Raw genomic sequence first — 72,089 nt, forward strand, 5'->3', positions numbered from 1 at the left:
GGGACTTACAGTAACAAGATTTGGCCCCTGTAATAGATTCATAGTAAAATTATATGTTGAAACTTTTCTCAAATGATATCCTGATGATATCTTCAGTAAGTTTATATTGCTAACTGGTAGACTTGATCTTAAGCGCATGTAACTCAGTCTTCTGTTGAACAAGAATGTCTTCCATATAATATTTAAACTTGGCAAATCATGGCATAATTTTGTGGTTCACTGAGGCAGTGACATAAACCCTAATCTTAAATCTGCCCTGGAAAGAAAAAAATAACAGTGAGAGAAACCATTTAAGTTAAATTCTTGTCATTTAATCCGGTGCAAGAATTTGACATGTGCTTACCTAAACAAATCTTAGGAATTCAATAATATCAAAAGGAGTTTAATTCAGTAGTTGCAGAAATACATGTTAGTTTGCCTCCTTACAGGCTTTATATTGCTTCAGTGTCCTAGAAAAGCTCCTGGAGTGTCCTGAAGGGTTCCCAAAATGTAACGTGAGGTTTTCAGTTTTGAAGGCTTACAAGATTATCCGTCCTTTTGAGCCTCAACACTATAAAGATGGAGTTTTTTTTCCAAAATGGACAGACAGACATGCGGCTTCTAAAACCAAAAGTGCCCCTGTAGCAGCTCGCTGTAACTTCATCGTAATAGCCTGAGTGTGAATATATTGCTACTGTATATGGGACCCAGAGCTGGAAAAGGATACCCCAATAAGAAAATCCATTCAGTTACTTGTTATGCAAGTTAGTCTGCCGCTTGTGCCTGGGAGAGTATCATCCAAAGATGGCAACTTTTGTTTTATCATACTTGTTAAACCATTACAACTACAAAAAGCAGTCACACCTATGATCATGTATAAGTCAGCTAATGTATAGAAAGTTCGTAGCCTATCAACAACATAAAGTAAGACTGATTTTTTTTGCTACTGCACTCATGAAGGAAAAATGTATCCCAGTTCAATTCAGTTTTCTGTTGATTAATGAAATTGTAAAGAAAGGGGCCCAGAAACTCTTTGACTGGCAGTTCATCTGTGATACCACCATAGATATCGGTTTTTGCTTGCAATGGGATGTTAGAATAGAGAATTCAGTTCTCATCTGCAGTTAAGGGTAGGGTTACAAAGTAGTTCCCAAAGTAGCTTATTTTTACCTGTTGCGCTGAAGGCTGCTACAATTTTATTAAGATGTTCTTGTTAAAAAGAGGAGTGCATCAACTAGTTGTCTATAGTAGAATACCTAGCTATAAAACCTGCCAGGTCCCTGGCAAAAATCTCATTTGCTAATGCTCTTTTTTCAAATTTAGAAAGTAGATAATTTCTAGTAGGACAGCCATGATATCCAGCAATGTTCTGGATCTAATTTGAAAGAAAGTTTTTTGTATTCCTCACGGATTAGGACATTAGATTTCTCTTGGTCTGAAGGTGGCTAGTGATATTTATACCATTAGAGCTTGCATATGCAGGCCCCTCTGCAGAATATGATGATTGCTGGGTATTTTCTTGATGAAAGGTGATCAATCAAATCTTCAACCTCAGTCATTGTGGTGGAATTAATTTATTCATTTTTAAATGTATTATTAGGGATATAGTGCCTCAAACCTCTTGTTAAATGTAGCAGAACAAATTACTTCCCAGTCCAACAAAAGTGTTAAATGCTAGAGAATTGCAATTATATATTTGTTCACTGCTCCAAACATTCTTAAGGTTGTTTCCTGCTGACATTTTGGTTATAGAAGGGGGGGCAGCAATCTTGCCTTTTTGTCTTCCTCAGTACAGATCCCTGATCGTCTAGGCTTTTTGTCCATGAGGGTCCTGTGACTCTCTCCCCACCCCCAGCAAGGACTGGGTCACTTCTGCTGTCAGAAAGGTGACAGAATCCTATCTTTTTACAATATTTTGGCTACCTTAGCAGCAATTAAATTGAAGCATAATTGCTTCTGATGTGTGCTTTTTAGCTTTAAATAAAAACTTGTATATGTTTTAAGATTAACTAGAGCTTGTACATCCAATGTATTCTTTTCCCCCTTTCTAATATTTGTTTTCTTCAAGATGTTACTTTTTTCATACCATTTAGATAGTGAAGAAAATGATCATTTGAACGGTGTGGTCTAATATATGGTTATCTTACCCAGTCAATTTTGAAACAGCTTGTAATATGTAAGCGTGACAGTTCAGGATAAAAGAACACAAGTAGAATATAGACTGCAAATACAGTAACTATTTAACAGTGGGTTGATTTTAATGATTTGGGAAGGTGCATCTAAAGGGTTTGAATGCTGTGGTCATACATTTTATTAAGGAAACATTAATGCAATATAATTTAAGTTGATAGTGTATGTCACAAGTTGCCTGTTTTTAAAAAGGGGGAAAGTATGTTTGAAAATAAAAGGCCTGTTAAGACACTGTTAGTCTGCTTACTGCTTGTGGCAAAAATGGCTTCGTATGGAATCTGGCTGCAACACAAAATTTACTGACAAAATTCAACTGCTGCCTGCCTCAACCTACAAGACATCTAGGCATGCAGGATATCAGTGGCTTTGCTAGTTGAATACCTTTCTCATACTTGACACAGTACAACTTAGGTAATATCAGCAGGGTTATTTTCTAAACTTCCCATTTTGCTGAGTAGTACATAACAAGAAGTTTGTTGCAGAATTGACGTTAACTGTGGGAAATGAGCTGTACAGATAATACTAGACTCCCAAATGACCTTGTTAGAATATACTAAAGAAATTAATGAGGTGGACCTTTACTTGTACTAGAATGCAAGAAGTCCATGTACACTCAACTGCACATGGTAATGTATGTTAAATACTATATTTTAAGCAGTACGAAATACAATAGGAAAACATGGGATTGTGTTTGTCACTACAGTGAGTGATATTAAGGTCCTTGTTTTATAAAACTTACTGCAGTGATTCTTTTCCTTTTGTATTGCACTTCACCATGCTGCACCTTATGATAATGGGTGGTATTCTGTGATAAGTCAGCATTGCGTATTTGACAAGATCCTTTTTTCTTGCGAAAATGGACTCTGGAGACCAGATACTCTGTGAACGCATCTAATCCTTATACCAAGCTGCAAGCATGCAGATATGCCCTAAGCATTTAACTGGCTATTCTGTAGAATGTTCTGCAAAATATTTTCTCATGCATTACCTTGTTAGATTAGAAGGTTTGTGGAGTATTCATTTATACCTTTTGCTTTATGATGGATAAACTGTAAATTCCTGTTCATAATCTTTTGCACATATACAACAGTCAGCTCTTTATGCATCAAGAAGAGAATACTATCTAAAAGAACAGTTCTTCACAAATTAGGTGCCCTTTAAATGTTTTCTCAGGCTGATTGACAAGCAGGTTCCATATGGCAGGGAGCAACATCTAAATTATTGATCCTGGTTGTCTAGTTGGCTCACTTAAATGCATCCCTGTATCTGTGGAATTCACTCACGGATAAACAGCTCCCATACAGCTTAAAAATATTTAAATTCATCCCCCATATCTGTGGAATTCACTCACAGATAAACAACTCCCATGCAGCTAAAAATAGTTAATGAGTACCAAAGCTGCTGAATAATAGCATGTCAGAAATACTACATGTAAAACTGTTATAGCAAAACTTTTCCTACAGGTGGGAAGACATCTGATGTCTTATACTGAAATGTCAACTTTCATAAGTTAATTAATTTGAGAACTTTGAGAATTGTTCCCTGGCAGCTATTAGATCCCAGTTAGATACATTTAGAAATTCATTAAATCAGAATATCTTCTGCTTAATAAATCTAATATACTTATAAAGGATGTACTGTTATAGAGGCTGTAGCGCTCTTGTGAGAGGCAAGACTAGAATATAGGAATTTTATGCAAGTAACGATTCACAATTAAGTTTGTTTACAGACTTCCTTTGTCTCAGTTGAGGCTGTACAAATTCATGGTCCTGCATTATAATTCTTCATTGGTATATGTTCTTTTGGATGTGAGTGTTTACCGAAAGTTGTGTGCTAGTTTTTGGGAGTTCTTACTAGTTTTTAAGCACACTGTAGCGCTAACTTTTACAATGGTATCTGCAACTTCAAAAGAACAAAAAAAAATGGAACGATTAGAAATTTGTTTTCAAGGCAACTGAAATTGGCCAAATAAGAGGATGCATGGGTCTAAGGACTAATGTTGCCTGAATGTTTGTCCAATTGTAAATGTATAGTTGATTTCCCCCCCCCCTTATTTAAATGTACCCAGGTATGTATATCCTGCTTCTTTTTGGAATCTTCATAAGGCAAATAAATTTTATTGCAGATTAAAATAAAGCTGTTTGCGTTCTTCTCCTTCCAAATGTTGGACAAGTCCAGGGCTATTCAGTGGCATAGATAGTTGGTTGGATCCAGACTAAATTTTCCCATGGCAGAATGGAAATAGCAATTTAGTCTGGATCCAATCCATTGTGTGTAAAGAGTATAGTTTGCCTGCAATTTTTGGAATTATTATTTGAACAGACCATTGAAGAGTTGGTCATTTGGGAAATAGCTTCTGCTGCTGAACTTTGGTCCAGTTTATACCATCAATAGAATCAAGTGACAGCTTTTGCTGTAGATCAGGAGTAGGCAGAAGGTCACTCAAATAACAAGTCACTCTCCCAGCAAATGAAAGTAGTTCTCTGCCCCCTCCTCCCATGCTGCTGTAATCACTTTTTTTAAAGCTACTGCAGCAATTTCTTTGTGGTGAGAAGAAAAAAGAGGCACACGCATGTGTTCACTTTTGTTCTGGATGGGAAAGTGATGCCACCAGCATCCTTCCCATCTCCTGCACACTTGCATGCCATGCACTGTTGTAGACAGAAAAGCAGCATGCTATTGACTTTCTCACCCTACATCAAAACCACTTGCCTCTTCCAGGGAAAACAGAGTTAACTATTTACAGTTAATTCCAGTGTCGGTCATGGTTTGCTTTTTTTTTAAAGAGCAGAGGAATGGTTTTCACCTGAGCACTGCAAATCTGCTCTGAAACATTGTAATTTTTGTACAAATCACCATTTTGTGACTAGTTCCACCTGCCTGGCTACCATTTTGTGACTGATATCTTATGAGGCTCTTGAAAAAAATTAAGTCGCTCCCTGCTGTAGGCTACTGAAAGGAACTGCATTACTTATTTATTTAAATCATTTTTATTACATTACGTCTTTTGCCCTGAAAAAGTCAGAAGTGTTATTATTTGAAATGTTTCTATGCTGCCTTTCCAGCCAAGGCTGCAAACATTAAAATATTTCAAAACTAAAATATTTGAGACTTTAAAATAAAGTATGTATGAAATATTTTAACAAATTCAATAAAACATAAACATACTAAAAAAAACTCAACCAGGGAGGAGGCCCAATAACAGTTATTGGGGAGGGGGGACAATAAGTCACCACCTGATGGCAGAAGACAATGACAGAGGGAGACCGCTGAATCTCCCTGGGGAGAGGGTTCCTGTCAGGCCGCTATCTCGGTTTCGTTATTGCCTCTGTCTCTGTGCTGTATTGTCTGCCCCCCAAGGTCGCATACCTAGGCCTGGGAACTCAGCTCCTGGGAAACTGTATTCATGCGTGTAATCTCCCGCCTTGCCTGCCTTATAATATCTCCCAGCTAGTGAGCCTCTCAGAGCTGTCATTTTATTCGTTTGCACTGTATGCCTATTTGATCAGTAAAAACCATCTGTTTGGACTCTATATGACTTTGTGGTGATTTCTGGTTCTGTGGGCCAAGGGCTGACATTATGACAGCTCTCACTCATCTTCACCGTTCTCCTAGCCAGGCTGGAGCCCAGGGGGGTTCGCCTGCCACTTGGATGGGAGCTGTGCAGCTCTCCAGGTGATCTACTACCCTGGAGCCCTTCTCAGAGGATCCTACTCTGTTACAAGACTTAATCGCTGAACTTTTCCGGACGACCCGAGAGGTTTGCCGCTTGAGGGGACTGGTACAGGCGCAGTGGCAATCTCTTACAGGACGTCTCTGGATGTTAACATCGGAGGATACTGATGCTCGTTTAGATCTTCAGGACTTGGATCAATTACTGGACGATGCCCGATTGGCGACTGAGGATTTACAAATATTAACTGGACTTTTGGATAATCTTATTTCTCGACAAACTCTTTCTACCATGGCGGGAGCCCCGCCGGAGGGTTTTTCCCTGATCCCGGATGCGGCCAGCTGCCAGGCTGAGGCCAAGCGAGTCGCTATTAGCACCGCTCTTCTCCTTGTGGAATGTACAAAGGACACCCCGGTAGCCACCTTGGCTCAAGTTTTGACCCCGACGTTTGGAGCCGAGGCATCCGCACTGGCGGTTCGAGTACAACCTCTGCTGGGCGGGGAACCTGACCCCATACTCTTGCTCCTCGAGACAGAACTTTTGCCGCGCATTACGGCAGAGGCTGCCCTAAGACTTGAGAACGCCAAAGTTCTTGCGGATCAGCAAGCCGCCGAAGCGGCTAGGGTCGCAAGAGAGAGAGAGGCGGCGGAAGCAGCCAGGGCGGCTGCAGCAAGGATTAGGAATCAGGCGAACGTGGACACGCGCCCCAAGGACTATGTACTGGGACTATCAGGTCTAACTTTTTCCCCGGCGTTTGTCCCGTCGCGTGCGACCCAACGCGCACGCCGTTTGGCTGACCGACGTCGAGACTCAGATGAGTCTGAAGACGAGGATTTATATGGGGATAGCTCTCAATGGGCCACGAGCTTCCGAACCAGTAAGCCTCATCTTACTGGTGGCCCAAGTGAGGAGGTTCATCTTTTACGAGCCCAGAATCGGGAGCTCTCCGACCGTGTTGATCAACTCCAGGAAGTAATGGAACTTATGCTTCAAGAGAACAGGCAATTACAACACACCCTGATAGCTCAGAGACAGCCCGTTCCGATACCGGGTCAGGGGGTACCCGTACAACCACCCGCTAATGTGCCCGCTCCACCCTTGCCTCCTGGAGCTCCTGTTGCTCCTCCGCCCGGACCACCCGTGCAACCGGGTCAACCCGCACCCGGCCCTTGGAAGCAACTCAAATTGAGGACTACGTATGACGGATCTCTTGAGACTTTGCCTTGTTTCTTGCATCAAGTGGACAGTTATATGCGAGAACAAGGTCAACTTTTCCCCACGGAAGATAGCCGGGTGCGGTACGTAGCTTCCCTCCTGACAGGCAAAGCGGCTGACTGGATGGTCCTCCAGTTTGACACCCGCTCTCGTGCGATTCGTTCCCTCAACAACTTCATGACTGCCCTGAGAAGGAGGTTTGAGGACCCCTTCCTGGGGGAAAGAGCCAAAACGGAACTCTTACAATTAAAACAAGGCTCTGCTACAGTTCGGGAATTTGCCGATGAATTTCAGCGACTGGCAAGTAAAATTGTAGGTTGGCCCGAGACCACCCTAATCCATCATTTCAGGGAAGCCTTGCATCCTGACATTCTGAACTGGTCGTACATGCGGGGCGATCCCGATACCCTCGAAGGCTGGATCCTATTAGCCGAGGAAGTGGAAAGCCGCCGCCGCTTTATTTCTCTCGTCCGTCAAAAACACAAGGAGAAAGGCACCCAAAAGCCTCAACCCAAGGCACCACTGCTCGTCCCACGAAATCCCCCACGTCCGCTCCAGGAACGTGAAGCCCGATTTCAGAGGGGTGCCTGTCTTACATGCGGAGAAATGGGCCACTTTGCAGCCGTTTGCCCACGCCGCCAGGAATTATTTCGTCCCAGCACGACAACCCGCGCCCGAGGTCGTCCACCACGCAGAGGCACCGCGGCCACCCGCAGCGCAGCTCCGGGAAGGCCCACACCCTCTGCACTCCATGCCGGGGACCCAGCCTCCCTGCCTGCTTCCAACGACCCCGCCGGGTCTCGGATTACAAGTGCCCCATTGGGGGACAGCTTTCCCTCTTCGGATGAAGAAAACCCTTGGATTTCTCCAGCCTTAAACCTGGAATCTCCCCTCGACTTGTCAAAAAACGACTCCGGTCTGTGGTGAATGGAGCATCTCCACAGACCTCTCAGGATCTTCCTATCAAACCGAATGCTCCTACCAAAATCAAAGAAGTGGACTCCACCGTCTACGTGGATGCAGTTTTACAACAACTTAACGGAGGTCCGCAAATCCCCGTCAAAGCACTAATTGACTCCGGTTGCTGTCGCACTCTCATAAGTGAAGCCACGTTTGCTGCACTCAGAGCCGACTCAGAGGCTTTACCCGCCCCCGTCCAATTTGCTCAAATGGACGGGAGCCAATTCCAGGGGGGTCCAGTTGATCACCGCACCATAGGGGTGGCAATGGGAATTGGTTCCCACTGGGAACAAATAGACTTCACTATAGCCCCTATCCGATTTGAAGTGGTCTTGGGAATTAACTGGATTAAAGGACATAGTCCCAGTATTGATTGGGAAACAAACACTATCTCTTTCACTAGTCCCACCTGCGACCAGCATCGGCAAAACTTTGCTCTGCCATTTCCGCCCGTTCCAGCATTAACCTCTACTGCCCCAGTACCACCAGCTCTACCCGCTGTATACCGGGACTTTGAAGATGTCTTCGACCTTAGGGAATGTGATGCCTTACCCCCCCACCGGGCCTCAGACTGTGCGATTGAAGTAGTGAAGGACTGCACATTAACCAAAAGTAAGATTTACCCTATGAGCGCTTCCGAGCGCACTGTCCTCCGGGACTTTTTGGACAAAAACCTCGCCAGAGGGTTCATTCGCCCTTCGAATGCCCCAAACTCGGCCCCCGCGTTTTTCGTCCGGAAAAAAGAAGGCGACCTTCGCCTATGCATTGACTTCAGAAAGCTCAATGCGGTTACCCAGACCAACGCCTATCCTATCCCATTAATATCGGATATTTTGGGACAATTACAGGAAGGCCGTGTATTCTCTAAATTAGACTTGGTGGAAGCCTACTACCGAGTCCGTATCCGCGAAGGAGATGAACACCTCACTGCCTTCTCTAGCTGTTTCGGAATGTATGAATTCCTTGTAATGCCATTCGGATTAAAAGGGGCCCCGGGGGTCTTCATGCAACTCATCAATGAAATCCTACATGACCTTCTATACCGTGGGGTGGTGGTCTACTTAGATGACATTCTCATTTATTCGAAAACTATGGACGAGCATGTGACTCTGGTCAGAGAAGTTCTACAACGCCTGCGTAACCATCAACTGTTCGCTAAACTAGCTAAGTGTGAATTTCACCAAAGCAAACTCACGTTTTTGGGATACATCATCTCCCACCAAGGTCTTCGCATGGACCCCGCCAAAGTCCAAGCCGTTCTCGATTGGACTCCCCCCACCAACCGTAAGCAAGTGCAGCAATTTCTGGGATTTGCAAACTTCTATCGGGGATTCATCCCTAACTTCGCCCAAGTGGCTCTACCCATTACGGACCTGCTGAAAACTAAGGGAAAAGTAAGCTCGGCTGCCTTGCCCTCCGCAAGAATCCTATGGACCGAGCAATGCCAAGCCGCCTTTCTGGCCCTCAAACGCCTCTTCACTTCGGAGCCGGTACTACGGCACCCAGACCCAAATCGAATGTTCATTGTGCAAGTCGATGCTTCCGATGTAGCCATGGGAGGGGCTCTCCTCCAGCAAGGACCGGACGGTCTGCTTCACCCTTGCGCTTACTTTTCAAAAAAATTTGCACACGCTCAATTAAACTGGCCCATCTGGGAGAAAGAGGCCTCTGCTGTTCATCATGCACTGACTTTATGGCGGCAATTCTTGGAAGGGTCTAAAGTGCCCTTTGAAGTTTGGACCGATCACAAAAATCTAGCTGCCCTCACGGGGTCCCATAAGCTATCGGCGAAACAACAACGGTGGGCGGAGTTCTTTGCTCAGTTCCGTTTCACCCTGAAGCACGTCCCTGGGAAGCAGAACGTTCTCGCGGATGCCCTCTCCCGTTTACCACAATATCCGGTAAAACTCGAAAGACCCACCAACTCTCTGTTCACCCCTATGCAACGTGGGGCCCTACCTATGCTGGCTGTGCAAACCCGATCCCAGCAGCAGCACACCTTCCCTAACTCGCAAGCTCCGCCAGCCCAACCGGCTGCCCAGCCGCCACCGCAACAGACCGGAGTTCCCGCCCCTCCTACCCCTCCGACCGCTCAGCCGCCTGCAGTCTGCGCGCCGCCGCACGTAAGCACTAGCCCTATAACTGTTTCTCAGATCTCCATGACCGACGGGGGGGCTCCCTCCAAAATCCCCATCTCCGAATCCTTTTTAACTGTCCTTCGGGACCAGTGCCTTTTAGAACGTTCCGCTCATACCCTACCTCCTGGTGTTTTGGAACAAGGGGGGTCCTGGTACAAAGACTCAAAATTGTATGTACCCAAGGCTCTCCGGAAAGACGTTTTACATTTAGCTCATGGAGCCAAAACAGCTGGGCACTTTGGGTTTCTGAAGACCCTTCACTTATTGCGCAGACAGTTCTGGTGGGGGGGAATGCGTTCCGACATTGACTCCTTCATCCGCAGCTGTCCCGTTTGTGCCGCTGCGAAACGATCGCAGGGCAAACCCCCGGGACTGCTACAACCTCTTGAAACGCCCAGCAGACCTTGGGAAGTGATTGCTATGGACTTCATGACTGATCTCCCTCTCAGTGGGGGTAAAACTGTGTTGTGGGTTGTTACTGATTTGTTTTCTAAGCAAATACATTTGATTCCATGCGCAGGGATCCCCTCTGCTCAGAAACTGGCCCGCCTCTTCGTGACGCATATCTTTCGTTTACATTCGTTTCCGCGTAAAATAATTTGTGACCGCGGAAGTGGTTTCGTTTCTAAGTTTTGGAAAGCTTTCCTCAAGTTGGTGGGGGTGGAACAGGGATTGTCTAGTGCATACCATCCTCAAACTGATGGTCAAACTGAACGTGTCAATGCTGTACTTGAATGTTATTTGCGTTGTTATGTTAACTACCACCAGGATAACTGGGTGGAACTGTTACCTTTAGCAGAATATGCCTACAATAATGCCATGCATCAATCCACAGGTTTTAGCCCGTTTTTTGCTGTGTATGGACAAGATTTCAGTCCCATCGCTCCTACAGATGATGTAGAGGGGGAGGGGAACCCCGACATTGCCTCCTGGGCACACGCCCTCCGTACCACTTGGCCCTGGCTCGTTAGCAACCTCGACCGGGCCAAACGTAAATACAAAGCGCAAGCTGACAAACATCGCTCCCCCGGGGGTGATCTGCAAGTGGGTGCTTTGGTTTACCTTTCCACCAAAAATCTCCGTTCCACCCAACCGTGCCATAAGCTCAGCGCCAAATTCATTGGCCCTTTCCCCATTACTCGGGTCATAAACCCTGTCACAGTGGAACTGGCTCTCCCCAAATCCTTGAGGCGTGTGCATCCTGTTTTCCACATAAGCCTCCTCAAACCCCATGTTGCTTCTCCACGGTGGCATCCGGACCCACCGCCTGCGCAACCCATCATGGTGGGGGGGGAAGAACACTTCGAAGTCTCCAAGATCCTTGACTCCCGTATTCACCATGGCAATCTACAATATCTAGTTCGTTGGAAACATTTCCCCCCTGCCTATGACGAATGGGTGCGCGCACGAGATGTCTCCGCCCCCGACCTCGTCGACGCCTTTCACATTGCTTACCCGAACAGGCCAGCCCCCTTGCGAACTGGGAGGGGGCCTTAAGGGGAGCAGAATGTCAGGCCGCTATCTCGGTTTCGTTATTGCCTCTGTCTCTGTGCTGTATTGTCTGCCCCCCAAGGTCGCATACCTAGGCCTGGGAACTCAGCTCCTGGGAAACTGTATTCATGCGTGTAATCTCCCGCCTTGCCTGCCTTATAATATCTCCCAGCTAGTGAGCCTCTCAGAGCTGTCATTTTATTCGTTTGCACTGTATGCCTATTTGATCAGTAAAAACCATCTGTTTGGACTCTATATGACTTTGTGGTGATTTCTGGTTCTGTGGGCCAAGGGCTGACAGTTCCAAAGTTTTTGCACAGCCAAGAAGGCCATTTCTCAGCTTGCCACCCATCTAGCCTCAAGCGCCAGGGGCTTCCAAAGATGACTAGAGTGGCAGGCAGTTCTTAAGAAGAGTTGGTTTTATATGCTGACTTTTTCTACCACTTAAGGAAGAATCAAACCAGTTTACAACCACTTTCCCTTCCTCACCCCACAACAGACACCCTATGAGGTAGATGGGGCTGAGAGAGCTCTAAGAGAACTGTGACTAGCCCAAGGTCACCCAGCTGGCTTCATGTGTAGGAGTGGGGAAACCAACCCAGTTCACCAGATTAGCATCCTCTACTCATGTGGAGGAGTGGGGAATCAAACCCGGTTCTCCCAATTAGAGTCCACCGCTCCAGACCACCGCTTTTAACCACTACACCATGCTGGGAGTAGGCAGTCCTTCAGCTTTGCTGGACCCCAGACATTTAGGGCTTTAAAGTTTAATGCCAGCATCTTGAATTGGACCTGGAAGCAAATTCAGAATATGTGTAGATGGAACAAAACCGGAATGATATGGTCCCTGTGACCCACTCCAGTCAGCATTCTGGAAGTAGCAATCTGGACAGTCTTCAAGGGCAGCCCCATGTAGAGTGTGTTGCAGTAATCCAGTGGTTCCCAACCTTTTTTTGACCAGGGACCACTAGGACTTTTTTGTAAACTTTAATCATAACTGTTAGTTAAACATTAAACTTAGAATAATATTTGAATATATATTTTTATAATAGAGAACTTTTAATTGAAAATATTAATTTATTATGGGTTTATAACTTTGTTTCGCGGACCTTAATTTAGTTCTCGCGGACCCCTGGGGGTCCACGGACCCCTGATTGGGAACCAGTGCAGTAATCTAATCTAGATGTTACCAAGAAGTGCACTACAGTGGCAAGATGATCTTTCCCATCCAGGAAAGCTGAAGCTACCATATATTCATCCAACAGGAGGCCCAGGTCCAGCGGTACCCCCAAGCTACAAACCTGATCCTTTAGGGTGAGTTCAACCCCATCTAGAGCAGGAGATATGCCATTTCTTGGGTCAAACCTTTCTCCCAGACACAGACCAGTAGCACCTCTGTTTTGTCAGGATTAAGGTTCCGTTTGTGAGCTCCCATCCATCCCAAGTTTCACTTGCTTCCACAGCATCCCTGGGATCTGCTGAAAGTGGGGGAGAGAGCTGTTTTCTGCATATTGGTGGCAATTCAGCCCAAAGCTCAGGATGAACTTCCCCAGCAGCTTTATGTTGATATTGAAAAGCATGTGGGACAAGATGGAACCTTGCAGAACCCCATAGGCCAAGGGAAAGGTGCAGAGCAGTAGTCCCCAAGCACCATACTCTGAAATCTACCTTCGAGGTAGGACCAAAAGCACAGCAGAACAGTGCCTCCCAGTCCTTGAAATGCAGTACTGAAGGATAACATGATCAATGGTATCAAAAGCCACCAAGAGGTCCAGAAGAATTAACAGGGTTGCACTCCTTTTCCGTCTCCCAGCAGATGTCATCCACCAGGGTGAACAAGGTTGTTTCAGTCCCATAGTCAGACCTGAAACCAGATTGGAATGGATCCAAATATTCTACTTCATTTAGGAATCCCTGAAGTTGTCTAGCCATTACCTTGTTCCCTTACCTTGCTGAAGAATAGTACATTTTGAGACTGGATGGTAGTTATTCAACTCTCTCCTGGGTCCAGAGTATCCTGCTTCAAGGAAGACATTGACTGGTCTGTCAGCCCTCTCCCCTGTAAGATTGAAGTAGCCAGGAGGGGCAAGCAGGTGGTAGGTCTCAACTTTCCAAGGATCCTGCTCCATCCTCAGACTGGACAAGCTGAAAGGTATCCCACACAACTGGACAAAATGGCATCCTGGGACCATCCAGTCTTGTCACCACTAATGTAGGACAGAATTGGATGGGAGAGATTTTTGTCTGAAAGTTGGAATGGATTATTTTATCTGAAAAGTGTTTAGCAAAATGATCGCAGCAGGCTGCAGAGCAGTCCACTTCTTGTAAGCTGGAACCCAAAAGGTCCTTGATGACCCGGAAAAGTTCTGCAAGTCCACACTGTATAGATGCAGTGGTGGTGTAGAGATGTTTCTTTGCCACCATCACCCCCACAGAGTAGGCTTTAAAATGAACTCTAGTTGTCTTGTCAGATTCATCCTGAGTCTTTCTCTGCTGTTGCTCTAGCTGTCTCCCTTGTGTTTTCATGGTTCGCAGCCCCTCAGTAAAACAAAGGGGTGCCTCTCTTTTAAACCTAAGAGAGGGTGCCTAGGAGTGATTGTGTCAATTGCCCGGGTCATTTCCTCAGTCTAGAGGTCAACCAGGGCATCAACAGGAAAGTTATCCATATCAACAGAAAATACCCTAATGCCATCTGAAAACGAGTTGGATCCATGAGGCTGTGGAAGTAGATCATACTGGGTTCAAATCCCCATTCGTGCCATGGAAACTCACTGGATGACTTTGGGTCAGACACACTCTCTCACCCTAACCTGCCTCAGGGTTGTTGTGAGGATAAAATGGAAGAGAGCCTTGCCAACCTGATAAGGAGGGCTTTAAACTAAATCCTATGGGGGTGCGAAGCAAGAATTTAAAGCCTAGTACGATGGCAGAGGAGAACAATGTAAGCCACTTTTGGTCTGTGTTGAGGAGAAAGGCAGGGTACACATGAATTAAATAAAAAAAAATCAGTGATACATGCAGGATCAGTTTACTTAGGATCCTCATGTGATTTCCCATGCAGATAACTGTGAGGGCCAGAGTGCTACTCTGAACCATAAGCACATGGAACAATAGCATGTTAAGAAGAAATCCAGGCAGACCTTACAAAACACTTTCCTTCAGTTAGGGGGTCCTTCCTGAAGTCCAGAAAAAAATTGGTTGTTACTTTATGGCCTCTGTGCATCACACTCAACGGGCTTTGTCCCTCTGCAGAGCCACAAGGGTTGCCAGGCCTCCCACTAAGGAAATTCTTATTGCCCACTGCTCCTCCAAGGAGGAGGAGGAGGACAAAAAAGGACTAAAAACGATGTTGTGCCATGATGTCATTTTCAGGAAAAGCCAAAAGAACCATCAGGTAGTTCTAGGAATCAATTTTTTTTTTAGTTAAAGCCCTCTTTATTGATATAACACTTTATTAAGCTAACAAAAAGTAAATAGCTGATACTTGAGATACTTGCCCCAGTAATTAAAAACTACTCAAATATTGATTGATCTATCTTGCCAAATATTTATTAATCTATCTTGTTCACAAGGTCTGTGGCTGAACAAAAGTACAAGTAAACAATAGATACCTAAAAAATTCTAAGGACTCCAACATGGAATGTGCAAACTTAGTTAATTATCAACTTGGTTTGGGGCTTATTTTTTTACTTGTGTAGTAGGAAAACTTGGAAGTGGTAACTTTTACTGGAATCTGTGGCACAGAAATGGCAACCGAGCCCCACAAATAAATCAAAATATTATGCCACAGCCGGTAGTTTTCAAGTTAGTTTCAAAATACATAAAAGGTTTACAGAAAACATTTCTGCCTGATCGTCAAGTAATCATTAGCTTTATTGGAAGTTAATTGGTGTACCTCTCTGCTGATGACTTCATAAAGCTGGGATCCCAATATAAGGAGGGCTGAGCCCTAACTCACAGGCAGTTTAAATTAACAGGGTTAATTACAGGAAGTACAAGGATTTACAGTGACAGTGCAATTCCAAAAAGAGTTATTCCAGTTTAAATCGAATGAAAGCAATGGGTTAAGACTGGAGTAACTCTGCATAGGATTGCTCTTAAATCGTCAATGATTTCAGCATAAGTGGGCCCAAGCATAATCTTTTTCTACCCAGACTTGTGACACGGGCCCTTGCAAACTTGTGGCACATGATCCCATCCATTCCCTAGTTTCATGAGTTGTGAAATAAACCTATTTCTAACATGTCACAACTATTTCCCATCATAGTAACAAGCTTGCAACTCAGGCTGGGCCCCTTGGACCTGATAAAGTGACCCACTCATATACATGGATAACTTGTATGCCCTTGCTCCTGTGTTCTCAGAAGTAAAACTCGTTTTCAACAGGGCATATTCTTTCATGTGTTTGCATAGACGTTCAAGTAAATTATCACTATAGATTTTTGAGCCTAAATAAATGGCAGATGTATTGGCCAGGATCAAAAATATATGCAATGAATTCCATACACCTATTTAAACTTTGTACTTGTTTTTCATGTACAGCAGCCAGAAGTTTCTAAACATGTGTTAAATCATGCCATGGGGAACATCTTTACAAGGGGGAAAAAGGAAAGGTTTAACTGAGCATATGAAGTCCCTTGAGTGTTGCATTTGGATCTAGTCACTTACTTAAACATGTATCTAAGCAACTAATATATATTTGTAGGCAAAACCTTTGTATTAGAAATATAGCATTGTTTTCACTGATTCTTTGGGAGCAAAGGATGGCCTTGCATGTGGTTTTTGTTTGCACACACATGAACACACACATGAAGCTGCCTTCTACTGAATCAGACCCTTGGTCCATCAAAGTCAGTATTGTCTACTCAGACCGGCAGCAGCTCTCCAGGGTCTCAGGCAAAGGTCTTTCACATCACCTACTTGCCTGGTCCCTTTAACTGGAGATGCCAGGGATTGAACCTGGGACCTTCTGCATGCCAAGCAGATGCTCTGCCGCTGAGCCACGGCCCCTCCCTGAGCATTACACAGAGCATTAGAGACAGTCGACGCAGCGCCCAGAAGAAAATGGCTCCGGCGTTGGGATCAGCAACGCCTCTGGCCGTGACTTGAAACCGACACGGCTCTGAGGGGTTGTGCAGAGATCTCCTGAGATGTCATTTTACACCTACACAGCAGTTGTGTTTTCTTTGGAATTCTTATCTGATATTACAGCTAACACTTTTTAAATTGAAGGGAACACAAAAATTAGCACTTCCATCGAAGGGAAATAACATTTTCCCAGCACTTAAACCACATGCTTTGACAATGGGAAAAGTAATTAATCCTTATCCAGGCTAGTGTGTGCTTTTGTGATTGTGAGAGTGATGTGGGATCTCTTGGTATTATGGACACCAGCAACATTACTGGTGAGCCAAAGACACAACTCTTCCACTAGTATTTAACTTTGTGAGTTTTTTTAGTTACTCTTTATAGGCTAAGCCGTTCCACATTTATAGGACTTTGATGAAATGTCAATATTGAAGGAAAGAAAGAAAGGTCATCCTTTCCCTTCCCCCACCCCCAGTAATGCAAGCATTTCCCCTTGTTTCCTTTGAATGTTGTGTTTCCATTCTGCCACAGAAAACATTTCTCCTGATTTTCTATTTAAGGTAAAAATTGAAAGACTTTTTGTCCATATGATGGTGAGGGGATTTCTGCATTTGAATGAGTCATGCTTTAAATAGACTATCCAAAAGAAGTATGCTTTCCACCAAGCTTAACAGGCCATAACTGAACGGTGGCAGAATAACAAACTACCTAAAGCTTTTCAGAACAGATCTCCAACTTTGAACACAGATACCAGGCAATTCTCTCAACATTTTCTTTCTACTAAACTGGTATGGTAGAGGAACAACTAGCTAAGGTGGATGAATATTGGGATGAAGCTGTGAATAAGGTAATGTAAAGGTAGTCCCCTGTGCAAGCACCGGGTCATTCCTGACCCATGGGGTGACGTCACATCCCAACGTTTCCTAGGCACACTTTGTTTACAGGGTGGTTTGCCAGTGCCTTCCCCAGTCGTCTTCCCTTTACCCCCAGCAAGCTGGGTACTCATTTGGTGAATAAGGTAGGAGGCAGTTAAAGAATACTAATAACCCAAATTTTTCAATCAGTCTGAAAAATTCATCCTTCCAACTAGAAGGATGTTACTAGCCATTATTCCATTTCAAACACAAGGTTTCACAAACAACAGTTCTGCCTCATTTTCCTGGGATTAAAAAAAACGAATTACTGAGCAGACACCAGTCTACATGGAAACCTAATCAAAGCTATTCAGTTGGGTTTACTCCCAGGAAAGTGTTCTTATAATTGCACAGTGACATAATAGGCACAGTTACCCTCTTAGCATTGGTACATCCTAGGCACAGTTACACTTTTAGCAATGTACTTAGCATTGAAGTCAACAGTTTAGGGTGTAACTATGTTTAGGATTGCACTGAAAGTCTCTTAAAGTCAGTAGCTGCAGAATGACTTTGATAACAACTCACATATTTATGGTTTAGTGTCAGTAGCTTAAAGTCAGTAGCTGCAGAATGACTTTGATAACAACTCACATATTTATGGTTTAGTGTATGAATGCAGTGTTTAATTGGATGCACATGAATTATACAAGTGTGTTAATTACAGAAATCAAAGTTAACTATGTAGTGCTGGCTTTCAAAACATTTATATTAATAAAAGGGTTTTTTTGTTTTGTTTTGCTGTCAAGTCACAGTTGACATAGGGGTTTCAAGGCAAGAGATGTTCAGAGGTGGTTTGCCATTGCCTGCCTCCATGTCACACCCCTGGTATTCCTTGGCGGTCTCCCATCCAAATACTTGCCAGGGTTGAGGCTGAGAGTGTACCACTGGCTCAAGGTCACCCAGCAAGTTTCCATGGCAGAGTGGAGATTTGAAACTGGGTTTCCCAGATCCTACTCCGACACCTTAATCACTTCACTATTTATATGATCCTCCATGACAACTTATCATATTCATGTAGCTCTTCTTATTGAACCAATAAATACTTTTCCAAATGAGCTTATGGTGACTTAAATGGGTATTTTTTACAAATTCTGACAAACTATTTTGTCACCTCATATTGTCTCTTTTTTTTTCTTGTGAAATGCCCATGAGCAGTATAAGTTCCAGTTTTGTGTAAGTGCCCTCAAGTCACTTCCAACTCATGGCGACCCTATGAATCTATAGCATCCAAATCACTATCCCTCCAGAATGTAGGAGGGTAATTTTCTTCTACTCACTTCTTTTGTATTTGAAATGGCTTCAAGATGTCCTAAGAAGGTATTGGCTCAGATAAATCTATTAAAGGAGTATCTGGAATTTTTGGTACCTTTTTTTTGGGGTTAATGAAGCACTACTATTGTTCTTATGTATTCTTGTTGTCTTTGAGGATTTCGGCAAGGGTTTTGCATACAGCAAGGAGGAGACTGCAGTAGTTTTGAGAGGGCCTTGGGGGTAAATGCAATGGCTACATAGCCACTCCCAGTTTGATAAAATTAGAGATGGTAATTTTGGGGAGTAAACTAAAAGTATTAGTTTCCAAGAATGAAGGTTGCTAGATAGGTGGTCATAATATTTTAAATCAGTTGATGTTGGGTGTAAATTCAGAAGGCAAGCTAGGTATTCCTTTATTAGCCATTTACTATTCCATTTGATTGTTTTCCCTCTAAAGCGATGGATATCTAGCATAATACGACAATTGTCAGGTGCAAAAGTGAGTTCTTTTTTAAAACTCTGGATTTCTCCTTTCTTCATTAGGATGCTGATTAAAACTAAATTTGATAGATTGTCTATTTTATCACACATTTTATTTAAGGTATCAGCAATAAGGAGAGTTTACAACCCCAACAGACTCAACATGAGTCAACAATTTTTTTTCTTTATCACTGTGTTGTAGTGAGTTCTGCGGAGTATTATAATTTACAGCTTCCTCCATCATTAATTGGTCTGTCAAGAAATCATGGACACTTTTATCCTTTTGTAGGAGAGATTGATCTAAGGCATTGTGAGTGATTTGGGTGGTTTTCAGAAGCATAATTAAGACTATGAGGGTCTTCTGCCCGACCCTATGAATCAATGTCCTCCAAAACATCCTAATAGCCTTGCTCAGGTCTTGCAAATTGAGGGCTGTAGCTTCCTTTATAGAGTCAATCCATCTCTTATTGGGTCTTCCTCTTTTCCTGCTGCGTTCAACTTTTCCTAGCATGATTGTCTTTTCCAGTGACTCTTGTCTTCTCATAATGTGACCAAAGTATGATAGCCTCAGTTTACTCATTTTAGCTTCTAGGGTCAGTTCCAGCTTGATTTGATCTATAACCCACTATAACCCATAATCCACAGTATCCGTAACACTCTCCTCCAACACCACATTTCAAAGGAATCTACTTTCTTCCTATCAGCATTCTTCATTGTCCAGCTTTCACAGCCATACATAGTAATAAGGAATACAATGGCATGAATTAACTTAATTTTGGTTGCCAGTGGCACATTCTTACACTTAAGAATCTTTTCTAGCTCCTTCATGGCTGCTCTTCCCAGTCTCAATCTCTTTCAGATTTCTTGACTGCAGCCTTCCTTTTGGTTGATGATGGAGCCAAGGAATAGAAAGTCTTGAACAATTTCAATTTCCTCATTGTCAACCTTAAGTTAAGAAATTTTCCTGTAGTCATGACTTTTGTCTTTTTGATGTTCAGCTGTAGTCCTGCTTGGGCGCTTTCTCTTTTAACTTTCAGGAGTCATTTCAAGTCTTTGCTATTTTCTGCCAGTAATGTAGTCTCATTGGCATATCTCAAATTGTTAATGTTCCTCCCCACAATTTTCACTCCACCTTCATCTAAATCTAATCCATCTTTCCTAATTATATGTTCTGTGTACAGATTGAAGAGATAGATAAAATACATCAGAGTCCTATACTGTTGCCTAACTTGCCTAAAACCTTTGTCTAGTTACCACACCATGAAAACCAGTTTTCAGGATGTTGCAATTACTGCTCTTTTCATACTGGGCTATGCTTGTGATTTTCCCACCAAAATATATTCAGATTGTGCAAGTCGATATATTTCAGCCTTTACAGAAGAGTATTATTCATGTTTCAATGTAGTGTTATATTTTCACCAATGCCACATAAAACACTTTACTAGAAGTTTTACATCATTGTGCTCCACAGATAGGAAACCATGTGAATCAAAGGAATAGACACAAAGAAATATGTGCAACAAATATAGGATTTGTTGCAAAATTGCTTCTCTGATTTTCAGTGGTGGTTGTGAATGCCAGGAAATCTGAATTAGTTAGCATCTTCAACATGTGGCTGCTTGTGCAGCAGAAATCTTGACAAGTTGCTAAGGCAGCAGAGAATTTTAAGTATGACTCCCAGGGGTATTAAGTAAAGATGGCCAGACTGAGCACACAGTTTTAAAAAATTGTGAAACGCACAGCTGTGGCATACTGAAAAACATGGTAGCGGCATTTTCAACTTTTATTTGATCCTTTTCTCTGCCTTTTTTTCCCTTGAACACAGCAATTCTTGAATGAATAGCCTCTTAAGCTAGCAAACTACTAAACATTTGAGTGGAATGCAAAAGTTGCTAAATAACTTGTTCGGTAAAAACGTTCCAAATCAACAGTTTAAGAATAAATTGAAAAACAGCACTGCACACTTCCCTTACATGTCCTATTCAACTGAGGACTGAACTCTACAAATCAGAGAAACTTTAGAATTTGCAAAGCTTCTTTTAAGAGCGGAAATACCCTGGTTTGCACAAACGTAATCCATATTCATCCTGTGTGGGATCGTGAATTATCCAAAAGGATAATTTGGAATCTATTTCAGCTATGCACAGAAAAGGTGGGGGTGCCTTTGTTATAGCCATCTTGATTGGAAGTGGGATAGTGTGATTACAATAAATGAAGAATCTCATCTGGTACTTAATTTCTATAAAAGGAGCATCCAGGGCTCAGGTTTACACAGCCCTTTCTCTAGGAAACCCTCCTCCATGATCCCAGATGCAAGATAGCTATGGGTATGAGCTGGTAAGGGAAAGCTGCTCTGTGTATACTGAGATGCATTCTTTTTATTATAAGTAAGTAAGTAAATACATTTTATTTGAAGCTAATATGCCAGATAAAACAGATTATTACTACTATGTCCCAGGGTATGCATGGATGGATGGATGGATGGATGGATGGATAGATTTAGGTATATATTGATATCACACCATCAGTGTGCATGTTGCCGCACAAAAATAGCAGGACCACAGATGCCTGCCCCCAAGAAGTTAGATATATATTTAGATATAAATATCTAACATTTGACACAAATTAGATTTGACAAATTAGATTTGACAAACCTAACATTTGACACAAAGGAGTGTACACGGGAAAATTACGCTGGCACGTCTGGAATATAGTGACATAAAACAGGTGTTGGCACAGATCCTGGCGATTCCCAGCTCAGGTTAAATCTCTCAGAGGCCATTTATAGACGGGCGGTTTTGCCTTGGATTTGCTGCTATCTAGATGCACGTTTTCCCCCCTCCAAATCCTCAAAACTCAAAAATAAGCGCCCAGGAATTTTGAGAACGCAGATGGGAAAAATTTGCATCTACACAGCAGCAAATGCAAGGCAAAACCTCCCGTGCATAAACGGCCTCAGCGATCCTGAATACGCAGCCCTGGTTCGACAACTCCCCTCCTTGCCAGGGGTCAAGTGGTTTAGTCCACTAGCAGCGACCAAGAAGGTGTGAAGGTACGGATCTTTCGGGCAGCGCCTTTGAGCAGCCCGCGGGCTGGTCAGCCAATGGCGTGGCCCTTCGGCTCTTGGCCTCTCCTTGCCCAGCGGCGGCGGGGGGGGGGGCGCCCCTTCCCCACCCACGGTCATTACGTCAGTCGGGGGACCCGAGCCGCAGGCAGAGTTCAGGCCGGCGGGGCGAAGGAGCGGGAGGGTCCGTCTGCCGGCTTCCTGGCTGCTTGCCAATGGGGCGGCGCGGGCCCGACTTTGTTCCCTTCCCAGCAACTTTTGGCAGCAGGTCGGTGTGGTCCGACCAGTTGCCGCGGCTTGCTTTGGTGATGCAAGGCAGCGCGAAAGCCGGGCCCGGGCTCCAGCTGAGCGCGCGCCGCGGGGCACCCCCAGCTTTCCTTCTCGGGGCCCCGCAGCAGCAGCAGCAGCAGCAGCAGCAGCAGCAGCAGCATCGCCATGAGTCCCGAGGAGCCGCCCGCCCTGCGAGGGAACCCCAACGACCTGCCGGACGACGCGCCCGTCGTGAGAGCCGCCGTGGCTGAGCTGCGGCGCCGGGCCGAGGCGGAGCACGTCCGGCCCTGGCCGCTCGCCCTCTCCGACGCCTTCCTGGCCCGCTTCTTGCGGGCGCGAGACTTCCAGGCCGACCAAGCGTGGAAGGTAAAAGGGCGCGCGCGAGCGAGCGAGCAAGGTCGCCCCCGCAGGGCTGGCGCGCGGGGAGTCCGCAGCAAGCAGGCTGCGTGGGAGGTTTTGCCTCGCCGTTGCCGCTCCATTACTGGTTCCCAACCGGGGGTCGGTGAGAACTGAATTAAGGTCCGCGAAACAAAGTTATAAACCCATAATCAATTAATATTTTCGATTAAAGGTTCTCTGTTATAAAATATATATATTCAAATATTATTCTAAGTTTAAAGTTTAACTAACAGCTATGATTAAAGTTTATTTTCAAATTCTCTGCATTTTTATTTTGAACCTTGGGGTCCCTGCACCGAACAAAAAAGTCCTAGTGGTCCCTGGTTGGGAACCAGATGGAAGGTAGCGTGGTATAGCCTGATCTCATCAGATCTCAGAAGCTAAGCAGGGTCAGCCCTGGTTGGTATTTGGATGGGAGACCACCAAGGAATACCGGGGCTGATGTGCAGAGGAAGGCACTGGCAAACCACCTCTGTTCCTCTCTTGCCTTGAAAACCCCCAAAAGGGGCTCGCCATCAATCGGCTGCGACTTGCTCTGCATGGGGGCTTATTTTGCAGTTTTGAGAATTAGGGTAGAAAAAATGTCCATCTAGAGAGTGTCAAATCCAAGGCAAAACTAAATGGCCAAGGCGCGCCTTCATGCTCTAGGTCCCTAGGGATTGCTCCTGGGCTCTCTTGGCTGAAGGATGGGGGCTCACAAGAGCTGCTAGGCGCCGAGCCCGTGGACTCTTCATGCCCTGCTTCTGCCTCACTCGAAGCGCCCTCCTCTCCCTGTGCCGGAATATCCCCCCAAGTGCTGATAAAGGAGCTCAGAATGCAAAGAAAATTGTGGCTGCTTCACAATGGGGAAGGGGGTTCACCAGCTGGTAAAGGACTCCCTCTGGCTATGGCCTTTCTGTCCTGACCTGCCCTTTCCTCTGAATGGAGTGTACTGAACTCTCTCCTTCTTCATTTTATCTTGCCAAACACCCAGGTAAAGTAAATTTGGCGGCGGTAGACACTGACTTGCTCAAGGTCACTCGATGAATTTAATTGAGCAGAGATTTGAACCCTGGGCTACCCAGTTTAGCATTAACTGCCACACCAGCTCACAGTCCCCTTATCTTTTTAATCCTTTCTGTGTAATGTATGAAACCGATGAGAAGGAACATGAGGTCCAGATGTGGATTTTTCTTTTCACGGTAGGGGAGAAGTTCACTAAGGTTTTGCTGTAGACATGATACCCTTTGTATACAGCACCTTTGTATACAGCAATACAATAAAGCACCATGGGAGAAGCGCTAAACCCCCTCTTCTTTCCCCATGGCCCAGGTTAGAGCCCATGGTGCATTTTATCTGTGGGGCTCTCCTGATCATGAGCAAACAGGAGGCTGCTGGGGGAAAGGAAGGTGGGAAAAGATTTGCTGTCTCCTCCCCCACAAGTTCTCCTGCTGGGTGACAACCTATGGTGCTCTTCAATACCCAAGGCCTGTGAAAGAGAAATATGCTTATCCAGGAGAAGATTTAAGTCATTGATGATGGGTAGAAGTGATAAGTTGTAGGTGACTATCTATGGTGTTCTGTAGTTACCTTCTTTGGGTCTGTCTTTACTGGGCAGTTATCATAATCCCAAAAATGCTTTTTGTAAATCCTCTAGGTGAGAGTCCCTATCTGAGGGACTGGAACAAACACAATTGTAATGTAATGGTTGCTTATAGACTATGGATTGTTTTATACGTTCCAAATGGCAGCTGGAAGCATGTAGATATGTTCAACAGTCTCCCATAGCCTCTCTCCCTCTTTCTGTCTCCCTTCATTCCAATGCACCACTACCTTCCCACACATACTATCTCTTCTCCTTTTTCTTTCTCACTACAGATGAAATGTGAGAGCCAGTGTGCTATATAGTGGTTAAGAGTGTCATACTAGTATCTGGAAGACCTAGGTTCAAATCCCCGCTCTGCCATGGAAGCTTGCTGGGTGACCTTGGGCCAGTCACACCCTCTCAGCCTAACCTATCTCACAGGGTTGTTGTGATGATAAGATGGAGGAGAGGAGAACGATATAAGCCACTTTGGGTCCCAACTGGGGTACAAATGAAATAATTAATTAATAAGCAAACAAAGTGGGTTTTCTGACAGTTTCTTCCCAATAGGCTGTGAGTATGCAATGAAAGATTTATAGAAGCAAAGGATATTTTATTGATATTTCATGGAGGAAGAGAAGTGGCTGGAAGATTGTCTGCTTTTCCTTTTCCTCAGTTCACCTGCTCCTCCTGGAAAGGCCTCTCAGGGACTGCATTTCCATGCATTCTGGCCTCAGGTGCTGAATATTCCTGGCAGTCTGGAACTGGCACGAAGACACTAATTCTGAATCATTTAGAGAGTAAAGTGAATAGGGTGTTGATTGCTTTCGTGGTTTTATTTATTTATTTATTTATTTATTTGGGAAACCATGGAAGTCTCTACTTTTGGCAAAGATCCTCAACTTGCCTGTGTGAAAATCTCCCAGTATAATATAAAAGGAACAATTGCATAATATCAGCACTGGTTGCCTAGACATGATGGCTTACTTACCTTCAGTCCATACTGAAGTATTTTTTTCCTTGTTAGAAAAGCCATACATGTGCAGGCATGCCGGCTTGAGGGCAGATAATAGCGAAGACTTGAAATGACTACTGCAGAAAGTAGTATTCAGCATCTGATTTTCTGTTTGTGAAAACTAAACAACTGTCTCCACTCCAAGACAGTGCCCCACTTCACCCCACTTCACCCCAGGGAGTCTAGCAATCCAAAGAATGTAACTAAGAGTTATAATAATACCCATATCAATCTTACAAGCTTAACTTGAACAGCCGTCTTTGGTGACAATGTAGTACCTCTGGATTGTACTGTGACTACAGTTTTAATATAATCTTCAATAGGAAGGTCACAAATGAGGTATTTTTGCGAAGTACATGATGGGGAATGATCTTTGCAGTGTATATTGTCTAATGTAAAGTGTTTGCAGTTGCACAGTTCTGCCCTTTGCAGATAGCCACAAGTTACTGAGGAAAAGCGATCATAGAACTAAACTCAAATTCTAGCAGCACCGTTGACTTTTAATCCATTAATTCTAATTCATTTGATTCTAATTTTGGGACATGTTGAAAACATAGTGATTATAATAGTCAAATCAGTGTGTATAACTGCTGTTTTAAATAAAATATAAAAGGTGGATCTTTTAGGTAAAGAGAAGGACTCGGTAGGAATCTCTGTCTTTGACCTATGGATGAATGGGGATTACATTCAAGCGAGGGGGATGGAGTTATTCCTGCTGAGTCCCTCTTCTAGGGAAGTTGCAACACTGGTTCAATCACTTTGTAAAGGCCTGTCTAATGTGATGCAGGGCGCCACAGCTTTGTGGAACATGAAGATAAGGACGTTATAAGCATTTTATAATATTCTTGGGACTTGCTGGAAATATTAGTCATGTGGCATACAAGGCCAATAACATTTATTAAACTGAAAAGCCAGGAGGGGTTGTTTGTTTTTGAGTATAAAGGTTTCTTCAAAACAATTCAACATACTCTGGGAAGAGGGGGAATGATGTTAGAAAACTATATCTCTTTTTAAAATGAAGAATGGTGTTAGTTACTTAGGCAAACGAGAATGCCTAGGATTAACTATGTTGGTGGCTAAAATGATGCCAAGGAATAACTATGTTGATAAGTGAACAAAGTCAAATTTGTTGTTAAGTACACCTGTACAATGACACCAGTGTAACATTTCTTGAGGGAGAAAAATCATGCAACTCCAGGAGTGCTTTAGAACAGTAAACGACAAAAAAATAAATGGAATGAAAAGTTACAAGAAAGTTGATATGGACCCAGCCCAAGACTGTCTTTCAAAGGTTAGCGTTAGTGCAGAAAATGCCCTGTGTCAGTGCCTCTTAGGAGAAAGATATAAAGTGAAAAAGAAGCTTGTTTAATTTCTCCATGGTTCACTGGATTTTATTCTCAGTTGTTACTTGTTTGCTATTTTGCATTATACTCTTCCTACTAACAGTGCAGTCCTAAAAGGTGTTACACCCTTGCAAGTCAATTGAAGTAAATGGGTTTAGAAAGCACTGTTAGTCATTCCAGAAAGCACTGTTAGTCAGTTTTGGCTGACTGAAAATTAGAATCATAGAGTTGGAAGGGACCACCAGGATCATCTAGTCCAACCCCCTGCACAATGCAAGAAACCCACAACCATCTCCCCCCTGCACCCCTAGTGACCCCCACTCCATGTCCAGAAGATGGCCAAGGTGCCCTCCCTCTCATCATCTGCCTAAGGTCACAGAGTCAGCATTGCTGACAGATGGCCATCCAACCTTTTCTTAAAGAGGAGTGCTCACCAACTGCTGAGGAAGACTGTTCCACAGAGGAACCGCTCTAACGGTTAGAAAATTCTTCTTAATGTCTAGATGGAAACTCTTTTGATTTAATCTCAACCCATTGGTTCTGGTCTGACCTTCTGGGGCAACAGAAAAAAACTCAGCCCTCCTCTATATGACAGCCCTTCACGTACTTGAAGATGGTTATCATAGCCCCTCTCAGCCTTCTCCTCTTCAGGCTAAGCATACCCAGCTCCTTCAACCTTTCCTCATAGGACTTGGTCTCCAGACCCCTCACCATCTTTGTTGCCCCCCGCTGGACACGTTTCAGCTTGTCTACATCCTTCTTAAATTGCGGTGCCCAAAACTGAACACAATACTCTAGGTGAAGTCTAACCAGAGCAGAGTACAGCGATACCATCACTTCGTGTGATCTGGACACTATACTTCTGTTGATATAGCCCAGGATCCCATTTGCCTTTTTAGCTACTGCATCATACTGCTGACTCATTTTCAGTGTTTCATAATTCAGTTCAATAAATTTTAAATTATGGGCTTTTACCATGTTCTATTAAATTCACATTTAAGTTTAAAGCAGGTCATTTTGACTCCTTTGCAAAATGCAAGATCAAGAGGGAGGATTCAGTAAGATTAACAGTAACAAAATTAAATAGATAAGATATACTTGCACAGATAAAATTCAGATTTTTTTTAATAAGAATTGTTAACAATTATGAAATTGCTGTTTTAAGATCAGTTCAAAGGAAGGGAAAAAAACACAGAAAAATGATCTTCAGAATCCACATTCCGAATTATTTTCAATATAACAATGTAAATATTTAATGGGAAAGATAACCTATGGTTGTTATGTTGTATTATTTTGGTTTTATGTTTGTATATATGTCAGAGATATAAAGACCTGTCATACAAGTTTTTTCATAACTACAATATTTTCCCCGCTTGGCTTTTTCTTTTCCCAGTTATTGAAGAACTATAACAACTGGAGGGCCGAATTCCCAGAGTTAAGTGCAGATCTACGGCCTTCCTCCGTTTCCGGACTTCTGAATGCTGGTTACCACGCAGTTCTAAAAGAGAGGGACCCATCAGGGAGTAAAGTTATAATTTATAGAATTGGTAAGTAGCTTTTGTTATAGATTGCTCTCATTTAAAGGTGTATACTTTTTATCTAGGCTACAGGATTCAGGCCCTCTCCTATTATGGAATCATTCTGTTCTGGTCAACATTTCAGGTACTTGCCCTTGGAAATTTAGTCAGTGGGCTTAGAAGGGAGTGATGTTGATTAGGATTGCACAGTAAGGTCACATATAGTGATTGCATTTGGCAAGGGCACTAAGGTGCAACTTCTGCTATTTGGTGAGACATTGTAGACGAGTCAGAACTTTAATTCCTCTTCTATACTGACAGTCACAGCCTTTCTAGCTGGAGTAAAGGCGAAGGCGTTTGAAACACACAGGTGAGGGGACAGTGGCTGTCCATGTACTGCTGGGGGAAAACACTATTCTCCTAGCAACAGTATTTGAAGTAGTTACTGCTTGAAACAGAGGTACTTCATGGGTAAGTCAGCTAGGCTGTCTGCAACAAACAAGCAATTCTAGTAGATAAGGGTATGACATTAGCCAGAGATGGTGTGTAGGGCTTTGGGAGAGGATTAATTATTAAAATTCTTATGGCTGACTGGCACGAAAATCTTCATTCTGATGATTTAGAATAAGTTTGTTGAAGATAAAGTAATTAATTTAATATGAACATGATTTTGAGATACATGAGATATTTTAAAAAGTCATTTTATCTTCTGTACTACTGTTTTATTGTGCAATTTATCCTCATAGCTAGTTCATATCCCAGTTAAGCTAAGGAACTAGTTTTTTCCCCCTCCCAGTTTATTCCTATTGGCACCAGTGGGAATGTGCATTTATTTTATGCATGCCTCTTCTTTTTGTTCTTTAGCACAATGGGACCCAAAAATGTTCACAGCATTTGATGTGTTTCGTGTAAGTCTTATCACATCTGAACTTATTGTAAGAGAGATAGAGACACAGCGGAATGGAGTCAAAGTTATCTTTGACCTCCAAGGATGGAGGTTTGCTCATGCATTCCAGATCTCTCCAGTGGTGGCCAAGAGGATTGCTGCTGTGCTTACAGTAAGTTTTGATGCTTGAAAAAAAGCAGAATGTGGTAAACACTTGCACACCTTTTTACAGACTGAGAGAGAAAGCAGATGAATCCCATGCTTTCAGTGATGTTTGAATGGCGTTATTCTAGATTGCTTTAGCAGGAAAATCAACAGAAGGCAGAATAGCAGGTTTTATTATATTAATTATATATTTATACCTCACTTTTCTCCTTAATGGAAAAATTCTCCCCTTCTCCATTTCACAGCAACAATCCTGTGATGTCGGTTGTGTTGAGAGGGTAGCGCTAGTCAACCAGTGAACCTCTGTAGCAGAGTGGGCATTCAAACCAGGGTCTCCCAGAACCTAGCCCAACACTCTAACCAGTATACCAGATTGACTCTCATCATTGGCCTCCTTGTTGAGCATACTGTCCTTTTGAAGGCCAACCTATATGAATGTGGTCCTCATAATGATGAGGCTATGTTCTTTCACTATACTTAATCTATTGTCTTGTTTTGTTTTTTTCTTGACAGGATTCCTTTCCACTAAAGGTTCGTGGCATCCACTTGATTAATGAGCCTTTATTCTTCCATCCAGTCTTTGCTCTAATTAAGCCCTTTCTTTCTGAAAAAATCAAGGCACGGGTCAGTGAATGCAAATATCTATTCTGTAAAATTCTTATGTTATTATCTCAACATTTTCTTTTGTTTCTAGACAAAAAAAAGGACATGTCATGCTTTTCCAGTGATGTCCATGGATTGGATCTGAAAGTCATTTTCTTCTAGCCTAAGTCAGTCTCAGCCACCAGTGGGAGAAGGGAAGCAGTTTTCTCCAATTCCCACTTTTCACTGGAATCCTCTGAGCTTCTTAAAATGCTGCTGCTGGGGAACAGGGGGACTCTCAGGAATGGCATGAAGAATGAAGTGGGGTCTGTGATGGGTGGGACTGGCAAAATCTGTCTCCTTGTACTGGTGGAAAATGACTTTCGGATCCAAACCCCTAAGCTTTGTATTTTCATGAAGGTGGGTTCAGATACAAGTTCACAATTATATTTTTTATAAGTCACATTTGTATTCTGCCCTTCCTCTAAATAGCTCATGGTAGTATTTGTGGTTCTTTCTCTTTTCCATTTTATCCTAACATACCTGTGAAAGTGAGGGGCCCAAGGTCAACCAGTGAATTTTATGGCTGAGTGGATATTTGAACCTTGGTTTCGCTGGTCATAGTCTGACACATTAACAACTACATCATCCTGGCTAATGCCACATGATAGGAAGACATACATTCTAAAGGGCCACGTACAACTAATGTACTAACCTATAACTCATGAAGTCAACATGCCAATGTTTTAAAGTACTATTATTCATTTGTTTTCATGAATAATATTAGCTACTAGGACCAGCTTGCAAGGGATCTCAGCAAAAACATCTTTATCTAAAGAGGAACCTTCTGCAGGGAACTGTATCTAGTTGAGTGTCACCTGAACCATATAACAGAAAGAAACTGTTCTCAAAAACACTTGTGTCAATAGGATGCTACATAAAGATATACTCTAAAAATGCAGTGTATATAATGCAACCCTAAGGCCTAGTTGATACTATCATCCTTCCATTAAGAGGTTGATCCCATCCATCACAGCAATATCTCCTGTCCCATGAGCGCAAGTCCCTCCTTACCTTCAAGTCTGACAATAACATACTGTACCCAGCTAAAGATTTTAAATTGTTTCACTTATAGAGGGTTAGATTTACTTATAAGAGTGCAGGGACAACCTGAATCTAACACGGGGTTCTATGGCCGTCATATCTAGTTTTCTCTTTAAATTTAGCACTATCTTGCAGTTTTAATAGGGTTGCCTGCAAAATGTTCTCGTGAATTTGAGTATATATTTTGGTTTTCATATCTGACACTTGACTTTTCACTGCTTCCATTGCACAGTGTAGAAACAAAAGCATTTTGACATGCAGAACAAACGGTGCAAAAATGTAAACACTTCTTCTCATTGCAGATCCATATGCATGGGAGTAACTATTTACAGACTCTCCAACAACATTTTCCCAGGATTCTCCCAAATGAATATGGTGGTGAGGCGATCTGTATGGAAGACCTCTCCCAGGAGTGGACTGACTTCATAACAGAATCTGCAAGTTATCTTCAGAGCATTTCTCAATGCCCATAGAGCAAACCAGTTCTGGAGGGAACACAGTCATTTGATATTAACCTAAGAAAACGGGATAATAATTGTTCATTGTTCTGCATTACTGGACCTAATCTAAAGTTTAAGGTAGTTTCTGGCTGATAAAAATGTGAGTTGGCACAGAATCTACAAAAGTTAATGAAGCCAAAGAACTGAAAGAGTAGAGTTGGCAACCAAATGTGAAATTGGTTTTGGACCACGATCAAATGTTTTGATATCAGAATAAGCTTGCTAGAGAAGCAGTGCCCTGTTTGCTGCATTCTTATTTTAATGTGAAGAAGAGTACAAGTAAATCTATATGTTGCAGCTAGTGGGCATGTATATTTTTACAGATGTTTATCAGCAACTTCTAAAGGGCTAATTACAACAACTACTAACATGTAGGCTAAGACCATAAAAACTGCCTATGCTGGATCTAACCAAAGACCCATCTAGTTCTTCCAACAACGGCAAAAAAAAATTCCACTCGAAAGCTTACAAGCACAGCAGGATAGAGACAGCCATTACCTGTTACTTGCCCCAAGTATTCAGTACTGCCTTTGAATATGGAGGTTGTATTTATTTCTCATGGCTAATAGCCATTGATAAATCTATACTCCATGAAGTTGCCTAATCCTTTTAAAAGCAATCTAAGATATAGATGGTCTTGGTTACACATCCTGTATGTGCCTTGTGCACAGTACTTATCTTTTGTCAGTCCTGAACTTACTGGATCAATGAGGAGTACTGGAAAGGAATTACTTGGTCTACAGTAATATCTCGTAATTTAGTTAATCATACAGTTATTGTTTCATGCTGTGGGTTGACAAAGGACTAACAGAAACTGCACAGAATATCTTGATTGCAGAGCAGTAATTTGTCTTGGGACTGTGCTTATTTGTTGCTAAAGATATACTTACTACTTGCTGCAGGAAGATTACCTGAGCTTGAAATGATTCTCAGGGATACTGAAATTATTCTCAAATTAGTTAGGCTTGCTTGCTTTGGGTGGGACCGTTTAGCTTGAAATGATTGTCAGGGATACTGAAATTATTCTCAAATTAGTTAGGCTTGCTTGCTTTGGGTGGGACCGTTTAGCAATAGTGAGACACTTGTTGCAGTTAAATGCTTGTGCTACAAAGCTGCTAATGCCGACTTAACAAGGAACACAATATAACGTTTATGAAAACAATGTGAATCTGAAAGAATAGGGCTTAGAAATAATACTGATTTTGAAAGGTGGTGATGCTTTCTCTAAACAGGTGTTCTTTTCAGACAATATTCAGGAAATATCCATTAAGATACTAATTTGCACTTTATAATTACTCATTCCAGAATAGTCGTGGGATAATCTAATACACTGACTACGTCAATACTTCTGAATGGTAGTTTATAGCCTTCAGTGTTTGTCAGTGGCAGTCACTTCAATTAGATACATCTCAAACCTTGTATAGAGGCACACATGTTTACAATCGGGATTCAGGGCCATAGAGATTTGGAACTACTATGCAGTGAGTTAATTTAGGAAGTTAATTTAGTTTGTATCAGTATCTGCAAGAATTAATGTTGTTTACTATCTTAGGGGACTGAAAGTTTCCATAAGCATATGAAGCCGCCTTATACTGGGTCAGACGATGGGGCTGCCTCCCCAGGACTGGCTTCTCCAACTGGCAGCAGCTGTCCAGGAACTTCGAGAACTTTCTGTATGCAAGACTTGCCTCAGCCACTGTGGCTCCTCTTTCCTTTGAGCATAGGTTTCACAGGAATTAAATCCAGGGCCTCTTTTACCCAAAGCCCCTAGACCCCAATAGGCCTGGCCTTAAAGGCACAGCCACCCACTGGGTAGTTTCTTTTCTTATTTATTAAAAAATAAGTTAATTTTAAAATAAATATATATGATTTTAAAACTAAGCTATAACTTAACCATATGAGCCCCGTGGCACAGAGTGGTAAGCTGCAATACTACAGTCAAAAGCTCTGCTCACGACCTGAGTTCAGTTCCTACGGAAGTCGGTTTCAGGTAGCCGGCTCAAGGTTGACTCAGCCTTCCATCATTCGGAGGTCGGTAAAATGAGTACCCAGCTTGCTGGGGGTAAAGGGAAGATGACTGGGGAAGGCACTGGCAAACCACCCCGTAAAAAAAGTTTGCCTAGTAAATGTCGGGATGTGACATCACCCCATGGGTCAGGAATGACCTGGTGCTTGCACAGGGGACTACCTTTACCTATAACTTAACCAAATGTGATGAAAGTAAATAAAAAGCACCATACTTCTCTCCCACACTATTCTTTTAATAGGCAAACCACATGGAATTATCCTCCCTCTTCACTACTACTGCCTCTGGATGAAGGGGAAGAGGCTCCTTCCTGGAGGGCAACTGTAGCATTCACTTACATCTTGCCTTGTTCTGCAAGAATGGCTGTAGCTGGTACTTACCCTCCCTCCCCACAAAGCCCTTTTCAGCAGCTTCTAGCAACTGTCCCCTTAACAGACAAATTAGCAGACTACTCTGCCTTCAAACTGTTTCTAACAAGCTATAAACGGTAGGGTGTCTTCTTAGGGGAAAAAAGAGTTGTGTGTGTGTGGAGGGGGGATGTGTCTTCCAAGGTTGCCCCTCATCCATGAGAATCACTTGATTTGTTGCTGCTGAATCAGCACTAGTACAAAAATACGGGTGTGGGATTCTCTTTAAACATCATCTAGTTAAGTCATGAATGTCTTATTTTTGGGGACCTACACAACAGAAACAGTTTTGGTGATGAGCTAAGTAGGTGCTTCTTTCCACATGATCAGAAAGAGATAAAAGGCTGCCAATCTGACCAGAAGGTTTTGCATATATGCCATGGACAAATTATGTCACAACCGTGTCTTGTATGAAACAAGGGGGACAGCTCCATCATGCATGCCACTCATCAGTTTCCAGTACCATTACCAAGACTCTTGGGTATGATGAGCCAATGCTAATTGTTCTGCAGTGGCTGTAAGATGGTGCATACCTGAGCCTTTTCAAATGCCATTCATACCACTTCCCTTTCCCTCTGAGCTCTGTCCTTGTTTTATGTAAAAGCCCCACACTCTGGCTGGATCAAGAGGCTGTTCTAAGTGCAGCGTCAACATGACAACTTCCCATTGTGGCTTGCAACACAATAATGGGTTGGCTTTTTGCACTGAAGGTGAATCAGATATCCCATTCTATCTGTTGTGTTTGTTTGGTTTTGCTTTAAGTCTTAGAATTGGACTATAAGATCCAGTACTAGTGCTCAGCATCAAAAATAAATTGAGGTGCTTCATGTAAAAAACTATTCTATCCAATCTGAATTTTTTAAAAACATCACAAGCACTTTAGGGAATTTACAGGGCAATCCTATTCATCTTCAAAATTAGTTCCGCTTTACTTTGTGCAGCTTATATTAGGGTAAGTTTGCATAGGATGACAGTCTAAAGTCAAAACAGTTTGATTCTTTCAACTAAATAAGGTAGTGCTGACATACACTTTCCGTTACCGCTATGACTTCAGAATAGAAGAATTTTTTAAGATGTTCTGCTATGTAAACAATTGTGCACTATAAAATAATGGAGTTCATTACTTCCAAACTCACTTGAGTTTTGCAGTTACATATTACTATTCTTTTGAGAATGAAGATTGACTCTGTTGATGACGTACCAAATCCCAGAATTTATCCCCCAAAGTTACTTCATCTGCAGAAAGAGGCACTTCCAAACTATGTCAGGATTCAAAGAAATGTGGAACTAGTTCTGCAAGTTCAGAACTTTAGACTTTTTTCCGCCTTCCCTGCTTGCATAAAAACTTTCAATTTCTTCCTCATCAGCATCTGTAGTTGGGGCATAAATATCTTACAATTTTATAATTATTATCCTGTTATCCTTGGAGAAGAATGTCTTTCAAGTAATGTAAATTTTGAAACATTAATTTATTACTGTAGCTGTTTACATTAAAATAGCAAATTCATAGCTGAGTGTGTACCTTCTGAAATGAACAAATTGATTGCTTTACAAATGTATGGGTGACATTAATTTAATTTAATTTTTTTATTTAAAAACTATTACATACATAAACCATACATAAAATTGGGGGAAAGAAAAAGAAACAAAAAATATCAATCAAAATTACATGCTGTTACAGATAAAAAATAATAATAATAAATAAAAGAGAACGAACTCATTTTATTGATGGAATATATATTTTGTTTTCAGAGGTTTACTTCATTTTCTGTTTAACAACTTTAGATCCCCATAGTTAGACTAAACATCATGATCTGCAGAGAGAAACTGATGCTATTTAGAAATGAAAATGTATTGTTTCTCTGTTATTGTACCAATTGTGCCTTTTAAAAAACAACTTGTCATAAAACCTGTTATTGTACTTAATTTTGTAATTTTGTACAAGTTTACACTATTCAAAGGAAATTAAAAATTCTAAATGAATCAAGCGGTCATTTCTTTTTTTAAAAAACTAACTAATGGCCATTAACTAAAATAGTCAACATCTGGGGACAACCAATATTTCTCAAGAATATCATCTTACTTGTTAAGGAGTGATGTTGCACACATGCCAGATGGTGACTTTGAAACGATTCTCATACTGAAAACTTGAGATAGTAAATCTTAAATAATGCCTTTTTACTGAAGTGAAGGAACTATGCTAAATATTCAGTTGCTGGATTATCCCAGTACGTATTCATTTTGACCAGAATTGTATCCAAAGCCTCCTGACAAAACTGGGAATCATTTTATTCTTTCTGCTTGCAAGCCAGATATAAATTGCAACCATTTTAAAGGATCTGTTTCATAGTTGCTAGATTGCTCAACATTACTTGCTTCAACCGGACTTTAATTTCCTTCTAGGTGGAACTGAATAGACACCCTAAACAGCAAAATACCTTTCTTGCCTCATGCAACACATTTTACAAACGGTCTGTAGACTATGGTTTTGTGTCATATATAAATATAACTTGTGTACATTATAGAGAAACTGGAGTTAGTTTAAATATAGGCGTATTAAACCAGCTTTTAAAAGGATATGATAGAATGAGACGCACCTGTCAGAATTCCCCCTTCTATATAACAATCAAAAGCTGGACCAGTTTTGCTACATGTCATACTACACTGAACTGAATCAGATATAATCTGGTTTTCTGGGAATGTCTCTTCTCCAAATCTCAAATTTCCAAACTGGTTAGTCTTCTGCTTCAACTCTAGAAGCCTTAAAAGTATTGGGAAAGTAACTGAGTTGTTTTGATGGGGAGATTGAGTCTGAAAAAACACTATTTGCTTAACAAAGTGGTTTAATTCCCATAGAAACATACTATATTCAGTGACATGTGAAAAGTTCATCAACAGGGAAAAAAATACCATAACCTACAGAATCCGGAAGTTAGCACTTCTAAGATCATGAGTAGAACCTGTTTATGTGCACTGTTACACAATCAGGAAAATCCCAGCTGCTGATATGCAAATTCTTAGTCATCCTGATGGCAGAAAAAATGTTAGAAACAAGAACAAGTTTAAAGTTGGATTTGAATCACAGGCTTCTAGTATCCAGAGCAGGCAGAGGTTCCAGAAGTATTTTAAGAAAGGACCGCCCATTCCTGTCGAGTGACGTGAGACATTCAGGAAAGGTCAGCAAAAGATAATCAGCTCACCTGTTTGCTTGACAGTAATTCGATTTTGCACTCAGGAAGACTTGCATTTACTGATGAAATTACCAGGATAGAGCAAGTTGGGTGCCTGCCTTTGCAAGCCCCTGTGGCAATGGGTAGGCCTGCAGATGTCCCATCAGTGAATCAGCCTCTGGCCCCAGGTTTTGCCACTTGTTAGCATAGCCTGAGGAGAGCCTTGAGCTCACCTTCTCCAAAGCAAGGCATCGCTCGCTCCTGACATGGCTGCCAAGGCAAATTTAGCCAGGATGCATCTCAGTAGGAAGAGGATCCTTGGTAACACTCCCCCACACCAACAGCTAAAGATAAAATGGAGATGGGACCATTCCTTTCTCTAAGGCAGGGCCACCATGGGCGAAAATGCATGGTCGCTTTATCCTCCTCTAATCCCGGTTTCAGCCAGGATTCCGCCTGGATCGAATGCATGCCTTTCGCCTAATGTGCGTTCGATCCTGGCTAAAACGGATTAAAGGAGGATAAAGCGACGGTGCGTTTTCGCCTCAGGACACAGTACTAATGCAGTTCTTTTGATCCACTTACTACTTACATCAGAGAGTTTTGGAGGGCAGCCATGTTGGCCAGCAGTAGAACAGCTAGATTTGAGTCCAGTAGCACCTTAGAGACAAACAAGATTTGGGGGGTATGAGATTTTGAGACTCAATGCTCCCTTCATTAGATACCAACAAAGAGAGCTTTGACTCTTGAAAGCTTATACCCAAAATCTTGTTGGTGGGCAAGGTGCTCCTACAGTCTAATCTAGCTGTATCAAAGTTTGAGTTGCAGGCTACAGGAAATACATTCTTCAGTCCAACCACTGAGGTCTCCTGATTGCTAGACGGATTGATCTTTTCCTTCCCCATTCCATCCTCTTTCTCTGTAGTGTTTCTTCTTAGACAGTATTAGCCACTGTAGGTCACCGCCCTCTCTTATATTTACAAAAACAAATAAAACCAGCCCTGTGCTTCCTAGGAACTTATGTTGCTACAAACAGGAGTTACTGAACTTGAGAACCTGACAGCCTGAGCAGCTTCAGAATGCAACCTGAGGAGGGCCCCTGCTATGAAATGGGGGGTGGGGCTTGAGCCCCATTGCCCCCCTCCCCCAGTTTATGCCAGATCAGTAGGGTTGCTAGCTCTGGGTTGGAAAATACCTGGAGATTTTGGGGGCAGAGCCTGAGGAGGGCAGGGTTTGGGGAGGGGAGGGACTTCAATGCCATAAAGTCCAATTGCCAAAGCGGCCATTTTCTCCAGGTGAACTGATCTCTATCAGCTGGAGATCAGTTGCAATAGCAGGAGATCTAGGGTTGCCAGGTCCCTCTTCGCCACCGGCAGGAGGTTTTTGGGGTGGAGTTTGAGGAGGGTGGGGTTTGGAGAGGGACTTGAATGCTATAGAGTTCAATTGTCAAAGTGGACATTTTATCCAGGTGAACTGATCTCTATCGGCTGGAGATCAGTTGCAATAGCAGGAGACCTCCAGCTAGTACCTGGAGGTTGGCAACCCTACAGATCAGAGCGATGACACTCCAAACATTACATTACACGGGACGGGCATTGTCTCGGTAGGGCTCTTGGACACATTTTCTTCCACCCAAAATTTGTTCCAATTCATTCTAAGGAATGTGGTTGTCCATATTTGTGACGCAATGGAGGGGTCATGCTGCTGCAGCATTAACAAGCGTCAAAGGAGGCCGCCCGCTACGTGCTGCTTTCTTCTAGGAATCCGTCTCAGATTCTTCCCCACTTCCTATCTTCCCCATGCAGCAATTTCCACAGAGATATCGATAGCTCTTCTCCAGTGTTTTTTTTTTTTTTTTAAGACTTGGGGCGAAAACGCAGGGAAGGTTTTGCCTTGCATTTGCCGCTCTCTAGATCCACATTTCCCCCATCTGACTTCTCAAAACTCTGCATGGGGGGGCTTATTGTTGAGTTTTGAGAATTTGGCTGGGGAAAATGTGCTTCTCAACCTTTTTTTGCTCCGTTCCCCTCTTTCACCATTGTTCAGAATATAATTCCCTCTTCCCAAAATAGTCTAACTCAGAAGGTGCATTCCAAATAGCATGCATATTTGCTGAATAGTGGTCCCAATTCCCCCCCCCCCGAACCCTAACATTCCCCCCTTGTTGAGAACCCCTGAATTAGAGGGAGGCCAGGCTAGCCTGATCTCATCAGGGGCGAAAACGCCTGGTCGTTTTATCCTCCTTTAATCCCTGTTTCAGCCAGGATTCATCCAGGATCGAACGCATGCGTTTCGCCTAATGTGCGTTCGATCCTGGCTAAAACAGGGACTAAAGGAGGATAAAGCGACCGTGCGTTTTCGCCCCAGATCTCGGAAGCTAAGCAGGGTCGGCCCTGGTTAGTATTTGGATGGGAGACCACCAAGGAAGGCCAGGGTTGCTGTGCAGAGGAAGGCACTGGCAAACCACCTCGTGCCATGAACACCCCCCAAGAAAGGGGTCGCCATAAGTCGGCTGCGACTTGACGGCACTTTACGCACACAAAACCTCTCTTGCGTTTTCACCCCATCGCTTTGAGCCAGGTCACACCATGAAAAGGCTCAGAGGAAAGAGAAGGGAAACAACTTCCAACGGCAACGTTCTTCCTAAGATAATTCCCAGTGGGTCGCCGTGAGAGTCTGTCTGCAGTAGTAGAAAAGAGCAAGAGTCCAGGAGCACCTGAAAGACTAGCAAAAAATATTTTCTGGCAGGGTAGGAGCTTTCGTGAGGAGCTCACTTCTTCAGATACTATTATTGGCCTTGCTTTTGCAGGGCTTTAGCATTGCACAAACTTGCTGGGACAAACGCAGAGAAAAGTACCTCCCTGGCGCTAGTATTCACTCCAGCTGTATCTGAAGAAGCGAGCTGCGGCTCACGAAAGCTCACACCCTGCCAGAAAACATTGTTGTTAGTTGGTTCTTGTAGGTTATCCGGGCTGTGTAACCGTGGTCTTGGAATTTTCTTTCCTGACGTTTCGCCAGCAACTGTGGCAGGCATCTTCAGAGGAGTAACACTGAAGGACAGTGTCTCTCCTTCAGTGTTACTCCTCTGAAGATGCCTGCCACAGTTGCTGGCGAAACGTCAGGAAAGAAAATTCCAAGACCACGGTTACACAGCCCGGATAACCTACAAGAACCAATGAACTCTGACCGTGAAAGCCTTCGACAATATTGTTGTTAGTCTTTAAGGTGCCGCCGGGCTCTTGCCCCTGGTCTACCCGCTCTTCCTCAGGACTTCATTTCCCGGCGTGCCCCCCGCGGCCCAGGAGCCGCGCAGTGGGCGGAGCTCCAGCTCGGCCGCCGCGCCTGCGCGCCTGGAGCGGAGGCGCCGGCGAGCAGCGTCGCCTCAGCAAGAGCCGGAGCGGGTGGCGGGCAGCCCGATGGACAAGGCGAGCTGCCCCGGCTGCGGCGCCGTGCTGATCGCGTGCTGCCTCCTCGCTGTCTGCTGCAGCCCCGTCGCCATCTCTTTGCTGCTGCGGAGCCATTCGGGGGACGACGAGAACGAGAGGCCCATCTTCGGTGCGTGTGGGGCTTGGCGCCGGCGGCGGAGGAGCAGGACCTCCGGTTGGGTTGGCTGTGGGGCAGGGTGGGGGGGAGGGGAGGCGAGGGAGGGCGGACGGGTGGGAATTCAGGATGCAAAAACATACAGCGGCCAACCTTCCGGGCAGACGGAGCCATCCTTAGCTCCACCTGGTCGTCATGCCCAGAATAACTGGCCTTGAAAACCCTGTCAGACCTATCGCTTTAGTCTAATCTGATCTGGCTTAGAAGAAATCGGGCCCGTTGACCAAAGCCCTGTTTCCTCTCAAGGCGCTTTAACGCCTTGCTTCCTTCTGCTCAAATGGGGCTCCGAGATCCGAGAATGGCTTATCTGGGCCCAGATGAGAGGTGCTTTCGCTCATTTATTCTTTAAAGTTAAGCTACCCTTCGCATAGCTGTTGCGCTGCTTGCGTTTGCATTTTGGCAGATCTAGGGGTGGGGGAATAGATTCCTTTGAAATGTGGTGTTGGAGGAGAGTGTTACGGATTCCGTGGACTGCCAAAAAAACATATCAGTGGGTTCTAGGTCAAATCAAGCCTGAACTGACCCTAGAAGCTAAAATGACTAAACTGAGGCTGTCGTATTTTGGTCACGCCATGAGACGACAAGAGTCACTGGAAAAGACAGTCATGCTAGGAAAAGTTGAGGGCAGCAGGAAAAGAGGCAGACCCAACAAGAGATGGACTGACTCAATAAAGGAAGCCACAGCCCTCAATTTGCAAGATCTGAGCAAGGCTGTCAAAGTTTTAGGACATTTTGGAGGGCTTTCATTCATAGGGTCGCCATGAGTCGGAAGCGACTTGACGGCGCTTAACACACACACACAGGGGGAAAAGGCTAGTGTGTCCGTGGTGAATATAGTTCGCAAAATCTATTTGAGGGGTGTAATAACTGCTTTGGCCTGCTTAAGAAAAATCTACTTCTGTGTTTCGTTGGGAAAAGGTATGTCTGCGAAAGTCAGCCCTGAAATAATACTTATCACACACAGTAGACTTCTAGCATCTTTAATAGGTATGTTCTGGTGGGTCTTTGGCCCAGGAGGGCTTCTGATTGGTCACTGGAGATCTGATTGGCTGTGCAGAGTCCCCAACCCCCCTCCCCACATGGCTTTGGCAGCAGCTGCCACCACAGCACAAGGATCTTCAAGATAAAATGTGTGTATGCAAGAAAATGTGTTCAAACAATATGTTAATTTTAAAAGGCACCCTGTTAAGCAGAGCTTCTTCCCGAAAAGTTGAAGAATTACTATTAGAGTTATGCTGGCTGACATTCTTTGGTTGGCTCAGCCTCCTGCAGCAGCCCTTTTGTGGTTGCGCTCACTACCCTGGGTCAGAATTCAAAAGATGCCCACAGGCTCAAAAAGGTTGGAAACCCCTGCTCTAGATTGTCTTATATAAAAATCTTCACACTACATAGTTATTAAAAAGCATGCTGAATAAAACCTCGCCTTTCACTCTTATCCAAAATAAAATATTTTGTAGGAGGTCCCCCCCTGCCCGATGTCTAGTTTCTCTGTTGCAAAAAATTAGGAGGGAAATCCTTGGGAAAAGCTGTCTCCCTATTTTTCCTTGGTCCATCGCTAGCATGAGAGTAGACTGCACCAAAACAAACCTTTAAACCAGTCATCTTGGTAGTGCAGTTCATCGGGGACAACCTCCTGGTGTTAAGGACTTGAAGTGCTGATCAAATTCCATTTTCTCATTCCATGCACTATTGTTTTTTCTAAAGTTTAACTCGGTTTTTTTTTTACTTCAGGTAAATTGAAGGGGGTCGTTACCATGTGTTTGTACATGGGTTAATTTTTTTTAAGGTTTCCTCCCAGTTACATCTCTGCATTGCATAATGTCCTGGAATCCTAGAACCAACTTCAGCATTGTGTGCCATTAAATAAATGCATTATCAATGCTGACTTTTCTCTCTGTACACACAGTCTGGCCCACTTTAAGGAATGCCTTATTCCACAAGAGCCTTGTTCCCATCAAGATCTCTGGGAGAGGGTCTGCTGTATGTAGCCCCCTCTTTTTTAAAGGTTAAATGGTAGGGGCATCTTATTTGTTGTGGCTGCCCATTTTATAGCACTTTATGCCTGAGATTCATTATATTTCCACAGGTTCCCTGTGATAAATAGGCTTTTCCATCAGAATGAAGGAACTTCTCAAATGAATAATAAATTTCAACCAAAGTGTATGTTTAGCAAATTCATAATTCTGCTATAATAATCTGCCCCCCTTAGATGTATTTTTTGTGACTGCCAGTAACTTTCCTGTTTTTAAGCTGTTTTTAAGCTTGCTAGATTTTGTTTTTACTGTCCTCCTTGTTATTGTTCAGTCACAGGTGTGTCAGAAGTGCTCAGTGAAATTCCACCACTTTGTACGAGTGATGAGCTGGCACATTGGAATCCTGCTATAGTTCTTCCAAAATTGCACAATAGGTCGAATGGCATAATTGCATGACCTACAGGAAAGTGTTACAGTGTAGTGTTTTAGTCTGCATTGTAGGTAAAGACCATTTGGGAAGCAAGTTCTAAATCTCTTCATGAATATATATTTGGGTCCTTATAAAGGACAGCGTTAGAGAGTGGGCAGTTGCTAACTGGAACCTGTTCACCTGTAGAGGTAGACAGTAAAGTTTACACCGTTAAGGCAGCAAATGCAAGATTTTAATGTGAACTTTTATAAAGACTGCATAGTTCAATGCATTAGATTAATCAATGAAATGGAGATATTTTAAAATACAGCAAGCGAAATGTATATTTTGAAGATGTTACAAAACAATTAAAGTCAGCAAATCCCAAGATTGATTAAGTGACTTCACATAGTTCCCATTTACTGTCTGCAGAACATTTTTATATAAAAATAGGATTTTAAAAATAAACTTTATTTTATATTTAAAATTAATGATACAAAGAGAAAACGGCACACAACTCATGAGGTTGATCTCTTGAAATTTACTGGTCCAGGGCATAATAAACAGAGACCATTTCTCAATAAACCAGTTCGCTTCAGTACTAAATCATAGCTTTGGATCTTGCACAATACTGTATCAAAATCGTCCTCCACATTCTCCAAAACTAACCTGTAAGCAAATGTGATACTGATTTTTCCCAGTTAAGAAATATACAAAGCTTCAGTGCTTTAAGCAGAGACAAAATCATTGTCTAACTCACTTTCTGCAACTAAGTAAAGGAAGTAGATTTATTTTTTTGCAAACGGTCAGATATGGAAATCACATATACATATTTCATAATGTGCACACTCCATATATGCCCCAGCATAATATGCACATTTTGTAAATTTGTAATCAGAAGAAATAAGAGCAGCATCTACATTTATGTGATGGGGGGTATAACTCAGTGGCAGAACACCTGCTTTGTATGCAGAAAGAGCCTTGGTTCAGTTTTCCACATCTCCAGCTAAAAGCCTTTGTCAGTTAGTAGACCATGCAGACCTTTACAGAACCAGGATAAGAAAGCTACATGTGTTCATATGTCTTTACGCTTGATGATCTGCCCCCGGATGCTTGCTCTTTTCCAGAAAGAGGTGCTTTCTGGGTAGGGAATGAACATAATGTCAAATTTGAATGCGATTCTTTTTAACCAGTTCCCTTTTGAGATGGCTAATTATTAGCCAAACACTACTTTCTTTTGTGGAGTAAAATATATGGAGGAAAATGAAAGATTCTAATTTAATGTTTTATTTTTGAATATAATAATTACAATCCCTACTGCCGTTCTATTTAGCATATACATGTTGCTGATTGCCCTGGCCTGTATAGCCCGGTCTAGCCTGATCTCAAAAGCTAAGCAGGCTCTGCCCTGGTTAGTATTTGTATGGGAGACCACTAAGGACGTCTGGGGTTGTGACACAGAGGCAGGCAATGGCAAACCATCTCGGAACATTTATTGCCTTGTAAACCCTACAGGTTTGCCATAAGTCATCTATGACTTGACAGCCAATATGTTGCTGATTTTATATATATGTGTGTATTATTATTATTATTATTATTATTATTGTATAATAACTACTCTTTATTTTTCTGGGTCTCTTTAGGGATATTGGCACAGGAATCTGACTTCGAAAGCTTCCAAAAATATGGAAGTTCTTATATTGCTGCTTCATACGTAAAGTTCATTGAATCTGCTGGAGCTCGTGTAGCACCGATAAGGCAAGTTTTCATGAATGGCATGCTCATATTGTACACTACTTAAGACAAAATGACTGCTTTACTCAACACTGAATGACCAATGACTTGGAACCATTGTGGGAGAGTGGGTAGGCGGTATGATTAGGACTTGAAGATCCAGGTTCAAATCTCTGAAGTTTGCTGGGTGACTTCGGGCCAGCCATACTTTCTCCCAGTGGTTGTTATGAAAAGAAAACAGAAGAGAGGGGAACTGTATGTGTCACCTCGACTTCCTTGGATAGATAGATTTGGGCCTAACAGGTTGTGTCCACCCTGAGGACTTGCAATCAGGTCAGAGTTTTCCTTCCTTCCTCCCTCCCTCCCTCCCTCCCATTTCTCAGACTGTCGGGGCTGATTTGGATCAGTACCATGGGGAAAGAGGCTTATACTTCTCCTTGCACCATTTTCCTGACCTGAAACTGTTCTGCGGGAGGGTATTGTTTGGCCTGTTGGAGAAACCTGCATGTACCCCATCAGAGCTATATGTTTATACTATATTTCTTTTGTTTCTCCAGACTAAATCGTTCAGATGAAGAATATAATAAGGTTTTCCGCTCCATTAATGGGTAAGTGTACCACTTCTGAACAGCTTTTTGATTATGGCAGGGTAGTCCAGTGGAATGATTGTTAGGTCATCAGAGGTCCAGGCTCCACCCAGTCATTATAGATATTTGGCTAGCTATGTTTAGTTTTTCTTTTGAGGGAAGGGAGTTTCCTTCTTCCTGGAATTTCTCAAAAGGACAAGGGCTCTGGGTCTTAATAAACTTGGTAATCCCTGAACAAGTAATACTTCAATAGTGGAAAGGAGTAACTATAAAAACATAAGAACATAAGAAAGGCCCTGCTGGATCAGACCAAGGCCCATAAAGTCCAGCAGTCTGCTCTCAACCAGGTGCCCCCAGGAAGCCACAGACAAGACGACTGCAGCAGCACCATCCTGCCTGTGTTCCACTGCACCCAAAATAATAGGCATGCTCCTCTGATACTAGAGAGAATAGGTATGCAGTATGACCAGTATCCATTCAAACTAATAGCCATGAATACCCCTCTCCTTCATGAATATGTCCCCTCTTAAAGCCTCCAACCGGCAGCCATCACCACATCCTGGGGCAGGGAGTTCCACAATTTAACTATGCGTTGTGTGAAAAAATATTTCCTTTTTTCTGTTTTGAATCTCTCGCTCTCCAGCTTTAGCAGATGACCTCGTGTTCTAGTATTATGGGAGATAATACATATGCTATGTATTGAAATATGGACCGAATCAAAGTTAGACATTGCAGTCAAAGAAAGAGTTGCCTTTTATAGAAAAGAGGAAAGTTGAATATCATGACTTCTGTTGCCCCAGGAGGTCAAGCCAGAACCAACGGGTTGAAATTAAATCAAAACAGTTTCCATCTAGACATTAGGAAGAATTTTCTAACACAGCAGTTCCTCAGCGAAACAGGCTTCCTCAGGAGGTGGTAAGCTCTCCTTCTCTGGAGGTTTTTAAGAAGAGGTTAGATGGCCATCTGTCAGCAATTCTGATTTTGTGATCTTAGGCAGATGATGAGAAGGAAGGCTTCTTGGCCATCTTCTGGTCACTGGGGGTGTGGAGGGGGGAGGTAGTTGTGAATGTCCTGCATTGTGCAGGGGGTTGGACTAGATGACCCTGGTGGTCCCTTCCAACTCTATGATTCTATGATCTCATCTGAATTTTTAGATGTATTTGAGTAGTCATATGTGTTTACATTAACCAACATTAAACGATCAGGCTGCTTCAGGGCCTAGCACGATTTTTGGGGGACTGTCTTTAATTGGCCGTGAGAGAGTTCTTTCTTCACCTTCTTCATAGGTAGGAAGCCAGTGGCTGCACTGGCCAGGGTGGACTCACCCCACGTTTGGCAAGTTGCTTGCTGGCAGCAGCTCCCATCAGAGTCAGGGTTGTTTTGTTTGAAAACAAATGAATAAAAACTTTTGTATTTGATTTTTTTAAAGTTAAAAATACAATTTTTGAAAAAAATAGATGGGCAGGAAAACTTGGCAGGAAAACCTGGCAGTCACCTTGAGGCATCTGCTGACAAAAGAATTGACTGAGCAAGCCACTTATCAGTGGTATGGCATGGGGCGGGGCACCCCCTTAGTGCTAGGCAGCATTCAGTTGACCTCTAGCTGCTGTACATCAAGGTGCCATGTTGGTGGGGCTCAGCAACTCTCGGCACAATTCTGTGCAGGAAAGAGTTAAGTCGCCAAAAAATGTTGTCTTGCCACTCATTTGCTAAATAACAAATAAATGGCTGTTCTTCTCTTTCAAAAAATGATAACCAGAAAAAAGAAAGAAAGGAATCTGCTCCAGGTCAAATTCACTGGAATTCACTTGCTTGAACAGTCTGGATTTTTATTTTTCTAAACCTGTTATTTGAAAAGAGAAAAGAATAAAATTGCCATAAAGAATATGGAGTGTTATCTAAATTTCGTGATGTTTTGCTAGTCTCTTTAGTTATTTTTTAGTGCCTGGTCTGCCTACCCTCTGAATGGTCAGAAAAGGTCACATCCTATGACTTCAGATTCACAAAGTGTGTTTTTTAATGCATAACAAAACAATTATTTTCCCAGTCTGGGCAGCTTTTTTGCACCGGCTTTCTCACCCAGGGCGCTGCAGGGATGGTTGTTGACCAGCTTTAGTTCCCTGGTAGATGACCTGTGCCGGGAGATGGAGGGAGGGAGTGTGACCCTGTTGATTCTCCTGGACCTTGCGGAAGCTTTTGATATAATCAGTCATGGAATTCTCCTAGACTGCCTTTTTGGATAGGGAGGCACCATCCTGCAGTGGTTTCGATCCTACCTGGAAAGTAGGCTCCAGGGGGTGGTACTGGGGGACTGCTGCTCAGCCCATTGGCCTCTGGCTCATAGGGTCCCACAAGGCTCCATGTTGCCCCCCCCCATGCTTTTTAGCATCTATGGAAGCCATGGGGAGAGGTCATCTGGAGATCTAGAGTGGGTTGTGACCAATATGCGGATGATACTCAGTTCTATCTCAGTCTTCCAACAAATCTCAGGTAGGTTGTAGAAACTGTGAATTGGTGCCAGGAAGCAGTTTTGGGGTGGATAAGGGCTAGCCAGCTGAAACTTAATCCCAAAGAAATGGAGATGCTAATGGTAGGAGGAAGAGTTGTGCCTGGAATTAAGATGTTTCTCCCCTAAAAGAGCAGATTCATAGCTTGTGAGTGCCTTTGGATATGGGCATCTGGTTGGAAAAGCAGGTTGCAGTGGTGGCCAGGAGTACCTTTCACCTGCTTCAGCCTTTCCTGGGCAAAAAGGTTTTGCCACTGCAGTGCACACTGTTGTAACATCTAGATTAGACCACTGCAGTGTGCTCTACATGGGGCTGCCCTTGAAGAGTGTACAGATGCTACAAGTGGTACGAAATGCTGTGGCCAGAATTCCAACTGGAGTGGATCATAGGAACTTTATCATTCCAGTCTTGTTCTGTCTTCACTGGCTCCCAGTTTGCTTCTGGGCAGGTGAAAACGTTTCTGTTTTGTTTGGTGTTCCTCACTGACAGTCACTGTCCCTCCTTTCTGTTCACGTGTCTGTGTGTTTTGTTTTGTTTTGATTGTTTATATTTTTGTATATTTCAAAGTTTGCTGTAATTTTGTTGCCTTGTTCACCTGGTTGGGACCTTAAGTTGGGTGGAAAGGTGGCTTAAAATGTTTTAAATTAAAAAAAAAATACTAACACAAGAACAGAAGGCCAATGAAAATGGAAACATGAATGTGACAGGGCTCATTGTTGCAACACACCATATGTATTTGGTGTCAGCCTCTTGTTAAAATAGGTTGTCATATAATCCTATTTAAAGTTACTCTAGTCTGAGGCCACTGAAATAAAGCACTGCAACATATTTTGGGGTGACATTTCATATATGAAGTGACTTCAGAACGTTTTCAACACATTTCAGTGACCATAGAATGCTTTCATTGAGTTGATTTTTCCCTGTCAGAGTCCTAGTCGCCTGAAGCCTTGCAAAAGCTTTTCAGAAAAACCCTGGACAACTAGTTTGAGATTCAGGTGGTTGCAGAACTAGCAGTTGGTGTAGGATTATTAAGAATTGGATGCTTTCACATGGCTGTAGTTGCTCCAGGTCAGCCTTGCAATGGTGGTGGTGTCCATCTCCTAAAACATCCTGTCTGTAAGTGGCCAGAGCCATATTCTTATCCCCAGTGATAACTCCAGTGTCCCATTTTAAGATGTCCGAGTGCTGAAGAAATATTTCCCAAGATTAATAGCATGGATCATGGGATGGGCTGACTGCTCTGGCGTGTTAAGTAGGTGAGAAGTGAGAGAAGATAACAGGTCCTGTAAGTGAGGACATTTCCAGAACTGACAACACTGTTCGAATTTTTTTTTTAATTGCTGATTGGGATTTATCATTGAAACATTTCTTCATACATTCCCTTCCTCATAGTTCCCGTTAGTTTCTGTTCTGATTGAATAACACATAGTTGTCTAAAAGAGGTAAGGAATGCTTAGTTGACCAGACAACTTGAATGTTCCTTTAATCTGTCATTGTATTTCATATTTATATTGTTTATGTTTACATTGTTACTATTCCAAATTTAGCCTCGTTGTGCTTTTACTTTGTAGTTGTTCTTTGGTAGCAATTCATTGCTGCTTGAAAAAATATATCGACTTTCTGTTTTCTTTAGGATACTTTATCCTGGAGGTGGTGTTAGCCTTAACACTTCTGAATTTTCCAGGGTTGCGAAGATATTCTACAAGAAAGCACTAGAGGTCAGCTTTCAAATGTTCTCTGTGTTGGCAGAGTTCAGAAATCAAGATCAGAGTTTATATTTGCACACTGTCCAGCCAGCAGATGCTGTGCAGGCCTATGTCTCTGCCTTATCTTTGTGTGTATGTACGGAGTTCTACTGCAAACGCAGGATTGGCTGCGAGCTATAAATGATGTGGTTTCTGTCCTCAAAAGATAAAACACACTTGAGAGTTCCACATTTTTGCCCTTGTGGACGTGTATCTTACAAAGTGACTTAAAAAAAGAAAGAAATAGTATGCATGCATTTGCAGGAATAGGGCCATAATTTCCTTTCTGATCTCCATTATAGAAACAGATAAATAACCATCACCGCTGGCATTTAGCAGTAGTTCAGTTATGTTATATAACTGGGCTAGAGCATGGTGTAGAGCCAAGCGTGGTGTAGTGATTAGAGTGTCGGAGTAGGATCTGGGACACCAGGTTTGAATCCCCCACTCTGCCATGAAAGCTTGTTGGGTGACCTCAGGCCAATCATGCACTCTCAGCCTAATCTGCCTTACAGGGTTGTTGTGAGGATAAAATCAAGTGGAGGAGAACAATGTAAGCTGCTTCGGGTCCTGATTAGAGAGAAAGGTGGGATATGAATAAGGTCAATAAATAATAGCTCCAGACTTTCTGGATATAAATAAAAGTTCCAGCAAAGGGGCATATCTGTTTTGCCATCATCATGCCCACCACTATTCATAGATATCTCCTGACCCTCAGGGGTATAGTTTTTCAGGGAAGGAGCAGTGGCTTTAGTGGGGCAGGAAGCAGAAAAGTTCCATTCTACTCCTGATAGCTTGGATCTGACTCAGCATTTATATAAATAAACAAACACACACACACACACACATATATATATATATAATATGTACATATAAATATATATATACACAAACACAGAGAGAGTGAGAGGGAGAGAACTGTATTTTAAAAGAAGTTTTCTTTCATTGTTATTTTCTGCTTTATTCTGATAATTGTGTTCTGTGAATTTCTTCTTTTGAAATTATTCTGGTTTGCTTTCTCTATTTAAAATGAGCTGCAAAATGCAAACAAGGTTATTGGAATGATACGATCAGATTTATAATAGTGTCTCTTACTACTTTATCTTGCTTGGATTGGCTATTCACGGATGTTATTCTCTCTTCTCTCTTGCAAATTAATGATAAATATGATCATTGTTTAGTCTGTGAGTAGGCGTCTTGCTAAGCTTCTAGGCACCAAAGCAGAGGCATGATTATGACTTAAGTAGCTTTTAGATCAGTTTAAGAAAAGACTATACCAGTGTAAATGAAGATGCCTTCCTCCACACCACTTCTGCAAAAGTAACCCTTCTTTCATCAGTTATACCTAGGCAAATAATAAAAATACACGCAAAAGTAAAAAACTGTATAATGGAGTCGCAGAGGTGTCAGGCCCATAGCCAGAAATACTCTGAAAGGAAGATAGTGGGACTGAAGTCGTATCGGCAGTGGGTAGTGTTGGTTCTGGTCATCACTGGTACGGTCCCTGCTCCGCAGAGAGGAGTCAGCAGGAGGGGTGGGACTTCTTGCAACTTCTGAATGCCCCAGAAGCCCAAATCTAGGCCAGAGGTGAGACTGTAGCTGTTATCACCTTCTGTGCTGTGGGGAAGGCAGTCACCAGACTCAAACAGATGATCGCCATTGCTGGTCTGGCGGCCACATGTGATGGCCTCTGGGGGTGGGGTGGGCCATTGTAACTTAATGCAAAACAGCAAAAACTGTATTGATATGTTTAATACAGAACTACTGAATTTTAATATAATCTAAAAAAATAAGGGGCAAACACTCAGCAGTTTTTTTCCAGTGTCTTTAAACCTTTTGGCCAGAATGCTGAAGCAAAGACAAGCTTAATTATTTTCAAGCAATTGAGTAGAATCCTGCCTGGACATTTCTGTTTGTATTTCCATTAGCAAAAGGGCTAGATAATTTCTTGATCCCCCCCCCCCTTCTTTTCAATTGAAAGCTGAACACGGAGGGGAGGCACTTGCAGATATCCCTGTGGCTGCCAGCCCTGCACGTGGTTTCAGCCCTGTCAATTTCCTTGGTCGAATGGCTCTCTTGTATAGTCTGCTCATAACCTCCCTGCCGTCTCTCAGGTAGATCCATTGGGGGAATACAAAAGCCTAAGATCTGTACGCATCGTTCCATTTGTTAATCTCTTTCCTATTGTTGCTGTCAAGGCTAATAAGAGAGGAGACTATTTTCCTGTATGGGGAACATGCCTGGGACACCAGCTGCTCACCTATCTCACCTGCGGAGAGAACTTGCTGACTTGGACTAACACGGATAATCTTGCACTTCCACTGAATTTTACGAAAGGTAAAACAGTTTTGTTAGGCTTTAATTTGCTGTTTCAGATCCTAAATCTCTCTCTTGTGTTTGGAAGAGCATACAAGACCAGCATACGTAATTAATTTAATGAGAAAAAGTGACATAACGGCTTGAATTAACCTGCAATTTGGCTTGAATTAACCTGCAATTTGGCATTCAGGAAACTGTAGTCTTGGATCTAATGAACACATATGAACACATGAAGCTGCCTTATACTGAATCAGACCCTTGGTCCACCAGAGTCAGTATTGTCTACTCAGACCGGCAGTGGCTCTCCAGGGTCTCAGGCAGAGGTCTTTCACATCACCTGCTTGCCTAGTCCCTTTAACTGGAGATGCTGGGGATTGAACCTGGGACCTTGTGCATGCCAAGCAGATGCTCTACCACTGAGCTACGGCCCTTCCCCCAATATGTTCCTGGCTTGGTATGTCCTTTGCTAGGTGGGGAGGAAAGGCAGGATAGTATAGCCCTCTGTCATCAGATCTCTGAATCTAAGCAGGGTCAGTACTTGGAAAGGAAAACAATGGGGAACCGCCTCTGCTTCTCACTTGTCTTGAAAGCCACTTGCTGGGGTTGCCATAAGTCAGCTGTGACTTGACGGCGCTTTTCACACACACACATGCAGACCACTAACAGCAACAGGAGGGAGGGTCAGAGCAAGAGAGTGCCCATTGGTAGCTTGGCTCAACAGACTGTGCTCAAGTAGCTGCTTCTCCCACCAGCCCTGTTGCTCCAACTGACAAACTCCTGATGGTCCAGCAGTGCTGCAGAAAGGAAGCACTGGGGAAGGGGGCTTGCTTGTAAAGTCAACAGAAAATCCCAGTTAGTTCAACAACAATCCAAATCTAATTTTTTAAAAAATTATATCCTACCATACTGTACCTAAATCTAAGGAACATGTCTGCATGTGAAAACACATTTAAACTTTGCACTGCTGGTCATGTGTGTTATGTACCATCAAGTTGCATCCCATGTTGAGAGCCAGCATGGTGTAATGGTTAAGAGAAGTGGTCTGGAGCGGTGGACTCTAATCTGGAGATCCAGGTTTGATTCCCCACTCCTCCACATGAGTGGCTGAGGCTAATCTGGTGAACTGGGTTTGTTTCCCCTCTTCTACACATGAAGCCAGCTGGGTGACCCTGGGCTAGTCACACTCTCTCAGTCCCACCTACCTCACAGGGTGTCTGTTGTGGGGAAGGGAAGGTGATTATAAGCCGTTTTGAGTCTTCCTTAAGTGGTAGAGAAAGTTGGCATATAAAAACCAACTCTTCTTCTTGGGTATTCCTCTTTTTATGCTGCCTTCAACTTTTCCTAGCATGGTTGTCTTTTCCAGTGAGTCTTGTCTTCTCATGATGTGACCAAAGTACAGTTTAGTCATTTTAGCTTCTGGAGAGAATTCAGGCTTGATGACTGATAACTCCTCTCCTACGCAATTATGAATGTCTTAAATAGTTTTATTGTGTTTCATTGGCTTTTTAAGAACATCGTAAAGGTGGAGTACTCACTCCTTGTATGTACTGACATGCCTGGCTGAAATGGCTCCCTTCTTCCCCTTCCCTCACTGGCGCTCCACCCATGCCATTCCCTTCCCCCTCCTCACTCCAGCCTCCTGACCCTCATGGCCACATGCAGGTCCTGCAATCCCAGTAACAAAAGTCTCCCAGGGTCAGAAATGGCTGTTGTTGGGGGGCGGGAGTTGGAGGGTAGCTGAAAAAATCACCAGCCAGCAGCACCTTCTAACAAATTGCAGGATCCCATTCCTTAAGTAGATGCTAAATGTATTTATAATTAATTCCATTAAAATGTGATAATAAGGGTGTTCCTGTATATTCATTATTTAGCCATGTAGTGTGATAAATGTTTAGCAAGAGTTGTAAAGTTTGGTGTGGTTTCGGCCAGTACCGTGTGTGCTTAATGATCAAAAACTGTTTTGTTGTACTGGGCACCGTCTGTGTTTTCCACTCTTTTTTTGGGATGTGACATTCAGCCCTGAGCAGACTGTACAGCTAAATAAATGAATGGATACCCTGCCATTGACAATTATTATTTTTTCGATCTAAGATGCCAAAGGCAGCAGGATGTTTGCACGTTTTCCTGACGATTTGCTGAAAGAGATGGCTTCTGACCCTGTGGCTGCAAACTTCCATTTCTGGAGCCTTTCTGTGAAGGTAATGGTGTATGTTTAATAGAGGGGTCAAGAATAAACTTGCCTGTTTACATGTAGATTTAAAATATTTTTTTCTTCTCTTGCAGAATTTTACAAATAATGAGAAATTGCGCAGTTTCTATAAGATCTTGACAACCAACGTCCAGGGCAATGTAGAGTTTGTATCCACCATGGAAGGTAATAGTTGGGTCAACACTTAAGCTCTGACCATTGCCAGATATTGCAGCCAGTAGATCCGTGCTTGATAACCCAGAACACATGACTTTATTGTATCGGAAGTGTCCTTAAGGCTGCCATGAAGTAAACTGGAGGTCAGGGATGACATCATGCCGTGCGTTTTTCATGATTAAACTTTTCCAGGGGAAATAGGAAGCAGAGAAGACTCAGGCCTGCTGTTTTTATTGGCCACCATGAGTTGGCCATACATGGCTCTTACTCCAAGACCCCCTTCTCATCGGGAAGCATGCTTTACTGCTTCCCTAGACCCCCAGAGCCATGTGCAGCTAAAAGTGCAGGGAAATTCCATGTTGCATCATATCAGAGAATCGTAATAAGGCTACATGTAAGAAAAGATGATTGTAAGAGGAAAAGCCAAATTCCAACGGGAAGGCTTTTCAACACCCTAATCTAGAATACTTTCTGCAGCTCTCTGAGGCCCCACACACCCAGGCCATGGTGAACGACTCATGCTTGCAGGACAGTAACTTGGCATTCCTTTCCACTCAAGAATATCCCTATTAATGCAGACATGCCCCGGAACCTAAACAAATATTTGGTCAGGCTGGATAACTTCATCTCCTGCCGTAGAAAAGAGCAATAGTTCAGTAGCACCTTAAATACTAACAAAATTCCTGGCAGGGTATGAGCTTTCATAAGTCACAGCTCACTTCTTCAGATACCATGGTTTCTGAAGAAGTGAGCTGTGACTCACAAAAGCTCATACCCTGCCAGAAATTTTGTTAGCATTTAAGGTGCTACTGAACTATTGCTCTTTTCTACTGCTACTGACAGACTAACATGGCTACCTGTTGTGACTCATCTCTGGATGCATTGGCATACCCCTTGGGAGTCACATCCATAATTTTAGTGGTGCAAATACTCCTTAGGGTTTGTTTTCCTGGCACTAGCAGGAAAAGGGATATAAAAGGGGCTTTAATGGCCCCATCATTTTGAACTGGTCTTCCCTGGACCATTTTTTACCACTGACATGAGATGATCCTCCCTCTTCAGGACAGGCGGAGTATGACCAGTAAGGTGATTACAGTTTTCTGGCTATTTTGAGAGAGGAAGGGCTTGATATCAATTGGAGAGGACTTTGTTGCTAAACATATTTTGCAACCACATTTTGCTGTACGTCTTGAATTTGCATATGCTGCCAGTGTTAAGTGTGTCTTTGCACTTTTGAAGCAAGCGAAGACATTCCTTGCTTCAAGGAGCTAACAGATGTAACAACTGAACCTTCGGCAAGTTAAAGTGCATGCCACCAAGATGTTAGGTAGCACTGTTTAACTACTACACTGATATTCTTTAAATTTGAGAGTTGGCGCAGGACAGTGGACAAGCAGAAGTTCCTTGTTTGAGTCTTGCATCTGCCATGAACTCACTAGATGGCTTGCAGCAACCATTCTTTCTTGATTTCTTAACTTCCATCTTCATCACAGATATGGAATATGGACCCTTATAGGGTTGTAGTAAGATTTACAGCAAGATATTGTACTGAACTGCTTTGAACTCTCTGTAGCACTATATAAAGTCTTTGGGCACTTTTACACGTGCCAAATAATGCACTTCCAATCCACTTTCAGTGCACTTTAACAATTATTTGCAAGTGGATTTTGCCATTTCACACAGTAAAATCCAGCTTCAAAGTGCATTGAAAGTGGATTAAAAGTGCATTATTCAGCATGTGCGAAAGTGCCCTTTGTCTTGTTGTAGATTAATGAAAAATGTATTGTTTTTCCAGCTTATGCCTTCCCAGTGTATGGTGTCCAGTGGCATCCAGAGAAAAATCCATTTGAATGGAGGAACAAAACAGGCATACCACATTCTCGATCAGCTATGCAAGTAACATATTATATCGCTGACTTCTTAGTTAATGAAGGTATGGAGTTTTTGTAAAGACTATATATTTTAAGTTTGTAGATAAATGTCGCGAACTTGCATTTTGAATTGGAAAGGAGACATGTTTATGTATAAGCTGTAAACTCATTGCCACATGCTGAGCTAAAAGCAAAGTCTAAATAAAGTAGTTAAGTGACAAAACAGCCACTTTAAAAGCTAACAAAAGTATTCTGATGTGAGCTTTTTAGGGCCAGAGTCCACTTCATCAGATTTAGAATACAACCAGGTTTTCTGAAGGCAGTAGTAGTAGACCAGAGAACACTACGTTTTATTTATAAGGTGCAGGGGACAATATTAAGTTTTAAACGAAACTTTGAACAGATAGACCTAATGAGTAACATTTAAGGATTTTAAGAACATAAGAAAGGCCATGCTGGATCAGACCAAGGTCCATCAAGTCCAGCAGTCTGTTCACACATTGGCCAACCAGGTGCTTCTAGGAAGCCCACAAACAAGACAACTGCAGCAGCATTATCCTGCCTGTGTTCCAAAGCACCTAATATAACAGGCCTGCTCCTCTGATCCTGGAGAGAATAGGTATGCATCATGACTAGTATCCGTTTTAACTAGTAGCCATGAATACCCCTCTCCTCCATGAATGTGTCCACTCCCTTCCAAATTGGCAGCCCTTGCCACATCCTAGGGCAGTGAGTCCCACAATTTAACTATGCGTTGTGTGAAGAAATACTTCCTTTTATCTGTTTTGAATCTCTCACCCTCCAGCTTCAGCAGATAACCCCGCGTTCTAGTATTATGAGAGGGAGAGAAGCTTCTCCCTGTCCACTCTCTCCATACCATTCATTATTTTATAGACCTCTATCATATCTCCCCTTAACCGCCTTCTTTCCAAGCTAAACAGCCGTAAGCGTTTTAACCGCTCCTTATAGGGCAGTTGCTCTAGCCCCCTGATCATTTTGGTTGCTCTGTTCTGCACTCTCTCAAGCTTTGCAATTTAGACAGCAGTTGGCTGGCTGGTTGGTTATCTGAAGTTGCAGATAACCCTGATTGCTTGTGCTGCTAAAGTCCAGAGAACCAATCTATAGCAACTTCCACCACAGTCTCAAAGTTAACCTGGGGCTGTGCCTTTTGCTAGTCTCCTATATCCATTCTGATTTCAGTAGAAATTTCCAAGGTAAGTCGCTCTCTATGCACTTGTATTTGAAAAGGTATTCTTTAAATGTGATAACCAAAAGAAAGGAAGCTTCTTGTGTGCACAGCCATTCCAGGTGTTCCTTTTGAAGAGGGGACCAGGAAGTCCTTTAATGGGCAGAGTTTGGACTGTAGTTGTTTCATATCAGGGTGTTAAACACAATCCTGTCTTGAAATAAGAGTTGATCTTATAATTCATAGTGCTGAAGTAACCTATAGTTATCAAATGTTTTCCAGCCCGGAAGAGCAACCATCGGTTTTCCAGCAAAAAGGAAGAGACAGAGGCTCTGATTTATAATTTTAGCCCTATTTTCACTGCGAATATTTCTTCATTTGACCAGGCTTATTTTTTTGACTAAGTCTTCAGACAGAGGTATGAGAGAGGTCATTTTGAAATTCTTCAGCTTCAGGATGTTTTGGAATTAAATGAACGCAAAGCATTTCAAATGGCAAGAATGCAGCTTGCTTATCATTCCTTCTAAAATTATTTTTCTTGTGTTCTCTGTAGAATTGCACTTCTTGTTTTCAGTTCCCAGGAAGGATCTCTGCTGAAAGCCCCAGTTGAAATAGTTGGGAAGTTGTGCAAGAGCATTGTGGACAATTAGACACGTGCAGAAGTTCCCTGGGGACTGTACCCCAAATCCCACGAGCCAGCGTGGTATAGTGGTTAAGAGCGGCAGTTTGGAGCGGTGGAGTCTGATCTGGAGAACCGGGTTTGATTCTCCACTCCTCCACATGAGCGGCGGAGGCTAATCTGGTGAACTGGATTTGTTTCCTCGCTCCTCCACATGAAGCCAGCTGGGTGAACTTTGGCAAGTCACAGCTCTCTCAGCCCCACCTACCTCATAAGAACATAAAGGCCCTGCTGGATCAGACCAAGGCCCATCAAGTCCAGCAGTCTGTTCACGCAGTGGCCAACCAGGTGCCTCTAGGAAGCCACTAACAAGACGAGTGCAGCAGCACCATCCTGCCTGTGTCCCACCGCACCCAAAATAATAGGCATGCTCCTCTGATACCCCTCTGATACCAGACACCTCACAGGGTGTCTGTTGTGGGAAGAGGGAGGGAAGGTGATTGTAAGCCGGTTTGAGTCTCCCTTAAGTGGTAGAGAAAGTCGGCATAAAAAACCCAACTCTTCTTCACAAATGGAGAACAATATGTAGTAGAGTCTGCTCCTGCACAAATCCCCTGGATCAGAATGAGACAGGAGCTGCACTTGGTTTGTGTTCATGGCCTATAATCTGCAAACCGCACAGGTCCTCACATTTTCCATCCCCTAAACTTGTATGCACGGGCCAAAGTTCCCACGTTCAGAAGGGGGAGAGATCGGAGGAACCGGTCTGATGGCCCTGGACCTGGGGATAGGCCCTTCTTCTGTCATGTGCTGGTGGTAAACAACAGAACTGACCTTTATCCTGGTTTAATTCATAGTACATGGTTTGTTTTGTTTTTGGTGTCTCACGATGATCACACTGTTAGCATTTCCTCCCATTCATGTTACAGTGAAATGGAATTCTTCCTTGTAGAGTTCAGCTCTGAATTCAGAAATCTGGTTTGTTTGAGGAAGCTGAAGAGGCCTGCCTTCATGCCAGTGGCAAGAAATGAGTTTTACACCATGAGACTTGGCACTAGGGTTGCCAGCTCTTGGTTGGGAAATATCTGGAGATTTTTGGGACAGAGTCTGAGGAGGGCGGGAATTGGGGAGGGGAGGGACTTCAATATCATAGAATCCAATTGCCAAAGTGGCCATTTTCTCCAGGGGAACTAATCTTTATTGGCTGGAGATTAGTTGTAATAGCAGGAGTATGGCACCTTAAAGGTAGATGGTTTGTTAAATATGACACAGAAATAATATTACGGCAAAAAGAAGCATATTTCATACACTTATTTGACACTATCGCCCCCAAGGGTTTAAACTTGGAAAATGATCTTTCCTGTTTTATTTAGGTAACATGAGTGGTTTTCCTTTAACGTACAGCAGCTGATTAGTCATTCACACCTGTGAATCATTTAGAAAATAGTTGAATAGAGATGTTGTGTCAGTATTGAGAGAGGGTATCCATCTTGGAACCTTTACTAACTTGATTGTATCCATCTGGAAACCTTTGCAAGTTAGCCCAGGAAGGGATTGGAATTTTTAACATGAGATACAAAATGTAAGTAACGTTGTATGCCACGTTAATTGATTGCTTAAAACGTCTGTAATAACACATGTAACTGAATATGTATTGTTGTGTATAAGGGAAATAAAGAGGGACTGATGAAGAATTAGAACTTGAAACAGCTGTCTTCCTCTTCCTCCCAGACAAGGGGAGCACACCAGAATATATCCAATAGAGAAAGGTCTCTGACCTGCACCTGTAAAACAAGAAGATTTGAGAGAGAGTGTCAGACATGGGACTTACATAATCATATTTATTGCATCTCAGTGTTTTTATATAGTTGATTTCTACTTGCTATTTTGGCATGTAATATATTTTTGCATTTTGTTATACTCCTTGTGCATATTGATTTCTGTGTATGATTTTGTACTAAGTACCTGGAGGTTGGCAACCCTACTTGGCACCTGCAGAGGATCTTGGTGTAATGGTTTCTGTCCATGTAAAACTGCATTTTTAGGGACTTGATATAAAAATTCTCAGGTAATCACCCTTTTGACAAAGGACTTCTTTGGAAATACAAAAGGGAGACCATTTTTGCACACACTGAGCCATTTACTGGGAGCCGTTTTAACTCCTTTTCTTGCTTTTACTTCCCCTCTCCGCCAAATGTCAGAGACCAACCTGCTGTTGAGTCTCTTCTCCCTCATGCCATCTGTACCTCATCCCAGTTAGCAAAATGCTTCTAATGCTGCTAATTGGGATGCATTTCTTTAGCAAAGCTTTCCCTGAATAACACTGGCTTAATTTTCTTGTATACTTACCTTGCTTTTCCTTTAGAGACCATTCCGTGCATGAGCTCTCCTCGTGCTCTCCCCTTGAGATATTGATTTATTCTACCCCACAGAACTTCCCCATTGTCAAGCACTATCTGTCTCCTCCACTTTGGGACCAAGTTTGTAATCAGTTTCTGGATGCTGTCTTCAAATTTCTGAACGCTGGCTCCAAATTTGTCTGGGCTGGGCCTCTGTCACTTCTGTGTAGTGCCTAGATTCTGCTGCTACATTTTGCAGTCTGATCCCATGCATGATTTCCCAGATTCTGCTGTGTTTGGCAGGGCACAGATCTGCAATCCTAGTCAATGTATCAAGTGTATTGTTTCGAAACCTTTTGGTTTCTTGCAGCAAATTAGGCAGCGGATTTTCCTTGTTCAAAAAACCATTTGATTACAAGTAGCGACGAAAACTGCTGGCACCTCCCCTCCTCTGCCTGCACAGAAGAGAGCACCTCTTTTGAAACAGTGCCTGCTGTGACAAGTGCATGATTCTTTGTGTTCACGTACAAGTGTAATGCACCTCCTGATTTTTCAGTTGAGACATATTCAGTTTAAACAATTAAAACACATGATACATTGACTAAGGTTTTTTTAAAACTGGGTGACAGCCCTGGTGCTAGATATGCTTGGTAGCTGTAATTTGTTATTTCTTTTATCCATGATGCAATCCCCATTGTAGTCAAAGAACATTCCAAGGTGACGTTTATTACGTAGTAGTATCACATTTAAGGTTTTAATGCATCAGAAAGGATTTGCCAATTGGAAGGCTGGATTCCTGCTGGAAAGACTTGCATTTACTTATGTCCGGGCAATTTTTTTAGTTCGTTGAGATTGTTTCTTCCCTGGGCTGGATTGGTTTATTTCATAAAGGTACCGCCAGCAACCCGAGTGGCTGCAGATCCATGTGTGCAGATCCACATGCCTATGGGAATGGAACATCCTATGCTGGTTGCAGGACGGTACATTTGTGTACTTTTGGTGCTATTGGGGACATGAAGTTTGGGATAAGGTTCAGGACCAGGCCTTTGGTATGTAGGACTGTGTATCTAGCCATGTTTTCTTAATTGCACTTTTTCTATAGGTGTTTGTTTTCAAATATAATAGTGATAAATGAAGAGATGCAGTCTAACTAAAAATTGAATGTTAAAGAAAAGATAATGTGGAATTGTCATTTATTTACCCTGTTTATTTATTGTTGTCATTCTCTCTGCTTTTGCTTCACAACTATTTAGTTAAACTAGATGTGCTTCATATTTTGCTATCTAAAACTTTTAATAAAGGAAACTTCAACAATATCCTCAGTAGTGCTTCCTTTTGATAATATGTCTTTATTCCCTTTCCTACCATTCAGCAGAGCTGTCTGTGGATCAATTTAACCATGAAAGGGAGGGAGGAGGTTTCTACAAGGTATTGCAAGCATGGCAACCAGAGGTCCAAGCTAAGGGCCAGTTTGCGCTTTTTCTTGAAAAAGTACCTTCTCTGTTCTAATATTGGCTCCTCTTACAGCAGCCAAGCTTTCAGTGCTGTGAATTGGCTTTTTGGCTAAATAATGAGAACGCCAGAATGCAAGTGCTAGGAAGACTGGAGAATTCTCCATTTAAAACTTTTACTAATACCTATTTGTTTAGCTGTTATAGGTAAGAGTTTTTATTATTATTAATGAAGTAGAGAATATCATCCTAAATCTAGGGTTTCACAAAGTCAGGGTATCTAACTTCATGGTAGCACAAATGTATATTAAGACACTGGCAACTTCACTAACAATGGAGACCTACTTAGAGAGTTTATACTACAAGGAAGAGTGTACCTCTCAAGCTAGTCAAAGCTGGAACTGGAATGCTGCTGGCTGTAAGGGAACTTACTGTAAATTCATAGTTGCTCCTTTAGTCAGGGCAGGGCCCAGTGATAAGCATAGGATGAGTAAGTCTGAGCTAGCTGGGCCCAGTTGGGGAGTTCAGTGGGACTGCCACAGAGAATGGCTTGCATGTTCCTCTGCTGTCACAATGTCTGCTTTGTTGATTCAGATTCGTCTGGCAAAGTTATACTGAGAGTTGGAAGAGCTGAAATAGCTTCCTGCATCTCCATAGGCTTTATTCATGATTGGGTCACACAGCTGATTGAATGGGATTTTGAAATAATCTAGCTAGGTGTAATAAAATGTGTCTGACTTTCCATCCATGCATCTTTCTCTCGCCCTTCCTCCAACGATCTGTTGCCTAGTGCAGTGGTTCTCAACCTGGGGCCATATGGCCCCCCGGGGCCCCCAGGATATTCCAAGGGGGCCACAGGTTAAAATTGCGTAAATGGGGGGCCACGGCATGAGACTATGGGGCCACAGAGGGAAGTGAGAAGTGAAGAAAACAGAGAAGTGACCGAGAAAAGAACAGAAAAAAAAGCAGAGAAGTGAACAAAATAGAAAACAGTGGTAGAGGCTTTGTTCTCCCTTGTATGTGAACACTGTTTATTAGCGTGTTGTATTCCCTTTTTGTGGGGTATTTTTTGTAAATTTCAGTTTCCCAATAAGAACTGCATGTGTGCATTTTGTGTAGCTGTTTATGCTTCTTTGTTCCTTGGCTATTTACAAACAAAACATTTAAATAGCTACCTTTCTACCAGTAGGGCAGGGGGGCCACAGGAAGAAAACAAGGTCAGAAGGGGGCCATGGTCGGAAAAAAGGTTGAGAACCACTGGCCTAGAGCATGTTTCACACTGACATTTGTGTCAGTCCCAGGGCAGGACATTGTTTCAATGAACCCATACAAATAATACAAAATTGCACGGCTTCATGTTTGGCACTAGATGGCGTACATCAACCATCCTATCAAAGTGAAGATTTAATATGCAATTAAAATCTAACCACAAAATTAGAATCTAAATATCTTCACAGAAAAATAAAAACAGATGATCACTTGCATTTTTATGGGTATTGGAGTAGTGAAAACGGTCTTTTTAACAGAACAAAGCGAACGTATTTGAAAATGAGAATTTTCCTTTAGCCTGTAGATCTGCTTTATTGGATGGCAAAAATCCTGCAGTGGAGAGATGACAGATTTCAGACAGAAATATGGTCATATGTGCAGCCTGCTCTAATTGGGAATCTACAAGCAGCAGCCTATGCACAACCATGTGCAGGAAGTATTATCAAGCCACTGTTGTGCAGCCATTAACTAGAAGCAGCTATTGCTTTGGGTCTCACGTGCTGTTGATTTCAGTTTCTGAAGACGGGAGCTTTGACTCTTGAAAGCTTATACCCTCAAAATCTTGGGCTCGAATCTAGCTCTTCTACTGCAGAGTGAAACAGCCACCTTCCTGAAATTGTCTCACATCTGAATCTTGTGCATGCTTACTCTGAGATAAGCCCCACTTGTGTTAATTGAGGCTAACTTTCAAGTGGATGTTCAAGGGCTTGTAGCCTTAAGCTAAACAAAACCAATGGATAGTTTTGACGGATGTAGGAAGCTGTTTTATACAGAGTCAGATCAGGGGTTCATCTAATAGTATTGTCTTCCTCAGCTGTCAGCAAAACAAACAGGGATTTTGTGACCCCTTAAAACCAACCAAAATTGTATTCTGCATAAACGTCAGATGCCACTGAAGCCACGTTGTAGGATACTGCGCAGAGAAAAACACAACATCCCTTATGAAATGCTAATTTCTAAATTCATGCCAAATACCAAAAGTGCTCCTGATATTTGCACATATTTGTGCATATTACAAATTACATAACAAATGTAGATTTTACTTTTGACAAGGAAGATACAACTTTAGGCAGACTGCGGAACTGAAGCAAATTCCCAGTTTTGCCTCTGGCTCTTTTCAGGTATCATAGTTTGCTGTTTTCATGTGCCTACATGTTGCTCAGTATTTGACAGGATGAGCAATTTGAGGTCAGTTGAGGCACATTTTTTTAAATCTCTGGATATCACTGTTACTTCATATGTTTAATATTAATTCTTGAGAAATTATTCTGAAGCGGGTCAATGCTTTTCAGTGCCTATGCTGTTAGAATGGACCCCTTCCTGAGAAGAAGTATGTTATCTTATTCAGTTGACACCTACTAGACAGGACTCAATGCTTCTTACCAAAGTAAGTTTTCTCTTGAAATGCTCCAATAAATTATGAAAAGGATGTGAATGCATATACAGTTTATTTTACATAATATATATGCATGTAAATGGTTTCAAAATTCTAAAATATGTTATACAGTTCAGATATTATGAGTCTTAAGCATGTTCATATATGCAAGCAATCTTAAGCAATCTTTATTCCTCTATATGAGAGTTCAGACTTTAAACCAGTAATAATATTTCATTCAGGAAATATAAGTTACAGAAAGTTTGTAAAATATGGTTAGTGCAATGAATAAGATCTGATTTAGTTAAAAGTATCTTAATTCAAAGTACCTAGAACATCATGGAACATAAGACATACTTCACCTAGTCATGTCATTTGCAAACCTCCCCAGCACGGCAGGGCCTAGAGAGATCTGAAAAGTTCCTAATTCATGTTAAGGATATTTGAACCTTTTTGGTCCTCTATGTGTTATTTTAGTATTTAAATGTCTTTGGTGTATGCAATGATTAGAGAAATCTCTGGTTCCATGAGTTCATGTAAGAGCTGAAGTCATGAGCCCTTAAAGCATATTTTCAGTCCATGCCAGGACTAAGTTAAGATCAGGGAGATCTATATGTATGTGCATGCCATCTTTAGCTGTGTCAGAACTAGAAAGCTATGCGAAGCTTAAAGTCATGTGAATGTCAGAGTTCTGTGTAAGAACTGAGTGCAGAGGTTTCCCTGTCAGCTTTACATCCCAGGTAAGGGATGGAGAGATCCATTCAAGTCAACGGGTATGAACTTGTTAGGAACTCTAACTCCTGGCTAGGAAGTTCCTCCTTATATACTTTTCAAGATCAGTATCCTTCCCTACCTTTGATGGTGCTTGAAAGGATCTGATCTTGAAATTGTTCCAGTGCATCAGCACTTTTGGAACTTCGAGCAGCAGCGTTGTTGCTCTCATCTTGTAAGGATTACCTGTTAGGTCATTTGCTGACCTGGCCATGTACTAAAGAGTCAGTTTATGGCTTTTTGATATTTCTTTAAATATAACTTTTCCCAGCATTCTCTTCATGTTAAGAATACGGTTAATTTGACTCTCTTCTTACCTCTGAAAGACCTTCTTAACTTTAAAAGGACTTAAAACTACATATCAAGTCACGTTGTGACATTTCATTACATCATTGCTCACAGTCAGCAAACGTTATCAGAGTACAGAGCAAAAGTCAGAAACACCTTGATGCTGCCTGTGTTTCAGTGGAGAAGATCCTGGAAGCTTCCTTGCCGGCTTCAAGGTCGCTCTGAATATCCTCAGAAACAAGCGCCTTTCTAAGAGGGCATTCAGTCAAGGACAGAACTGCTGCTCCTTGACTAAACATTTAAGCTGAGTCATTTCTTTTGACAGTCAGGCTTCTGAAAAACCTGTTTTCTCCTTACATATGAAGTCTATATGGATTTCAAATGGGAAAATTCTATATTCTGCTTTTGTGCATTTGCCCATGACAATTCTTGTGCTAATTAGTGACATGCAAAGCAGCATCCAGTAGCACTTCAACAAAGTCAACTTGCTATCGAACACTTTGTTTTTCACCATATTGTGATATTTTAAACATGTGTGTTCTTGCACTACTTCCCTGGGCCAGTACAACTTCCTTCTCCCCAAAATACCTGGCAGAGAAAAATACCAACTTACAAAAGGCAGTGGCTTCCTTGGTGGTGACTACTCTGCTAGTTCTAATATTCCACCTTTGTCCGTTTTCACATGGCTGGCTCCTATAGCCAAACATGTTAATGCTCAGATTTTCTAAATTGGTTCACAAATACTTGACCCATATGATATGAGCATGGGGATATGAGCATGGGGCAACATGATGAATGTTGACATCTGCACAAGTTTAAAAGCAACACACTCTAAATGATACATGATCTGCTTGGGATGACTGAGGAAAATCCAGAAATGTGCATGCATACAACAACAGCTAGCCAACCAGCCAGCCACCAGGCACAACTGTGCAGGTGTAAAGGCACTCATATTATTGCTTGTTTGCATTGTGAACTAATCATTAATGAGACCTTTAAAGGGGGAGGGGCTTGACAAAAACAGATGCTATAAGTGGGGCAAGTTTGATTCCCAAACTAATGAAACAGGATGTGTTTAGGGTTGCCAACACCCTGAAGAAAATGTGTTCTTTCTCTTGAACACAAGCTTCCTAGGATGATATTTGCCAAGTCATAAGAACATAAGAAAAGCCATGCTGGATCAGACCAAGGACCATCAAGTCCAGCAGTATGTTCACACAATGGCCAAACCAGGTGCCTCTAGGAAGCCCACAAACAAGATGACTGCAGCAGCATTATCTTGCCTGTGTTCCACAGCACCTAATATATTCGGCATGCTTCTCTGATCATGGAGAGAACAGGTATGCACCATTAGTATCCATTTTAACTAATAGCCATGAATACCCCTCTCCTCCATGAACATGTCCACTCCCCTCTTAAAGCCTTCCAAGTTGGCAGCCATCACCACATCCTGGGGCAGGGAGTTCCACAATTTAACTATGCATTGAAACTATGTGCTACTTCCATGCCAGAAAAAGCTTTACCTACCTATTTCAATCCATTAAACCTGCACTAAAGGTACAGGACTTTGCTTTTCTCCAGGAAGTTGGCAGCCCTGCAGTAGTTCAGCTTACAAGAAAGAGGAGGTGAGAAATAAATGCGTCTTATCAATGTCTGACATTTCCCGGGGAGAGAAAAACTGAGAAGTGATCTCTTTTAGCTTTTAATTTGCTGAGGATCTGGTGTGCAATCATGTGGCCATATCAGGAATCAGCTACCCATGATTTCATTTGCAAACTGGGAGTTAGGGTAGAACTTCTTGCTTGCAAAATGTGTGCATCACAGTTCTGTCCTTGACACTCTTATAGACTCAATTATTATTTGCATATTATATTTAACATTCTGAGGATCTACAAACTATATTTTTTATTCCTAACTATAATGTCTGGTACACAGCTGAAAGCAACCTAAATGGATGATTAATTGTGTGAACTGTAATTAAAAAGTGAAACAACCTTATAGTTTAACCATCAGTACCTTTCTGGATGGTTGTTTCCCTCTGTTTCTATTGTGGACTTTATTGGTAAATTATAATGTAGCTACTAAGGCTTCTTAACGAAGGAAGAAAAATTAAAGCAGCTGATTGAGGCAATTTTGAATGAGATTGCACTTCTCAAGAAAGCAAAGCAATTAAAATTGGGGGATGTCTCTTCTGCCTAATTAAACATCTGACAAGATGTGCCTCGTGCCACTCCTCTCCAATTTTCATTTATTTGTTTAATATTGTTTTGCAAAAGAATACCTCCTCAAATGTACATAAGCCATCTGTTGTTCTTGCTGACTCATTGTGTGCTGCAGTATTATGCATCTGCAAACAATTCTCTCTCTGTGTATCAAGCAAGGACATTTGCTCCATAAGAAAAGCTGGCTCTAGGTTTGAAATTCCCTGATATAGGTTATTTCACACATTGTGCAAAGGCATGTATGGAGCAACATTTGTCTCACAGCCCCCGGTAGCATGAGTCTGGGATTTTTAAAATGCCTTTTACCTGAAGAAAGCATTAAAGCAGATTTAGCTCTGCTATGAATAGCAATATATATTGATTGTTAAGATATGCCATGGATTGGGTCCATTTGCCATCTCTTAGCCTTACTCTGGGTTTGGGGTTGAGGGCTATGTCCAGGTGGAAATTCAGCCCATGCTGCACTCACTCTCTAACTACACACCTAATGAATTTTTGACTGCTGTTTCCAGCACACTAATATAGTAACGCGTCCAGGTAGAAAATCAACAGTTTCAACTTCTCCCATCACTAATTTAATTTACAGCGATTTTCATTCAGATACTTTCATAAAAGACATATTGTTCCATACATCAAGGGCAGCAAGTGTCTTGGAAAATATTCAACAAAAAGTGAGGACAATTTTCCTTTTCTGATACACCGGTATATATTTGTTTGGGTTGGAAGAGGGATTTGATGTATCTTGTTTTTATATGTATCATAGAGGGACTCAGATAGTAAATGCATGCCTGAAGATGCTTTCTCAAGTTCAAATTAAGAGCTGTTTATGAAACAAATGCATTTCTGCCTGACATCCATGCTTACTTATTTATTCAGAGAATTTGTATGCCACATCCCCAGAACCTGCTTGAGGTAGTTCTTGTCTACACCTATAAGTACCATATATGCCTAGATGCTGTATTAGAATGCTTTAGTAGGTCACTGAATAATGAGTGGTCAACTGAAAAGCTGGGGAATCCTATATTTACCTTAGGTCCATGTCTGATTCCAGCGCTGCCACGTCACCAAAGACTTCAAGACAAGCATCAGACAGCTTGCTCAATCTCTTCCTCAAAATAAAAGAATAAATGACCACGTTAACAAATGCATCAAGCAGAAATAGGTGTCTATCCAAAAAGTGATTTGTTAAGGTAAATCTGATAAGTTTCTGCCTGGGTATTGAGATGTTGCTCTCATCAAGGAGCACTATGCCAAATATGAAGAAGAAGAAGAATTGGTTTTAATATGCTGACTTTCTCTATCACTTAAGGAAGAACCAAACCAGCTTACAACCACCTTCCCTTCCCCTCCCCACAACAGACACCCTATGAGGTAGGTGGGGCCGAGAGAGCTCTAAGAGAACTGTGACTGACCCAAGGTCACCCAGCTGGCTTCATGTGGAGGAGTGGGGAAACAAATCCAGTTCACCAGATTAGCCTCCACCGCTCATGTGGAGGAGTGGGGAATCAAACCTAGTTCTCCAGATCAGAGTCCATTGCTCCAAACCACCGCTCTTTAACACCTACACCACGCTGGTTTCCATATGAATGCATATGGAAACCCATGAGGTGTGTACAAGCAGAAAACCCACAAGGACTTGTGTGTGTGTAGGGTCACTTCATTTCCTTTGAATACCCTTTCCCACACTATTTCCTCTTTCTCTCCTCTTGGCAGCCCCCACATCTTTCCCCCTTTTCCTGATTCCTTCTCACTCACCAACCAACCTTTCTTTTATCTGCATATCCACACTCTTCAGCTTTATTTATTATTTATTCACTTCAATTATATTCCATGCTTCTCCCCAATGAGGACCCAAAGCAGCTTGCATCATTGTTCCTTTCTACATTTTATTCTCATAACGATCCTGAGAGTTAGATTAGGCTGAAGAGAGTGTCTGGCCCAAGGTCACCCAGCAAGCTTCCATGACAGAGTGGGCATTTGTCTCCTAGATCCCGAGGGTGATATTCTAACCACTACACCACACTGGTTCTCAGCTTTCCCTCCTTCCCTCCCCCTGGCAGCCTTTCCCTAGAAAATTCTGGTCAAGTTGCAGAAGTTGTGCAGTAGCAAGTCACTCAGGAAAGTTTTATGGTGACAGCCACTGCTGGGTCCATCCAAGTCATGTAAGTTGTGTGGAAGCAGCTGCTGAGCTCAGGTGAGTTGTGTGGCATCAGGTTGTCCAGTAGCCCATCGGGGTGAGTTGTGCAGATGGCATGATATCAAGTTGCTTGTATTTGCTGGACCAGATGAGACCTTGCTCCAGGGAAGGAGAAGGGGGAGCAGGGATGGACTGGGATACCAAAACACTCCTGGAAAGGATCCTGATTTTACTGACAGAAACAAATGTTTGAAGGCTGGCAACCCTCCCACTAGCCACTGACATCTGAAACATTAATTTCTTAAAGGTGCAGGTGCTACTTCTCTTATTTCAGGAGTTAAAAAAAACAAAACTCAGTGGCATTTTTATAAAAGATTTCAGATTATTCTGCAAACCTTGGGCTTTTCTCAGTTTGTAGAATTCTCTCTCTTTTCATAGCCGCAGTATCTGGATTTAAGTATCCATAGATGGGGTCATGTGGACAATTAGATATATCGATGTATCACTGTTTATAAAAGTAGCAAATATTGAGTTTCTGCCTGGACATGTATTGCAAGTCCAGCATCAAACTGGGGGAAACCCCAGTGCACACCATCTAATTTCTAAACATAATATGCAAGACTATACAAAGCATTTACTGCTAATGTGTGAAGAAGCTATATTATGTCTTAACTTATAGCTTTATAGAACAGGGGAATGTGTAAATACCTTTTCTCTTAAACCAAGTTTTTTATCTTAGGATTTCTTAATTTTTTTAAAAAAGGAATATCACTCTAACTGTGACGAGTAAGTGGAATCTCCTTGTTCACATGAAGCACATCTCTGAGCACCTAATGAATAAGGGAGTAGAGGAGGCAAACTCCATTCTCTCTTTCCATCATTCACACATGGAAGTTTTGCTTTCCGTCCTTCTCATTCATACTTAGACTCCCAGCCGAGGTAAGGTTGCTAACCTCCAGGTGGGGACTGGAGTTACACATTACACATGAAGCTGCTTTATACTGAATCAGAATCTGAGCACTTCAAATTCCCCGTGATTTCTACAATGGAGTCTGATATCACTGACACTACATTAATGATGAAAAGAGATCAGATTTAGCTATATCAATCATACATACGCTTGTTAATTTTGTTCATAGATACACAATGCATGTAGTGTAATAATTCATGAGCGAGCATACACACACACATACACACACAATGAACCCGCAGTAGAAATGCCAAGTTCTAAAATAGGTGAAGGCTTATGTAATATGACAGTCAGCTGAACTTCTACCTAAAAGTCTACTATATGGCCCAAATCTGCAACTAGAAAAGGCCTGCATATCTACTACCTTCTTTTTTTTATACCCTTGGAAATTTCACAAGCTTCTTTTCAAGCTGTCTTGAAAAATTACCTTTACAGCAGTTACCCATTGTGACTAAATCTCATTTACCTGAAATGATATGAATACATTTAAGTTCAGCAAAAGAAACAAACATTTCAAAACCTAGAATAAGGAGGATAATTTTCCTTCAGCGAGTTGTGCATTTCAAGTTAATTGGTTTATATATAATCATTTGGCTGGGGAGGGAGGGTTGATATCTCTTGAATTACATTTCAGAAGGAGTAGCTTTTTAATTGCTTTTTCACTGAGTATGACTTTTTATGATCGCTTGCAGAGTATTTGAAATGCACACCTTGGATATGTTTTTGTATGTCATACAGGGAGCCTTAGTCATAGTAAACAATTGCCTAAAGATACTCCTTAAAGTTCGGCGCTGGGATGATAATCCAGACATTAACACACAGCTGGATCAGGGGTCAGGTTGTTCACTAACACCAAACTCATTTGAATACATCCTCTCAAAGCCTTCTCTTAAAGTTGCCACATGCCAGAAACTGAACGTTTCTTGAAAGCCCATATGCATTATAATCCACCAATCACTGC

The 72,089-nt window shown here is 42.5% G+C and overlaps 2 protein-coding genes across 2 annotated transcripts; both read left to right on the plus strand.

The window, feature by feature from the left end:
• The first annotated feature begins 22,878 nt into the window (after nucleotides 1-22,878).
• On the plus strand, nucleotides 22,879-31,761 carry TTPA (alpha tocopherol transfer protein). Its single transcript, XM_056854907.1, has 5 exons — nucleotides 22,879-23,079; nucleotides 28,428-28,581; nucleotides 29,416-29,609; nucleotides 30,116-30,226; nucleotides 31,591-31,761. Exons 1-5 carry the CDS (start codon nucleotides 22,879-22,881, stop codon nucleotides 31,759-31,761), a joined length of 831 nt encoding a protein of 276 aa, XP_056710885.1.
• Nucleotides 31,762-40,807: 9,046 nt separating this feature from the next.
• Nucleotides 40,808-58,091, plus strand: GGH (gamma-glutamyl hydrolase). The gene is made up of 9 exons (XM_056854909.1): nucleotides 40,808-40,946; nucleotides 45,017-45,131; nucleotides 45,665-45,715; nucleotides 49,835-49,919; nucleotides 52,145-52,283; nucleotides 54,357-54,463; nucleotides 54,549-54,639; nucleotides 56,426-56,563; nucleotides 57,970-58,091. Exons 1-9 carry the CDS (start codon nucleotides 40,808-40,810, stop codon nucleotides 58,089-58,091), a joined length of 987 nt encoding a protein of 328 aa, XP_056710887.1.
• The last annotated feature ends 13,998 nt before the right edge of the window (nucleotides 58,092-72,089 follow it).

Source organism: Euleptes europaea, chromosome 8 (genome assembly GCF_029931775.1).
Source record: "Euleptes europaea isolate rEulEur1 chromosome 8, rEulEur1.hap1, whole genome shotgun sequence".
NCBI classification, from domain to species: domain Eukaryota; kingdom Metazoa; phylum Chordata; class Lepidosauria; order Squamata; family Sphaerodactylidae; genus Euleptes; species Euleptes europaea.

What these genes read in the sequence shown, in the direction of transcription:
- TTPA (XM_056854907.1), top strand. Translation starts at nt 22,879, where the DNA reads ATGAGTCCCGAGGAGCCGCCCGCCCTGCGAGGGAACCCCAACGACCTG. An exon ending in GGATTGCTGCTGTGCTTACA is followed by an intron (nt 29,610 to 30,115) that starts GTAAGTTTTGAT and finishes TTTTCTTGACAG; the next exon opens with GATTCCTTTCCACTAAAGGT. An exon ending in CTGAAAAAATCAAGGCACGG is followed by an intron (nt 30,227 to 31,590) that starts GTCAGTGAATGC and finishes TTCTCATTGCAG; the next exon opens with ATCCATATGCATGGGAGTAA.
- GGH (XM_056854909.1), top strand. Translation starts at nt 40,808, where the DNA reads ATGGACAAGGCGAGCTGCCCCGGCTGCGGCGCCGTGCTGATCGCGTGC. An exon ending in TCCACTGAATTTTACGAAAG is followed by an intron (nt 52,284 to 54,356) that starts GTAAAACAGTTT and finishes TTTCGATCTAAG; the next exon opens with ATGCCAAAGGCAGCAGGATG. An exon ending in TGACTTCTTAGTTAATGAAG is followed by an intron (nt 56,564 to 57,969) that starts GTATGGAGTTTT and finishes AATGTTTTCCAG; the next exon opens with CCCGGAAGAGCAACCATCGG.